At 37.8% G+C, this 72,089-nt stretch overlaps 8 gene segments (V, D, J or C); all 8 read left to right on the top strand.

Annotated features, from left to right (window-relative positions):
• The first annotated feature begins 21,432 nt into the window (after nucleotides 1-21,432).
• Nucleotides 21,433-21,903, top strand: LOC132140551 (Ig heavy chain V region 914-like). The segment is given in 2 exon segments: nucleotides 21,433-21,508; nucleotides 21,593-21,903. Coding segments are annotated over 2 exon segments (354 nt in total).
• A 6,453-nt stretch (nucleotides 21,904-28,356) lies between these two features.
• Nucleotides 28,357-28,914, top strand: LOC132147126 (immunoglobulin heavy variable 3-74-like). The segment is given in 2 exon segments: nucleotides 28,357-28,470; nucleotides 28,568-28,914. Coding segments are annotated over 2 exon segments (384 nt in total).
• Nucleotides 28,915-33,126: 4,212 nt separating this feature from the next.
• LOC132140456 (Ig heavy chain V region 914-like) lies at nucleotides 33,127-33,638 on the top strand. The segment is given in 2 exon segments: nucleotides 33,127-33,242; nucleotides 33,328-33,638. Coding segments are annotated over 2 exon segments (357 nt in total).
• Nucleotides 33,639-45,363: 11,725 nt separating this feature from the next.
• LOC132140361 (immunoglobulin heavy variable 1-3-like) lies at nucleotides 45,364-45,870 on the top strand. The segment is given in 2 exon segments: nucleotides 45,364-45,456; nucleotides 45,551-45,870. Coding segments are annotated over 2 exon segments (372 nt in total).
• Nucleotides 45,871-47,153: 1,283 nt separating this feature from the next.
• Nucleotides 47,154-47,627, top strand: LOC132147270 (Ig heavy chain V region 914-like). The segment is given in 2 exon segments: nucleotides 47,154-47,248; nucleotides 47,333-47,627. Coding segments are annotated over 2 exon segments (336 nt in total).
• A 13,709-nt stretch (nucleotides 47,628-61,336) lies between these two features.
• Nucleotides 61,337-61,875, top strand: LOC132147158 (immunoglobulin heavy variable 1-46-like). The segment is given in 2 exon segments: nucleotides 61,337-61,429; nucleotides 61,523-61,875. Coding segments are annotated over 2 exon segments (372 nt in total).
• Nucleotides 61,876-62,686: 811 nt separating this feature from the next.
• LOC132140268 (Ig heavy chain V region 6.96-like) lies at nucleotides 62,687-64,208 on the top strand. The segment is given in 3 exon segments: nucleotides 62,687-62,815; nucleotides 62,900-63,203; nucleotides 64,010-64,208. Coding segments are annotated over 3 exon segments (549 nt in total).
• Nucleotides 64,209-70,981: 6,773 nt separating this feature from the next.
• Nucleotides 70,982-71,427, top strand: LOC132140173 (Ig heavy chain V region 914-like). The segment is given in 2 exon segments: nucleotides 70,982-71,033; nucleotides 71,120-71,427. Coding segments are annotated over 2 exon segments (360 nt in total).
• The last annotated feature ends 662 nt before the right edge of the window (nucleotides 71,428-72,089 follow it).

Here is a 72,089-nt window from a genome sequence, read left to right as displayed (position 1 = left end):
AATATTGAGAAAATCGCTTTTAAAGTTGTCCAAATGAAGTTCTTAGCAATGCATATTACTAATCAAAAATTAAGTTTTAATATATTTACAGCCGGAAATTTACTAAATATTTTCATGGAACATGATCTTTAAAAGAAAAATACATAATTTTGACCCATACAATGCATTTTTGGCTATTGCTACAAATATACCCCAGTGACTTGAGACTGGTTTTGTGGTCCATGGTCACATATTACGAATTAAAAGTGTTTCTGATGACTTTCTTTAACAGTCTGATTTTCACAGAAACACAAAAAGTTTTCAAATGTCATAACATTTGGGCCGAATTAGGCAAATCTTCCCACATTGTGATGTAGACATGTAAGGGCTTTAGTCTTTGGAACTTAGGGATCTTATCTATTCATTAACAGCTTGTAACACTCTAAAGATAAAGGAAAACTTGAAATCACATCATATGACCCCTTTGACTTATTCTATGACACAATGAATATCTAGTATCTATGACTTACATTTTAGACATAATATTGGCAACTTTACTTATTGAATGAATCAGCTTTTTGAATGAATCGGCTGAATAAATGATTAAGTGATTCACTCAGTAAAATCTGACTAGTACTCAGGCGGCGTACGCTCTTCTCTATCAGCCGTGCTGTGTCGTTGCGCTGTTTTCTTTCAAACCAAAGTGTAAATACACGTAAAAAACTTATCATTGTGGCGCGGCTGACACAGGAGAGTGTAAACCACCTGCATACTGGTCAGATTTGTCAAAATGGTGCTATGATGATTTGGAGAGACACAGAGGAGAGGAATTGTTGAATAAAGTAATTTTTTTTTCTTTTTTTTTTCTTTGTGTACAAAAAGTATTCTCATCACTTCACAACGTTACGATTGAACCAATGATGGCAGATGGACTAATTCAGTAATATTCTAAACAGTTACTTCAACTTCCACCAAAGTCAATTTCTGGTAGATATCTGTACTTTTCCTTGAGTATGGCTTTTCATACACCACAGGTCATTATACCTTTCAGTTGATTTAGGTGATCAAAGCCTGGAGTCCATCCCATCAAGTCTTGTCACCAAAAAGCCTGGAGAAACTTTGAATCTCTCGTGTAAAGGATCTGGATTTGATTTTGGACAGTACGGCATGCACTGGATCAGACAGTCAGCAGGACAAACATTTATCTGGATGGGGGTTATCTGGTATGACGCCAGTAAAACAGTGTATGCTAAAAGTGTAGAGGGATGAAAAGAAATCACTAGAGACAATTCAAACAGCATGGTGTACCTGAAACTCTCTGGTCTGATAACAGAAGATACAACTGTTGCACTGTTCATACACAAAATGCTGTAATGTATGCAAATATTCCTCCTCCTCCTCTTTATTTGAGTTTTAAGATGAAAAGAAGCAGCTTGTTCTCACTCGTCTCAAACCATGATCTCTTCATCTCTCTGGTTGTTTCTGCTGCTGGCAGCTGTTTCTCGTAAGTCTTTATAGCTTCTTTAGAGATACTTCATATTAAAAACACTCATGGTTATACATAATACTGACCATATTCCCCCCCTCAGGTGTCCACTGTGTTGAACTGATCCAGACTGATTCTATGGTCTTAAGTCCTGGTCAGGTTTTGACACTGTCCTGTAAACTCTCTGGATATACAGTGTCTGACAGCAGCTACTGGACTCACTGGATACGGCAGCCTGCAGGAAAAGCTCTGGAATGGGTTGGAGAGATAGGTAGTGATGGTAGCACATATTACAGTGATAAACTAAAAAGTAGATTTCAAATTGCAAGAGACATTTCCAGCAACACAGTGACTCTGCGAGGACAGAATATGCAGACTGAGGACACATCTGTGTATTACTGCGCCAGAGAGAGAACACACAGTGATACAAAACACCAGCAGTTCTGGTCAAAAACATCTTGAATGAAAATAACAATAAAAAGTCCCCATACATACTGTAGAAATATGAAAAAAATGGCTCTTACTTATATGAGTGTTTTAAAGCCCAACAAATGATTTTTTACTTGAATACAAAATGATTCATTAGATTTTACCACATGAAAGAAATTTTTAGATTACTTCTACTATCACAGTTATAAAGTGAAGGTTAAAGTCAAAGTTATTAATCTTTGATGAACATACTGCTGATATAACAATAGAACAGCAGATCAGGGATGTTATAGGATTAATGCAATATATTAAAACATATTGCTAACATAGTTATATAATTTATATATAACTATTTAATATAACTATACATAAATTATATTTACAGTCTTTCTGATGTAGGTCCAACAGATCCACTTTCAGAATGAGGTTATTACAGTCAACTAAAACTAAAACCATAAAAAAGAGAGAGAAATTTTATTGCATTAAATAAAATACGTTAACAAAAATAAAATATAAAAAAGTAAACTTTGTTTCAACTAGCTGTTACTAAAATAAGTAAAAGTGTAGAAAATAAAAATACATATACAGACATTTACAAAACTGTCAAAAAAGTAAAAAAGTAAAAAAAATGTTTATATATAAATAATATGTGATGTAAATAATTTGACGTTTGTAGAGCAAAGAAAAAAATAACATTTAATTTATAAAGTTCAATGCCATAAATATTTTAATGAGAGAGATACATTATAATTTTGTCACTTCTAGGTGTTCAACTCTTTTTCAAAAAACTCTCAGTGTTATAAAAGTTTATAAAAGATCCCTGTTATAATAATAATAATAACATGAGGAGTATTGAGTATTGCATGATTAGATAATGGAATAATACAGTTCACTTTACATGATCGTTGCTCAATGACTCTATCAATGTAAATAATGACTTAAATTAAAACCTAAAACCCTTGTTTAAAATAATGTTCAGGACAGGGTTATGCACGTGAAGTTCATTAGCTCTATATGATTATGTAAATCTCCTGTTGCATATTTAAGCAGCAGGCATGAGTCAGTTTACACATTCATCTGATCACTAGAGGGAGTGAAGAATCACTTCAGTTCAGTCAAACTGTGCTGAGAAACAAACCATGATCTCTTCATCTTTAGTGCTGCTTCTGGCAGTCATATCCTGTAAGTTTAGTCTGTTTTCTGTGTGATACATCATTTTGTTGATCAAAAGATCATGATCTCTTATTAACACGTATGATTTGAATTGATACAGGTATTGATTCATATGAACTCACTCAGCCTGAGTCTCTGACTGTCCGTCCTGATGCCACTCTCACTATCAACTGTAAAGTCTCATATTCAGTTACAAGTGAGGATACAGCCTGGATTCGTCAGCCTGCAGGAAAAGCTCTGGAGTGGATTGGAATCATCTGGAGTGATGAAAGCTTAGACTACAATGATTCCCTAAAAAGCAAGTTCAGTATCACCAGAGACACTTCCAGTAACACAATAACACTGCAAGGAAAGAATATGCGAGCTGAAGACACAGCTGTGTATTATTGTGCCAGACGTACACAGTGACAGACGCTAATAGACTCCCTGTACAAAAAAATTGTCATATCACAAATAAAAACTGTTTCTGATGACTTTCTGGTTTTTAAATGTCATAATGAAATTATAGACATTAATTCAGCTTGTACAACAAAATTCCCAAAAAATCCTTATAATGAAATAATTGCATCATTTATCACCAAGTAATGTGTCATTTGAACCAATATAAAGAAAAATCCTGTGCACTCGTTTATCATTCAGTTCATTGCAAGAAAATGTGCAATGCAGATGGAAGGAGGAGTAAAACAGTAATGTGTTTTCTTCTTAAGCTGCAACAAATAAAGTGTCTGTATTTGCTGACAGCACAGGTCAGACAATCATTTGACAATTATGATAAAAATGAATGTACTCTTCTTAATATTATTTTTACATGGTCAGTAAATAATGCCATTTTCTTAGATTAAATTTAATTTACTATCGTCAGCTTTAGATTCTGTAAATGTTTTAGTGTATTCACTTTGTTTTTTTCCCCTCCACAGACATTCATTGTCAGTCCTTCACTCTGAAGCTGTGGTAAAAAGACCAGGTGAATCTTTTCAGCTGTTCTGGACATCCTCTGAATTTTCATTCAGTAACTGTGCTGCAGATGTTGTGAGAGAAATCCCTGGAAAAACACTGGAGTGGATTACATTCATCCATGTATCCAGTTTTTATATCTTCTATTCCCAGTCAGTCCAGGGAAGGTTCACAGTATCCTGAGATGACTACTTAGGTCAGCGGTACATACAGATGAACAGCCTCAGGACAGACACAGCTGTCTGTTATTGTGCAGTAACCTATTGGATGAGTTCTGAGTCAGTGCGATACAAAAACTTATTCCTCATTCATGTACATTGCAGATGATGGAAAATTCAAACTAGTGTTTATTAAACAGTCAGTTCTGGTTTTTGAATCTCATCAAAATAGCTGATTTACTGACCATTATCCCTGAGGCTTTTCACCATTTGTACACCGTTTCACCAGTAGGTCGCGACAAGTGATTGTCTTTATGAACCAGTGATTGATTTGTTCAAAAACAGAATAATTAAGGAACAAAACAGCAGAGACTTGTGAGGCACAATTGTTCTTCGGTGGCATTGACAGAGCAAAAACAAAGAAAATGGCAATACTGACAAAACTAAATTGTAAGTTACTCAGTATTATCTTGTTTACTGAAGTTTTGTTTACAAGTAAAATCACACTGGAAATCGTGTTGTTTTTCCAAAACATCAGCCTGACTGTGATTAGACAGATCTGTGTCCTAGTAGGAAACACAGTTCTGCTTAAATATTGCACTGTACCTAATATTTTATTGTTTTTAATACATTAAATACCAAATATTAAACTAAATTTGTTTGTTGAATATGAGTTGTGCTCATGCTGTTTCATTACCAAGAGGTGTCTGAAATTTTTGGTATATGCATTTATTTGCCACTTTTTCAACTTTATAATTTTGTTGATAAGCATCAAATTATAAGACCTAGATTATACAATAGATTTATGAAGAGGTTTCTCAAATTTACACTACAAATTGCTAGAAAAGTGCAGTGTTTAAAATGATCAAAAATATTATTAATAAAAATAATAATAATAAAAACATGCATGCATCTTGGACGACCAATAAGAATCTTTAAATAGGCCTTCATATCAAAGAATAAAGGTTTATATTTATATTAAGAATGCATTTATTGGACATCTAAAAACTCGATGGTGCAACAGATTATACAAGATATCAAACAGACTAAAGATTAAATGGCAAAAGCAGTGAAGTTTCACATTTTGGACAACAAAATGACTATATGCAAATTCTCCATCTACTCCATGTACTAAAGCGAAGTGTGTCTTAGGCACAGAAGGAGAAATTCACATCATTTTTAATCATGATCTTCTCATCAGCTCTATTACTGCTGGTGACAGCTGCATCCTGTGAGCTTGACTGATCTTTTATTCTATCTATATCAGTGAAATAAGCTTCTGTTATCAGACATTTTGAGACATAACTAATAATACATTCTTTTACTGTTATTTTCAGGTGGTGTTTTCTGTGTTGAGCTCACTCAACCTTCATCTATGGTTGTGAAACCTCAAGAATCATTCTCCATCTCCTGCAGAATTTCAGAATCAAGCTATTGCATTCACTGGATTCGTCAACCCACTGGAAAAGCACTGGAATGGCTTGGATATATTTGTGATGGTGGTAGCACTAACATTAAAGACTCAGTGAAAAACAAGATCAGTTTCACTCAGGACACGTCCAAAAACACAGTGTTTCTACAGGGGAAGAATTTTCAGACTGAGGACTCAGCTGTGTTTTACTGTGCCAGAGAGTCACAGTTACTTAACAAGCCACAGCTCTGTACAAAAACCTGAACACATGAATCAGAGATACATAACACCAGGGGCTTTTCTAGCCTTTCATCAGCATCCAACACCAGTCCCCATATAAATATTCTTACAGAATCATTTACAAGCTGTGCCAGTATACAGTAATCATTAACACATAAGGATTTATTAATCCATTCACACATTATATTCAGCTAAAAATGCTTTAAAAATATTACATAGTCATTGTAATGAATTAACCTTAGTATTCATCCGGAAGAAGGAGGCGGGAACCGGCGGACAATCAAACAAAGACTTTAATAACAAAATAAACACAAAACAGAAATAAAAACCAAAACACAACTAAAAGCCCAGGCCTGGGGCCCGTTCTTCGTACGTCGCTAACTCAGTTAGCTGGATTTGAATGTTGACGATTTGACGTGATCTTGGATCATTTGGTTCTTCGAAGCTCATCCCGGAGCTGCTGTCATAGCAACAGGTCCGTAAACTTAAACATGCTCGGGAGCAGGCTTATTTCATGTAAACAGGATTAGATCGCTTCTTTTCAACCAGAACTGATACTCAAAATATGTCTGCTACCACCGCTACTTTATTACAAGAGTATCGTACTGATCCAGGGACAATAATTTAAAATAATAATAATTTAAAAAATAATTTAAAAATAATATAAAAATGCTGTGTAGTCCATAACAGCCTACTATAGACAGCCAGTTTTACTCACTGAAATATTTATTTGTCATAAAATTATTACTTCATAATTGTATTAGAGTCTTACACACATGCTATACAGATAATAGAGTCGTGCATTATTTTGAGTGATGACTGCTATTATAAGAGTGGCTTGATGGAGTGCAGGAGATGCAGATAACATGATATTGACCCTTAAGAAACTTTCATTAATGCTGTCACGTAACAAATATGTCCAAATATAAAATGAAATGAATAGATAATTTCTACATTGAAATAAAAATGTAAAGACTGTACAACTATTATAAATTGCGAATATAAATAAATGGGAATCATGAAAAAAATTCTAATAAAATAAAAACATGCATCTATTATCTGTTTCATGTATCTATTATAACATTTATGTAGTTTTGATTGCTTGGCTGTTTCCTTATAAAAGTACAGAAATTTGTCAAGTTTTTCGTCAGGTGTCGTTTTAAATTATATGACATCATTACATTGCCGTCTTGCCACCAGCCAATCGCTGCACTGCTGATCATGGTTTCGAGTATCGATACATATCCCCTTTTAAGCCAACACATGAACGCGCAATTATCTCAGATAACTCAATCCAGCGATACTAATCATACACAACAGGTGTGTTCGAAGAACCCAATTAACCGGATCATGATTAGCACGATGATATCATCTTGGATGTGTCATTTGATCTCGGTTGTAATAAGCGACGTATGAAGAACGGGCCCCTGGTCCTCTCTCGTCCTTCACTGTCGTCGCTCCAGTTCCCTTTCATAGGTCACTTCGATGCTGCGGTGACGTCACCACGTATGGGCGATATGTGCGGCTTGACTATGAATACAGTGATGCACTGGAGTTCCATGTGCTCGCTCTCCCCCACTCGAGCGCGCTAATCAACAGTTTTGCTCTTCAAATGGTGGATTACGGCTAACACAGCCGCTGTTATCTTGTTGGATTGAATCCTGCCGTGGATACGCTTCAGGATTATATACAATGAAACGCAGCGAGTTTGACGCACACGCTTTTCTTCATGTTAATATGCCAGGGACTAAGCCCTTCACTGAGAGTGCTGTTAGACTGCTAATGCACATCTACCCTCTCACTGCAGTCCCCATACTCTAACTTTGACTGTCTCGCAGCAAGGGCACCTCGAGCGTCATTGAACTGAGCTATCATTCGCGCGCCCCTTCAGACACTCTGCACAATCCAGTCTTCAGAGTTTGAGGGACAGCGCGGAGGCTGGCAAAGATGGCCAGCATATGACGGTTCACACAGCCGCCGCGTTCTTGCTAGCGGCGTGGCCCGATTTTTATCTTGTTGGATTAAATCCTGCCGTGGTTACGCTTCAGGATTATACACAACGAAACGCAGCGAGTTTGATGCATGCGTTTTTCCTTCATGTTCTCTAACTTTGGCTGTCTCGCAGCAAGGGCACCTCGAGCGTCATTGAACTGAGCTATCATTCGCGCGCCCCTTCAGACACTCTGCACAATCCAGCCTTCAGAGTTTGAGGGACGGCGCGGAGGCTGGCAAATATGGCCAGCGTATGATGGTTCACACAGCCGCCGCATTCTCGCTAGCGGCGTGGCCCGATGTTTATCTTGTTGGATTAAATCCTGCCGTGGATACAATTCAGGATTATACACAACGAAACGCAGCGAATGTGATGCATGCGTTTGTCCTTCATGTTTGCCTAGGACTGTGCCCGCCTCCAGAGAGCGCTGTTGGACTGCTAATGCACATCTAAGCCTCTCACTGCAGTTTCCACACTCTAACATTTGACTGTCTCGCAGCAAGGGCACCTCGAGCGTCATTTAACTGAGCTATCATTTGAGCACCCCCTCAGACACTCTGCATAATCCAGCCTTCAGAGTTTGAGGGACGGCGCGGAGGCTGGCAAAGATGGCCAGCGTATGACGGTTCACACAGCCGCCACGTTCTCGCTAGCGGCGTGGCTCGATGTTTATCTTGTTGGATTATATCCTGCCGTGGATACGCTTCAGGATTATACACAACGAAACGCAGCGAGTTTGATGCATGCGTTTCCTTCATGTTCTCTAACATTAACTGTCTCGCAGTAAAGGCACCTCGAGCATCATTGAACTAAGCTCTCATTCGCGCGCCCCCTCAGACACTCTGCATAATCCAGCTTTCAGAGTTTGAGGGACGGCGCGGAGGCTGGCAAAGATGGCCAGCGTATGACGGTTCACACAGCCGCCACGTTCTCGCTAGCGGCGTGGCTCGATGTTTATCTTGTTGGATTATATCCTGCCGTGGATATGCTTCAGGATTATACACAACGAAACGCAGCGAGTTTGATGCATGCGTTTCCTTCATGTTCTCTAACATTAACTGTCTCGCAGCAAAGGCACCTCGAGCGTCATTGAACTAAGCTCTCATTCGCGCGCCCCCTCAGACACTCTGAATAATCCAGCCTTCAGAGTTTGAGGGACGGCGCGGAGGCTGGCAAAGATGGCCAGTGTATGACGGTTCACACAGCCGTCGCGTTCTCGCTAGCGGCGTGGCTCGATGTTTATCTTGTTGGATTATATCCTGCCGTGGATACGCTTTAGGATTATACACAACGAAACGCAGCGAGTTTGATGCATTCGTTTTCGTTCATGTTCTCTAACATTGACTGTCTCGCAGCAAAGGCACCTCGAGCGTCATTGAACTGAGCTATCATTCGCGCGCCCCCTCAGACACTCTGCACAATTCAGCCTTCAGAGTTTGAGGGACGGCGAGGAGGCTGGCAAAGATGGCCAGTGTATGACGGCTCACACAGCTGCCGCGTTCTCGCTAGCAGCGTGGCCCAATGTTTATCTTGTTGGATTAAATCCTGCCGTGGATACGCTTGAGCTTGTGCTTCGAGCAGCATTGGATTGAGCTGTAATGCCAAACGTTCCCTCAGACACTCTGCGCAATCCAGCTTTCAGAATTCGGGGGGCGATTCAAGGGTCCTGCACAGACGACCCATTTATCTGTTGGCCTAATTCCTGCCGTGGACACGTTTCAGGATTATACACAACGAGACGCAACGGCTCTTATACATACACTTCCCCTGTGCACGAACACCACAAGCTTTTCGTGCCCGGAAATTTTAACATGTATGACAGCGTTGCAGGAAGCGGAAATTTTGAGACCCCTAGTATTGGTCTCGGGCCGTGTGTGAACGCTTGCCCAACATTTCTCTATGGGTGTTACGCACGATTTGTCACGGATACACCGTTCAGTTTCAATAAGGCCCGCCTCCTTTCCGCAGAATTCTTTCCACGGTGGCGAAGCCGATGGAAATAGCGGTGCTGCGACAGGAGATGTCAACTCTGCTGAGCAGAGGGGCTATAGAGGAAGTACACCCCTCTCAGATGGAGGCGGGGTTTTTTACAGCTGTCATTTTGTGGTAAAAAAAAAAAAAAAAAAAAAAAAAACACGGCGGATTACGACCCATTCTGGATTTACACCATCTGAATCTTGCACTCAGGCTGAGGAAATTCAAGATTTTAATGATCATCAGGAGACTCAGGAAGTTCCTCAGATTCACTTTAGAGAGCAAAGCGTATCAGTACTTCTCAAAGTGCATGGATGGATCTCTGGCCCCGTTGCGGCCCCAGGGCGTTCGTGTTTGAACTATTTTAGGCGATTGGCTGGTGCTGAATCATTTAACAGCCTGGGCTTACGCATGGAATGTTTCACCCCGTTGTCTCCGCATCGGACGATTCCGGTGACACGGCGATGTGTGATGTCGCTAAAACTAGGTATGTCAACCGAATTCTCCTGACCGGAGTCCGGCTGGGGATTTGCGCTTCCCGAGAGACTGTCACGACGGATGCGTCTTTGACCGACTGGGGAGCTGTTTGTCAAGGGAGTTGGCACATAAACAGGTTGGAATTACTGGCTGTTTTTCTGGCTCTCCAGTATTTCTCGAATCTGCTGATCGGCCGTCATGTGCTGCTCAGATCAGACAACACAGCGGTTGTGTCATACCTGAATCATCAGAGAGGATTATGCTCTCGCCCCCTGTGCAGGCTGGCGAAACATGTTCTTTGTTTTCAGAACTAAATTCTATTGATCCGAGCTGTTCATGTCCCCGGACGTTGGACTTTGGAGCGAATTTGCTATCCAGGCAGACTCTGGAGCAAGCGGAGTGGGGATTGCACCCCCAAACGGTGAGTCTCCTATGGCAGATTTTCGGGGAAGCGAAGTGGAATTGTTTGCGTCAAACACGACTACGCATTACCCGCTTTGGTTCTCCCTATGCCCTCCAGCACCCCTGGGCTTGGATGCATTAGCCCACAACTGGCCCAGGACCAGTTTGTATGCGTTTTCCCCCAATCTGTCTGATTTCGGCAGTATTATGCAGAATACGGGTGGACAGGGTGGAACAGCGGCTGCTGGTGGCTCCGCGGTGGCACACACACAGCCGTAGTTTGTGGATCTGATCAATCTGTTAGCGGGCTCTCCATGGGAGATTCCCCTCAGACAGGATTTATTATCACAAGCACAGGGACTGATTTGGCACCCGAGGCCAGATCTATGGAATCTGTGGGCGTGGCCTCTGAGCGGAGTGAGTTCATATGTCCCAGTCTTTCTGCTGAAACTACCGAGAATATACTGAATTCTAGAGCAGCTTCTACGAGACGCTTATATGCCTTCAAGTGGAGACTGTTTACGGCCTGGTGTGAAACTCATAATATGGATCCAGTTTACTGCCCAGTGGCGTCAGTACTGGAGTTCCTTCAGGAACGTTTTTCGGATGGAGTGACACCAGCTACCCTAAGGTTTACGTGGCAGCCATTCAGCTTACCACGAATATATAAATGGTGCCTCAGTGGGCCGTCATCCACTGTTTCTCGTTCATACAGGGTGCGCGACGGCTGAGGCCTTTTCCGCCCCGTGCGAGTTCCTTCATGATTTTCCATTGTGTTGCATGGTTTATCAGGGCATCTGTTTGAGCCCTTGGAATTTGTTCCGGAGAAATCCTGACTTTTATAGCACAGACTCTGTGGAAGTGTTGTTGCGACCAAGGCCTAATTATGTCCCTAGGTCGCATCTATCCCTTTCGCTTTCAGCAGGTGGTCCTGGAGGCTTTTTCTCCTGCTGCGGCGGAGTCTGGGGATCTAAGTCTTTGCCCTGTGAGAGTGTTAAAGACTTATGTGGATCGTACTGCCCCATGGCGTGAGTCTGACCAGCTGTTTGTCTGTTTTGGACATAAGAATAAGGCCATGCAGTTACGAAACAGCGCATGTCCCAATGGCTGGTGGAGGCTATTTCCTTGGCCTATGAGGCGCACGGGCTCGCTTCGCCCTTAGGAGTAAAAGGTCATTCCACGAGAGCAGTGGCTTCTTCTCAAGCCTTTCTCAGTGGATCTTCTATGGATGATATCTGTGCTGCGGCAGGCTGGTCCTCACCGAGCACTTTTATCAGGTCTTACAGTCTGGATGTGAGGATGGCTCCTGGCTCCCGGGTTCTCTCCGCTTGAGCAGATGCTTCCTTGGATCCAAGCTATCAGGTACGTCAGGCGTGATGGTATAGCGTTCCCATACGTGGTGACGTCACCGCAGCATTGAAGTGACCTATGAAAGGTAACATCTTGGTTACGTATGTAACCTTGGTTCCCTGAATAGGGAACGAAATGCTGCGGTTCTGGCCGTGCCATACCTTGATAGCTTTCTTCTTCTTCTTCGTCATGAAATCTGAGGTAAATGGCGCGCGGCACCAGGTATATATATGCTTACGCATGCTGGGCGGTGCCACGCGCTATTTGGCCAATAAGATTGGCGGGATGGTATAGGGCTTCAGACATTCGTCACACCGAAGGTGTTTCCCATACGTGGTGACGTCACCGCAGCATCTCGTTCCCTATTCAGGGAACCAAGGTTACATACGTAACCGAGATGTTTTATATCCTTCCATCTCCTACGTGGGCCTCGAGACCGGCAGTGGGTCGCAGGTGTCACTGATTTCCCAATCATTGCCGGCCTCCCTCCTTGTTCCCACGTCCCTCGGCCCCGCCCCACTCGCCACAGTCATTTAACATCTATGAAAAATGTTCTCATAAATGTCACATATTCAAATTTATTGTAAAAAATTTTACGTCACATATTAATGTATTTACATTTTTTATGCACAAGTAAAAGAAGAATTGAGGCTGGAGGAGGAGTTCATGCAAAACTGGGATGTTTATCTCTCATAAACTGTTTCTGTTCACTGATTGTATGTGTTTTTTTGTTGAAGAACATCATTAGCAGTGGCAACAATAATTAATTCAGTCCTGATATTACTGTTTTTAAATGGTTTGTTGTTTTCTTAATAATAATTATATATTACTGTAAATACTTTTAGCACGCAAATAGTTATACTTTTTTCCTGACTTTTCAGTTTATTATATTTCTTTCTCTTCCACAGATATTCATTGTCAGACCTTCACTCAGTCTGAAGCTGTGGTGAAAAGACCAGGTGAATCTTTTCGTCTGGTCTGTACTGCCTCTGGATATTCATTCAGCAGCTACTGGGCAGGTGTAGTGAGACAGGCACCTGGTAAAGGACTGGAATGGGTTTCAACTATCAGCACGTCCAGTTCTCAGAAGTACTACTCCCAGTCAGTTCAGGGCAGGTTCACAGTGTCCAGAAATGATTCCAGCAGTCAACTGTATCTACAGATGAACAGCCTCAAGACTGAAGACACTGCTTTGTATTACTGCGCTAGAGAGTCACAGTGAATGAGTTCAGTGTCAAAGCAATACAAAAACCACCTTCACTGTTGACACTGATGCTCCAGATGTACTGTTCCTTTCCAAGAGATGGTGCTCTTGTCAAGCAGTCTTAGTTCACTGCTTCAAATGTCACTGAATGAATGTTTGTTTTCTTGACAGAGCAATAGGCAGTCCAATTTAGAAATTCTAAAGAAACACAAATAAACATTATGCATTTCATTTAAGAAGAAAAAAGTCCATGAGTACATCAAAATAAATGAATGTGAGAAAGAACTGAACTACAGAAGAATATTTCTGTAGTGCTGAGATCTGTGCATTTTTCATGCACTCATTATAAGGAATAAAGACTTTTGTTTAATTAGATTTTACATCTTAATTTTTTGTAAAATAGGTGTCAAGAAGAAACAAACAGAAGATATTTAATGATTTTTAATGGCTCATTTACAAAAAAGACGTCAGTGTTGTCAGTTTAATTTAGGGAAATTTTCCTTTTGTAGTTTGAATTTAATTTGTTCACTAAAAAGTATTGATGCAAATCTCCTTCCTTATGTAAACAGGTGCATGCGGACACAATAAAGAGCTCTTTAAGTCCTGCGGTCTAGATAGAGTCACAGGTCCCACCTGAGAGACAGAATCATGTATTTTAGATTATTGCTAATGATTTTATCTACAGCACCCAGTGAGTAAAAGTATCAACACTACGGGCTTATTAGGGAGTCTTGTAGCTGCTACTATTTAAAATATGTTCAGAGGTTTTGTGACAATAATGTGCACAACTAATTTCAGTTAATGACAATGTTTTCAAATGTATGTTCCCAGGTGTTAATTGCATTGAGCTGAATCAGCCTGCTCTCATGGTGATAAAACCTGGAGAATCATTTTCCATCGGGTGTAAGATCACTGGATATTCAGCATCAGGAGGTGGCTGTACTAACTGGATACGACACTCAGCTGGAAAAGTGATGGAATGGATTGGCTGGTTCTGTAGTTCTGGAGATACAGGCACCAGTGACACAATGAAGAATAAGATCAGTTTCACTGCTGAAACCTCCAGCAATACAGTCTTCTTACGAGGTCAAAGCTTTCAGACTGAGGACACAGCTGTATATTATTGTGCACGCAATACACAGTGACACAAATTGCCTGAAGACCTGTGCAAGAATTATTGTGTTCTCTGCATAGACAGCTTGGAAACACAATGCAAAAGTGTTTTAGACAAATAAAAAGTGACTACTGCTGCATTTGTTATTTGCTTCTTCCATTTATTTGATCTTTAACAATTTTTTTTCACTAAACATTGCAAACTTTTTAATCAATCAGGCAATAAATTAATATTATTTAGTCATCAGTGCTGACAGAACTGCATGTGTCTCAGTATTTGTTTTTAAGAAACACAATACAATTCAGAAATCTTTATTCTTTCTACTTTTTTAATCACTGGAATCATCTGGCATAACGGGGAATTTCAACTTCCATTCACACAAAGTAGGTGGTACAGTAGGTCTTGATTATTTAACAGATATACAGAAAACGTATCTTAATTTGTTTTCGACCACAACATCAAAGGTTGCAGACAGTATTAAATACACTCAGATTTGTATTTATTTATTTATTTTCAGTGTTGGTCTAGTTACAGTGTTACAGAGTCACTGAGAGTCCTGATGTTCAAATTGAAACAATAAGAGGTATATAAGGGAACTATGAGGGAAATAATTTAAAGTGAAGTTTAATGTAAGACATTCAAACATAAAATTGTCACTAGATAAAATACAGAAATTTTGGACATGCATGTAAAATTCTTGAAGAACTAAATATTTATACAAATACTGTACTTTCATTAAACACTGAAGTCAGATGAACATGAAGTTAAAGATCTGTTTATCAAACAATCTTAGATGTTAACGACATGTCCTAAAGTGTGTAGCCGCACTGGGTTGTACATAATTAACTCAAATGATATATAGGGAATTTGAATAATTAATCAGGAATATGATTAATATACAGTATATATATCATATTACAGTTGCATTAAAATTATTGAAGATGAAAAATAGGTCAATTGTATATATTAATACCTCATCACAAGGCACTGTAATTTACTCATTAATATTTCAATATTCTATTCTTCATATCAATTATTGTGATATCTGTTACTAGAAATTAATGTAAATCAAACGTGGTTCGTCCAGCAAAACGGCGTAAGATTTGTTTTATTAATTCTCAGTAACGCTATCACTTCCTATAATTCCAGGACAAATAGTTTCTGGCCATGAAACCATTCTCCTGTCCTTATAGAATTTAGATTACTTAAAAGTAACAAATAAGCTTTGTAGCTAAGATCGACATTTCATTGACTTTGTAACATGAGCAACTTAGACAGACAATCTGGAGTATATGGAATTTAATAATTGAACTAATGATACATCAAACTACGATTTATACAGAGTAAATACGCGCACGACAATATAGACAGTAAACTTTGTACAAGACATAACGGAATCCAAATGAGGGAGAGGGAGAGAGAGCGAGAGAGAGAGAGAGAGAGAGAGAGAGAGAGAGAATGAATGAGAGAATAGGCGTGATCACAGAATCACGCGCTCAGTTATGCAAACTCACAGACAGTAACCTTTGAAAGACAACAACGAGATGAAATCATAGACAAACTTTAAGCAGCCTTTAAATCTCCATAGAGAATGATACTTGCAAGTGTCTCTGTGTCTCTTTTTTTATTTTATTTAACCCATATTTTACCAGGAATAATCCCTTGAGATGAAAATCTCTTCTACCAGGGAGTCCTGGCCAAAATGGCAGCATACAAAATTTTACGCATAAAATATAACAAGACAAGCATTAAAGGAAAACAAAACAAAAACAAAAAATCCTGTCACAAAAATGTCCAGCACTCAAGATTAATGTAATATATAAATGTTAAGTAAAACAGGAACATGATTCTTTCAAATGTGACGTCAAAAGGTTTCTAAAAATATTTAACGATGGCAGCATGTTTAGCTTCAAAGTACTCTGCATTTCATTCCATAGTCTGGGCGCATAACAGGAAAAGGCAGTTTTACCAAACTCGGTGTATGATCGAGGCACAGTTAAAAGTAATTTAAAAGACGATCTAGTTTTATTGCTACCAGAACAATAAGATAGGAGACTACAGATATACAGAGGCAGTTTACCTATTAGAGCTTTGGCAATAAACATCAGCATATGCATTTTTCTCCTCTGATACAAGGAGGGCCAGCCAACCAAATCAAACAAAGTGCAATGATGGGTACATGTAGGAGCATTTGTCACAAATCGTATTGCAGCATGGTATATGCAATCTAATTTTTTTTTTTTTTTTTTTTTTTTTTTGTGAAGATACATTAGCATGCATATAAATCACATCGCCATAGTCCAGCACAGAGAGAAAACAACTTTGAATAATTCTCTTTTTGGCTTCAGATGGAAAACATTGGGGGAGCAGGTGTGGCCGCTCAGCCATTGACGAGCAGGTCCAGGTTTCCAGGGCAACGCTGATGAGAGCTCGGGACACGTGTCACCCCCCCCCCCCCCTAAACCCAAAGTGGCAGCCGAGGAGGTAATACCTGAGCTCCAGGACTGCCCACTTTACGGCCAATGCTTCTCTCTCCACCGTGGCGTAGCGTTGCTCTGCAGGGGTCAGCTTTCGGCTTGTAGATGTAGATCACCGGGTGTTCCTCACCTTTGTGGCCCTGCGATAGAACGGCTCCCAACCCGGTGTCGGATGCATCCATCTGCAGCAGGAAGGGGCGGTTGAAGTCGGGGGCTCGGAGCACCGGTACCGACGTGAGGACTGACTTTATCCGTTGGAATGCCGCCTCCATATCGGGGGTCCAAGGGACTGAGCAGGTGTTGCAGCTCCGACTTCTGGGCAGCTGAGAGTTGAGGATCCATATCAACAACCACGGGAGTTGAGTTGGTGTAGGCAGAGAGCTGGGGCCCGGTCCTGACCCAGCGCTTAAGGAGATTGACGTGGTAGAAGTGGTCCTCTTTCCATTTTCCCGGCTGCCACACACGGTAGGTAACGGGGCTGATCTTTTCTGTGTATGGCCTCTGCCAGGTGGCCAGGAACTTGCAGGCAGTTGTGGGGACCAGCACCAGTACGTGGTCTCCTCACTGGAACTCCCGTGGTTGGGACGCCCGGTTGTAGTGTCGCTGATGGGCCTGTTGTGCTTTGACAAGGTGCTTCCGGATGATGGGCATGACTTGGTTGATCCGCTCCCGCATCTCCCGCACGTGTTCCATGGTTGTTCGTGTACTGCCAGTTGTTGTTCCTGGGCCTCTCGGGTGACATCAAGCAGACCGAAGGGTTGTCGACCAAAGCTCAAATGGCGTGAAGCGGGATGCCCTGGTCAGTCAGAATCTGGGATGTGATGGGACTACACAGAAGGAACAGCTCAGATGGGTAGCGGTATCAGCGGGCTGGGGGGAGGGGGACTGCTGTGATGTCCGTTGGCAGGTTGGGCAGGCCTGACAGAAAAGCCTGACTTCGGCCTCCAGGCCCGGCCTGTGGAATCAGTCCCGGAGGCGCTGTATTGTGTTCTGAGCTCCACACTGCTCTCTGCAGAAACAATAGAACATGGGGTTAGCCGAGTCTTGTGGAGACATCTCTCACCTCTGCATTCGACGCTGATGAGAGCTCGGGACACATGTCACATATTATTAAACAGTTTTCCACTGAAACTTGATCATAAACAATTTGACCATAAATAAAATGACAAGACGTTCAATACTTTATTTTATAAATCAGACAAATAATTTTGTATTATCATTAAAAATAACCATAAGAACTAATATCAGGTCATAACATCAATGAAAATCTCAGAACCCGATGTCTGATGGAATGGATTGGATATTTTTACTGTTCCAGCAGCAATCATGTAACAGATTCTCTGAAAATTAAGATCCTTCAGCAACACAGTTATTTTAACACTGAGGACACAGCTGTGTATTATGGTTCTCGCGATACACTGTGCTACAAACTGACACAAAAACTTTAAAAAAAATTTGTCTCCCCACTGAACACATTATTTTCAATAAAACAAAGTACATTGGACACCCTTTTCATATTAAACATCTTATGGCATTATTCCAAGGTCAACATGGCAAAATCAAAGCAAATAAATAAGTAAATATCAAACACTAAATGGGTCAGGTGATGTTTTAACCTTTGCAAGTAAACGTAGCCTTTTTTATTAAATGAATCTGCTAAATGTGACCTGTGCTGCCAAAATGAGTCACAATGTGCAAATTTTCAAAAATTATTAATTTTTATTTTCACATTCTCCATAAAAAGACCTTCAATTTGCTAAACGATTTGTTGAAATCGGACGCTTCCATGATAAATGAAAAAAAAAAACCTGACACTCAGTGTATTTTGTTTGAACACACCCACTTCTGTGTGTCCCCAAATATATCAATGCAGACTCAACTGACATATTTTCTATTTAAAACTAGTAAATGAGTGATTTATCTGAAGATGAGAGACAATGTTCTTTTTTAATGAAATTTCCGGGGATTTATTTAGGCAGTTTTACAGACTTACAGACATAACATCCAATCCTGTTTTGTCAGTATTGTAACTGAAAAAACAAAACAAAAACAATAATCCACATGTAATCCACAACAAAAATCATCAGTTAATGTCTTATGTAGCAAAAAGCTGCGTGTAGTAACTTTTTTGCTAATTCTTATTTTTGGGTTATTGGTCAGGTTCTCACCACATGAACGCTAACAATTCCCATAATACACATAACAAAAACAGAATGTATCATATAAAAGGAATAATTTACCTCAAAATCAAAACAATGTTTCATAATGTCTTTCCAAACCTATAGGATTTTATTTCTTAAAACACAGAAATGCAAGAACTGTCACCGTCCCACCTATAGGACGCTTGGCACTCTTTTTTGTTGTTGTATTTTTCTCTGTAAAATCTTTTAGTAATCATCATAAATCATATATCATTTGAAAGCTTAGAAGCCCAAGATTCATTCTGTGAAAACCATTTTGAAATCGGACATTGCTTTACCATGGAAATGGTACTTTAAAATCTAATGGCGGTCACCTCCCCCTTAGTGGGCAGGGTCAAGTGTCATAAAACATAATGCATTACGGTCTTCTAGAACCAAAACTTTTTATAATCTTGGCAACAAATATATCATTGGAAAGGTCTCAGGATTTCATATTTTGTGGTTATTTTGAGATAGAAGTAAAATTCACAGAGAATACTAGAGAAAAATTCATTAAGCAAAATTCAAAATAATAATAATACTCACAGGAACCTCAATTTTTTTCATATCAACTTCAAATTTATAACATAACTTATTTAGACACAAGGCTTTAATTTTATACCAATTTTAGAGTAAAACCTGTTATGTAAAATATGTATAATAAATAAAATATAATAAAATTAATATAGCGCATATTATTTATAGTACATTCTATAAATAAGTAAATTAGTTCAAGTAAACTTCTATAACTTTTTGATACTTCAATTTTTTTTTTAAATTTGCCAACTTTGCCAACATCTGCTAATTTTCTTCTTTAAAAAGAGACCAACCTTATGTTGTGTTCATAAATTACAGCAATTTTAGTTTGGATAGTGCACTTTAATGCGTATTTAAAAAATGGGGGGTTACAGTTAAGGGGTTAAATGACTACAATAATAAAATATTTAATGGCATTTATTTAATCATTTTGGACTTTGACAGAATCAAACCTCTTTTATATTACATGGAAAAAAAGCAGCCAGAATATTTACTTTTCTGTTCCACAGAAGAAAGCAAGACAATAACATGAAAATTAATAATTAATGACAGAATGATAATTCCTTAGAGAACTGGTAATTGTTTATTTGTAATTAAAAGTCAATAAAAAATACCAGAAATATACCAGATATACATCAAATAAATTAATACATATTAGTACATAATGTGTACATATAATTTACAAAGATTTCAAATCAAACAACATAAACGTTTACTAATGTCACATAAGTACAATTTCTATATCAATAGGTGGTACTATTGAACATAAAATGCACCTCACTGGTCTCAAGCTCCACAGACTCCACAGTTTTTGCTAATTCAAGGTTTCAATGCAAATGAACTGATGTCTGTCTCATATTTAAACAGCTACACTGTGAGTGCAGGACTCATCACCAGATCAGCCTTCAGATAAACCATGTTCACTGCATTTCTCTTGCTGTTGCTGACTGCTGTGTCTTGTAAGTGAATTCCCTGGATAAAACAAACAGTTTTTAGTGTAAATATTCATATTCATGAATCTAAATGTTGTGTTTATCTGCAGGTATTGACTGTCAGGTTGTGCTCACACAGTCTGAACAATCAGTAGTTGTGTCTCCAGGTGCTTCCTACAAACTGACCTGTGCCTGCAGTGGGTTTACTCTTAGTAGCACTAACATGCACTGGATCCGTCAGGCACCTGGAAAAGGACTGGAATGGATTATTTATTATTATTCAGATGCTTATAAGAGCTCAGCTCAGTCAGTTCAGGGCAGATTCACAGCTTCTAAGGACAGCTCTAATCTCTATCTGCACATGAGTCAGTTAAAGACTGAAGACACTGCAGTGTATTACTGTGCAAGAGACACAGTGGAAGCACAAATACAAGCAGCTGTTCAAAAACTCATCATGAGAAACATGACGGTGGACTGAAGATATGTTGGTTATGCAATATGAAAAAGGGGAAGAGTCTCTGAAGTGATACAAGGCCTGTCTGAAACACCATCACACACAGATCTTATAAGCCTTACCCCACAAAATAAACATGACACTGAGACATTAATCTAAAGATAAAGAACAAAAGAAAAAAATAACCTTACCTGCTAACCAGAAACTGTTTGGAAAATGACTGAGCAATGCTGATGATAAATAATTAATCTTTCGTCATGTTAGGTCAATATCAAATAACACACCATGAGAAAAAAGTACAATAGTTTACATGTACTCAGTTATTAATATATAAGTGAAGATTTTCCCCTTGTCTACTGTAATAATTCTCAGATTACTGCATTAAACTACAGATCTGCAAAGCTGCAAAGATGCAAATAATTTTGTGGGATGGGTCAGTGTCTCCCAGACTCAAAAACTGATAAAAGCTAAACTTTCAATCAGTGCATGTGTCCAGTGACTTTAACATCTGCTGTGTAACTGTCACTGTTTTACTGCGGAGATGGAGATGCTACTGTATGGACTCCTGCTGATAATTATTTCATGTGAGAAACTCCCATTAGTTCTATATTACTGTTGTAATTTCACTCTTCTAAATCATCTAACATGATTTGTTTTATGTTTTTCAGCTGTTAGTGGTCAGTCTTTGACCTCCTCAGACTCTGTGGTGAAAAAGCCTGGAGAATCAGTGACTCTGTCCTGCACTGTGTCTGGATTCTCAATGAGCAGCTACTATATGGGCTGGATCCGTCAGAAACCAGGGAAAGCACTGGAGTGGATTGGATATATAGACGGTGGCACTGGCACTAATTTTGCTCAGTCTCTACAGGGACAGTTCTCCATCACCAAAGACACCAGCAAAAACATGCTGCATTTAGAGGTGAAAAGCCTGAAGACTGAAGACACAGCTGTTTATTACTGTGCTAGAGACTCACAGTAAGACAAAAAAACAGGAGGGCTGAACAAAAACTACTGACCCCGTTACAAGAATGAACTTAAATATATGAAAATATAATACTGCAATCTTGTGTTTAGAGTCTTAACCAAGTTGTTACTCTCAGGGCATATTAAATTATGAAAAAATAAAATTTCTGTTCTGAATCATCGCCAAAAGCTTTTCACAAAATAGTAATTTGTTTATTCATTAATGAATTCATTGATAAAGCTAAATTTGGGAGAAATTAAGCATAGGCCCACCTTTTACCCTGTTCTACAACTAAGCACTGGCAACTAGGATGAGATTTATATGGGCAAACACTACTGACTATTCCTTCAGAAAATGTAAAAGTCTAGTTTGATGTTTTGTTCCAAATGAGTCATTACTGCATGATTTATGAGTTTATAAAGTTTTAATAGGTGTAACAGTGGAGGATATACATCAGCTATGCTAGCAGCGATACAAGATATCCAAAAAGGATGAACAAACGCTATGCTAAATTTTTATGTAAATGTAAATATCCACTCTTAGAAGAGATTGAATTTTGAAGTTCAAAAAAGAGCCTTTAAGTGCAAAAATGAACTTCTAGCTATCAAAAAGGTTCAAAGTTGAACTTAAAGGTTCTATAATGATCCACTGGTTACTTGGCAGTTATTTTAAGAACCTTTGCTGTGGTAAAAGGTTCATATTAGAACCTTGCATATTTAAGGTTCTTTCATGAACCTTTTCTAAGATGTAATGTAAAGACTAGACCGAGTACAGTTAGAACACGATTTGCTGAACTGTTACATTAGTAAATTATTAATTTACACACTCAGTATCATTTACTCTTATTCATTTACCTTTAGAGGGCACCCTATGCAAACCTACCTCTCTTTGTCTCCTTTAAAAAGCCCCCACTCTATTCATCTCCAGACAAAAAACTTGTTTGTGACTTTGCTGCATCAAGTTCTTCTTTTCATAAAATAACAATGAATATTGTGTCAAAACTTGGTTTTATCTTCATGTTTGCTCTCACAGAATGTAAGATTGTCTTGAAAACCTGTTGATAATCAGACTTAGTCATGTGTACTATTGTAAATGTTAATGTTGAACTGTTTGTTTTTCAGTCTATTGGTGTAAAACACTGTCCATTATTCTTAAGAGTGTACATAAATATATCACTCTTTACCGTTTTCTTTATAAAGTCTTTAAAACATATATTTTTCTTTGCATGACATGACTTTACATGACAAATCCTCTCCTTTGTTTTTATCCATAACATTGTTCTGCTTTAGCGTTAAATAATGTTTAAGCAAATATGATTGTTTATATACTGTACATATGTATTAAACTCCACAATTAACTTTCTGAAATGAGTAAAGGATGGCAAAACTGGTGTTTCTTGGAGATCCATCCTTCAATATTTACCCCTGTGCACACACACATTATCAATACTCAATGCAAATTCTCCAGTATTTATACCCATCCCAACACTTGCTGTGTATAATTCTCTTAAGTTTCCATAAAGCTGAGAAGAACCACTCATAAAATAATGTTTTTTTTTTCTGTTTTGTGATTCTATTGATGTCTTTCACACCTTGTTAGTACAAATCCTTAGATTTTGCCATAATAAGACCTAAATCAATAAACGCTTTAAATAATCTGTGGCAATAATTAAAAGTCAGTTAAAATGTTAAATGAAATTACTTAAATATAAATTATATAAAAATATTCTTAATATGGTTTATTAGTTTATCAAATTAATTTCATAAATTAATTAATAAAAAATTAATTAAGTAAATGAGTAAATGAATAAAAAGGTAAATAAATAAATATATAGTGTGCATGAGACTCAGAAATATGATTCCACTGCTTAAATACGATACATTCCTAACTGAATATTTAAATAAATTATGCAAATTTATGACCTTCTTAAACCCTTCATAATCAGTTCTGTTTCACTGTACAGCTCAAAATTTCAGTACACAATTATGGAACATAAAATCTTGGGATTTACATTACTGTTGCTGGCTTCTCAACGTATGATTCCAGGCTTTACTGTTCAGAATATAATTGTATATTTATCTAAATATACACAAATGTATGATGATCTCATGTTTTATTTTGCAGATTGTTGGTGTCAAACACTGACTGAGTCTGAGTCTGCAGTCCTGAAACCTGGAGAATCTCATAAACTGACTTGTACTGCCTCTGGTTTGGACATTGCTGGCTACTGGATGGTTTGGATCAGACAGAAGAATGGAAAAGAGCTGGAATGGTTGGCATTGATCAGATATGATAGCCAAGAAACATATTACTCTCAGTCTGTCCAAGGAAGGTTCACCATCTCCAGAGACAACAGTAGGAAGCAGGTGTATCTGCAGATGAACAGCCTGAAGAATGAAGACACTGCTGTGTATTATTGTGCAAGACAGACACAGTGACTGAAATAACTGCAGTGCTATACACAAAACCTGCCAAGAAAGTAGACAAATAAGACAAAATATCTGTCTACACAAAATAATTGAATAAGGACAATTCAACAAAGCTTATGTTATTCTGTTGTTTGGTAATGTTTGTACTGTAACATAAAAACAAGCAAATAGGTCTCTAGAGCCTATCTTAACAAAATAACATTGCAGAAACTAAACAAACAGATGTAATAGGACTCTGCATGATTAAAATACCAAAATATTTTTACCAGAGCATGTGGAGAAACTAAAAACTAAAAAAAAAAAAAAAAAAAAAAATAGCTGCATGCATGTACAATATTATTTTCATATCATTAGGAGGTATACTATTGTTCATGAAATGAACCTCGATGGACTAAAACTCCAGTGACAGTTTTTGCTAATTCAAAGTTTCAATGCAAATTAACTGATGTCTGTTTCATATTTAAACTAAGGATGGTAAGCGATTAAAATTTTTAATCTAATTAATTATATGACGTGGTGATTAATTAATCTAATAAATTGCACATCAAATTTGTAGAAATTACTTTGAAGTTATTGTTGTGCAAAACATCAAACAGAGATTACAAAATGTAGGTTCAGCAAGAAATATTTTGTTTGATAAAATTAATTACATATTCTCTTTTAGACCATGTAAGTAAATGATGACAGAATTGTCATTTTTGGTTGGGCGAACTATAACTTTAATAATTTATTTTCTTAATTTTAATTATTATTACTATGAAAATATACAATTATTTCTCTAATGAAATGATACTCTAAATAATAAACTAAAACTGCTAGGTGGTGGTAAATGTCTTAATGATTAAGTCAACGAGTCATCTATTCATTCGTTTGATTTGTTCAAATGGCAGATTCATTCAGGAGTGAAGTAAATGATTCTTTGTGAATGGTTCATTGAATCATTAGGCTTGTTCTTCTTGAAGAGGATCATCACCATCAGAACGAATCGGTGCGTGTCAAAGAACCGCAAGAGCTTTAGAGAGCAGACAACTCCTTGTGCTTTTTCTATCGCTCTTGCTGTACTTTGATGTCAAACACCGATCGGTCTGTGCAGCACCACTTTCAAAGCCAACATGACTATGGCCAATGGTTCAATGCGCCAAATGGTTCACCAAATACATTCAAAATCTGGATTAAGAAATGAAGTGCCACTGTGGGTTGCTTGGGGATGAACAATTCTGAATTGTCTTTATATTTTGGTTGGCAAAATTGTGAGTTGTCGGACAACATTGTGTCTAAAATAATACAATATTAAAAGGTTAGTTTAGGGACATTCTCTATGCTCCATCACACAGTAAGTTGTTGTCCTGCCTCATATTAGTCATCAATCGACTGTATGAAATGGCAGATGATCCACACAGGTCTGGGGCAGGGCAAGTACATTAAATGAGTTAATAATTTGAACGCCTTTTGCGTGAGCGACTCTGAATACCGTGTACAATTTGTCCAATGGAAGGGCATGACTTCACGGGCGGGCTGACATAAACGACCAGGAAGCTATAAAAGCACATGCCGCGCAGCTGGCATCAGCTTAGAGTAGAGAAGCAAGCGCTGGCAGGGGTGCCGGGAGTATGGCATCGAGACGCAGCATCTCGTTCCCTCGAGGAACCATGGTTACATGCAGAACCTGAGACGTTCCTCGAGGGAACTCGAGCTGCGTCAAAATGCTATGGGGAATGAGGTGTCCACGCTGCCAGACTTCCCTACCTAGTGTATATCCAAAGAGCACAGCTAAGGCGAGAAAACAGAAGAGCCAGAGTGTCTTGCATATCAATGTCATAAAACCTCACATAGGTTGAGGACGTGGAACATCCAGCAGCGTTGGATACACCTGCTAAGAAGGCCTTAGAGGCTACCATACCCCGTGGAGTGAGCCTTGTCCCCCAAGGCGTGGGGAGATCAGAGGACTCATAGGTCAGATGATAGCCTCAACTATCCAACGACTAAGGTTCTGCTTAGTTGCAGGAAGAATCCCACTTTGGGGGGACCATAGCACACAGTCAGTTGGTGCGTCTTCCTCCACAGGGCAGCTCTGTGGATGTATGTGTCCAGTGCTCGAGCTGGATACATACAATTAGCTTCTTCTGGTCAGACTCCCGGAAGGGAGTGCATATTATGCTCAGTCTCTAGACAACAGCAGGAACATACTGTATTTAGAGGTGAAAAGCCTGAAGACGACTGAAGACACAGCTGTTTATTTCCGTGCTAGAGATTCACATAAAGACAAAAGACAGACACAAAAACTATGTGATCTCTGAGGGTCCTAGAAAATGTTTCAGCACACTTCACTTTTTATAATTAATACTCAGGGTGTTTTAGAAATTGATGTAAACTTGAATAAATCAAGAAAACGTTTATACAGTGTTTGTGTAGATATATTCATATATATATATATATATATATATATATATATATATATATATATATATATATATATATATATATATATATATATATATATATATTAATGTTGAATTCTGAAAATGTTGAATTCTATTCTAGAATTCATTTGAGCTCTATAACAATCCAATCTATGTGAACATTTATAATTAGCAAGTTAAATATTCAGCACATCAATATCTTTGAATGATAATCTTTCTAACAGGTTTTCATTCTAATCAGTGCAGATTCAATGATAATAGTAGTAAAGAAGCGTCTTCATTACATGGTTGTGTTTATATTATCTTTTGTGTTTTCCTGTGTCTTTTAAAGAGTGTTATTAAATACTGTTAGTTTAATTATATTCTTTGTCAAGCACATCATTACAGCCAATATGAGACACTACTATGTCTCTGAACTACTCCCTATAAACATACAATATATTTAAAGGCAGACATGTTTTTGAAGGTTAATAAGGTCACAGAAAATGTAAATGTACCTTTAGGGGGCACCCTATGCAAACCTACTTCTCCTCGTCCTCTTTAAAAAGCCTCCACTCTGTTGTTTTTGACGTTGATACTTCAGCTTGCTCTTTTCACAACATGACAATGGATATTGTGTCTAAACTGGGTTTTATCTTCATGTTTGCTTTCACAGAATGTAAGATTGTCTTGAAAACCTGTTGATAATCAGACTTATTAATGTGCACTGTTGTAAATGTTAATGTTGAACTGTTTGTTTTTCAGTCTGTTGGTGTCAAACACTGACTGAGTCTGAGTCAGTGGTCATTAAACCTGGAGGATCTCACAGACTCATCTGTACATTCTCTGGATTTAGTAGTGACCCAGACTTAGCTTGGATCAGACAGACTGCAGGAGGAGGTCTGGAGTGGCTGGCATACATCTCTGGTGGTAGTAGTTATATATACTACTCTCAGTCTGTTCAGGGACGCTTCACCATCTCCAGAGACAACAGCAAGAAACAGATGTATCTGCAGATGAATAATATGAAGAATGAAGACACTGCTATATATTATTGTGCAAGAGACACACAGTGATGAATACAGCTACAGCACTGCACAAAATCTGAAAACAACCATATAAACAGCTCACTATATTTATAACCTCAGTGATTAAATTAATTAAATATTAAAACGTGTCATTCCACATTTGTAATTTGAGAACCTGAAAAGCAACACAATCACTTGCAAAAAAAAAAAAAAAACTGAAATGTTAACATGAATAAATGTTGAATAGTACACTGCAGCAATGATTCACTGCTTCCACAAGAGGGAGTCCCTAACTTACAGTGAAAACCTGGCAAACTTTTTTTTTTCAGAAAATGTAAATTGTAGAGACAAAAAATATATATAAGAAGCAAATTCTAGAGACAAAAATTATATAAAAAACAGAGCCAGGAAATTAAGATACCTTAAATTAATTTAAAGTAAATGTGATTAAGTTGGAGTTCATATGTAATTCTTCAAGTATTTCAGTAACACCTCCTCATATTTCCACCCACATCTTACTTCAGCACTTTATATACAGCTCAAAAATGTGGCATATGCAAATTCACTCTCCACTTCACCTGTATATAAACACAACTCAGCTCAACAATTGGCAAACATAAAATGATCATTTCTATACACCTGTATAGTTACAAGGCAGTCAAGGTTTTTAAACAATGAGTTCGAAAAGCATTTGTCTGTTCATTATTGTAGTGATTTTAACTCAAGGTAAGTTTGACATTTTTCTTTTTTTTTCTAGCCAAGAGCATTCACTACACTAATGGATGCTCTACATCAATGTAATTTATTTATTTTTATTCCACAGGTATCAGTGGTGATGAAATCCGTTTGGATCAGTCATCTGCTGAGATAAAGAGACCTGGAGAAACAGTGAAGATCTCCTGTAAAATATCTGGTTTTACAATGACAAGCTACTGGATGCACTGGATACGACAGAAACCAGGGAAAGCTCTGGAGTGGATTGGGGGAGTTAACTCTGGCAGTAGTTCTAGCTCTAATTATCTTATTTACGCAGACTCCATGAAAAATCACTTCACGTTGAGTGAGGACGTGTCTCAAAGTACACAGTATCTTGAAGCCAAGAGTCTGAGAGAAGAGGACACTGCTGTTTATTACTGTGCTCGACAGACACACTGACTCCATCTGATGAAGCAGCTCTACAAGAACTGACAGTAACTGAAGTGAGAAGATTTCAATTAGCTTGATACCTTAATCCACATGAACATTATAACACTGCAAATGTAATCTTGATCGCAATAAAAATGTGTACATTTTAGCTTTCTGCCTTCAAATTTGGATAGTTTTCTTTATTTCTTTATTATACTATTCTCTCATTTCTAAAATCTGTAACACTTTATAATAACATTCAGTTAGAAGTTATTTATAAATGATTAGTTAATGATGAACTAATCATTTACAAAACATGACTACACATTCTTAAATGATTAATATGTCATAATTTAACATTTTAGTAATGTTGTGTGTCATAAAAGACAGCTGTCTATACCCTCACCAGTCAGCACATACTTTACACTGCAGTACACACTACTGAGTGTTCAAAACCTGTTATAGATGGTGTGTAAATGCATGAATCATTTATAACACTGTCTGCATCCCCTTAAATGTAAACTATTTATCACTTGTAAATGGGTTACATATCATTTGCAGATCTTTATAAATTATGTACAAACTGCAGTTTGTAAATTTACCATGTATTTGCCATATTCAAAGGCTGTGGTAAACCTTTCAGTTACAGGATATACAAATCTATTCAAATGCCTTATATGAGTTTTAAATTATAAATATTATTAAGCAAATATATTTTAACATTATATATACATCTTTGAGCCCCTTACTCACTTCTTATAAACTACTTTATAGCCACTTCATAAAAATGTAAATTAAATATTTATATAATGTTACCTTAGTTAATACACTATTGTATAAAAACTATGATTTTAAGCTCCCTACTCCACCCTATAATCTTAAGTATAACAATTTTGACAACATACAAAGTGCAACAGGCAGATAAATGTAAGTTAGTCACAATATTTTTTTTAAAACATTACAAAAAGCAGTATAAGGAACAGATAAAATGATGCGCGAGCTACATTGCCAGCAAAACAATTTTGTGTGAGTTACAGAATGAAATTAAAGTGTTTAATTGCTGCAAACATTCTCCTGATCTGCATTTCCATCCTCCAAAGTGCTGCATCTCACTCAATACAATTTAGCACCGCAAACAATCTATGATAGTCATGAATCACAAATGACTGCCAATAAGGACAGAGGTTTGACGTCACTGCCGCAAACCTGTGTCGTCGTGTTAAAGTGCCAATATTGAAAGTTTTAAAGGGGTGCTATTATGCTTTTTCACTATTCAACTTTAGTTAGTCTGTAATGTTGAGCATAAAAAAGATTTGCAAGGTTACAAAGCTCGAATACATAATACTTTTCAAAAACTACAACTAATGACTCATTCAGACTACAACTCATATTTTCCGGGATTTGTGATATCACAAAGATCGATGAATGGGATGAGAACTGGTTGAGCTGCACTAGAGAAGGCATCGCGTGTTATCACTACATCGGAGACGTGCTTGTGTTCCCAAGACAGATGAGCTAAGAGCGGTTACTATCATCCGGCTTTAAATCACGCTCAAATTGATTTGATTTTGACACAATATTTACACTGAAGCTCACAGCAGGCAGCTAAGGTATAAGGACTTTTCCTGACCAGGCTCTGAGTGCAGCCAATCACAGCACAGATTGGCCCAGCTAACCAATCACAGCACTTCTTGTATCAAAGGAATAGTTTAATGCCAGACTGGAAGAGAGGTTTTGTAATAATGTAAAATATGTGAAAAATTACTAGTATTAGCACCTGTTCTAGTACACCCCCAAAGCAAAATCAAGACTTTGTAAAAGAGCATAACAGAACCCCTTTAACGGATGAGATGCAGCTATGCACTATTATGAATGTATAATAATTATATTACGGAAAACAAATATTTTTCTCACGGTGGTATCGTACAACTTCTGAAGACTTGGAATAAAATGCACAAATAATTTATGGTGCGTTTTCATGTTATTGTGAGCAGCTGTCCCATGGGAAACTAAAATAAAATAAAAATAAACAATTAAGTGCTGATTAAGAGTGTTAATTTATTTATGATTTTAAATAAAAAATTATAATAATTAAATTTCAAAAATTAATTAAAGAAATTAAAGTTCACGTTTGGGTAAAGTGATGTAATGAGATGGATAATGTAACTGGAAGATCTGCAAATGACATTTAACACATTTACAAGTTAAATAGTTTTCACTTTAAATTAGGGGATGCAGAAAGTGTTATAATAAATTACTTGTTTACATATACAAATAATGTGTAACAGTTAAGAAAGGTCTACAAATGATATGTAACACATTTACAAGTGATGAATAGTTTACACCTTAGATTAGGGGATGCAGAAAGCTTTGTAAATGATTTATTTATGCGTTTACACATCATCTATAACAGGTGTTGAACACGTTGTAGTGTGTACTGCAGTGTAAGTGCTGACTGTCTCTGAAAGTCTCTGACACACATGGAGTCTTTAACTCTGTACACCTGATGTCAGCTTCAGTGGAAGGTAAAACCAGTTGAGAGGTTCATTTTATTACTAGATCCCACCCAGAACAAAGGTCTGTGCTGATGAGTGAAAGGATTTAACACAAGCCACTGGAATCACCTGACTAAGGCATTTATAAATGTTTATCCACTTCAAAACAAATGAATTACTCTTCTTAAAAAATAATGCTCTAGCATACCTACATGTTTGTGCTTTTGAACACAGACCATCTTAAAACTTTGACAATATATCACATATTGATTATTTACTAATGGTTTATTCATAATTTGTTCATGATTAACAATTATTGAGATAATTACACAAAACAATTTTGACATAAATACTTAAATGATTTATAAGTGATAAATACTGTATCAACTAATAACTTATAAACCATCTAGTAATGATCTGTTTGATTAATTTATTTAAACTTTTTTAAGATAACTTACAACACATTTGTAAATTGATAGCATACCATTCATTAATCATTTATGAACGTATAGTCATGTTTTGTAAATGATTTGTACATAATTAACTACTAACTTATATGTGACTTATAACTGAATTAATAAAACATTACTAAAATGTTAACTTATTACTTATTAATCATCTATGAAAGTATAGTCCTGTTTTGTAAATTATTAGTTAATCATTAACTAATCATTTATAAATGACTTATAACTCAACATTATTATAAAGTGTTACCATAAATTCGTATTTCTAGAATAGAAGATGTGATTCTAACCTAAATAACATTTAAAAAATAGCATTTTTAGTTTTGGGTGAACTATATTTTTACATGTATATGTATGTGTGTTTTTTTTTTTTTTTTTTTAAATCAAAATGTTAATATGCGTGTTCAAATTATGTAGATATACAAACAAACTTTTTGCTTTGATGATTGAAGGGAAGCTTAAAAGTGAATTTAAACTCCCCTGTCCTCTCTGTCCCACTCCAACCTCCAAAAGGATCTTTACCTAGGCATTAAAATGCCCAACAGAGCACCAGTCGACCAAATCCACTGCAAACAGACTTACTGTACTAACAACTACCAAAAACACCAATCATAAAACATCTAACATTTACTGCAACCACACCAATGGCAGTAACAGCTTGATTTCTTTACTAGTATGCCAGAATTAGTAATACTTGAGTTAATGCAATTTGAAATGTGCTTTTGGAAGCATATTGTACAATAACATATTTCAAATAGCATTAACTCATCAAGTCAACTTAAATATTTGAAAAGATAACTTAGATAAAACAACATTCTCTTTTTTACTTTACAGCAATGTTTATCATGTTTACCCAGTTATTACTAATTCTTACATGTGAAGAAATCAGGCTGTTACTGTCATTGGTGTGGGTACAGTAAATGTTAGATGTTTTTATGATTGGTGTTTTTGGTAGTTGTTAGTTTGTCTGTTTACAGTGGTTTTGGAGGACTGGTGCTGGAATGTGGCATTGGAGTATGATAGAGAGGACAGGGGGGTTTAAGTTCACTTTTAAGCGTCCCTTTAGTCATCAAAGCAAAAAGTAACCTTTGATACCACAGAAAACCCCTGTACTGCCCTAAAAACTAAATAAATGTGAATTATGTATTATATCAATCAGAATTCAATTAAAACTAAATTCTCAGTTCCAGTGTTGCCAGAGTTACCTTGTTTTTCAGATTATATGCAAATGTTATGATGAAGGAGGGAGGGTCAAAATTAATTAAACATTTAAAAGACTTGAGCTATAAAACAAAAGTCTCAGTCAGTGTTTGTGTCCAGCTGCAGTGAAGATAAATATTTTTCTCTACAGTTCACAGTTTCGGGGTGATGATGGAAGTGTTACAGCATTTGGTTTTGCTTTTGATTATTTCATGTGAGAAACTCTTAATGTTTTCTGAATTGTTGAGGACATCCCACTCTTCTAAATCATCTAACATGATTTGTTTTATCTTTTTCAGCTGTTAGTGGTCAGTCTTTGACCTCCTCAGATTCTGTGGTGAAAAAGCCTGGAGAATCAGTGACTCTGTCCTGCACTGTGTCTGGATTCTCAATGAGCAGCTACTGGATGCACTGGATCCGTCAGAAACCAGGGAAAGCACTGGAGTGGATTGGATATATAGACACTGGCTCAAGTGCATATTATGCTCAGTCTCTACAGGGACAGTTCTCCATCACCAAAGACACCAGCAAAAACATGCTGCATTTAGAGGTGAAAAGCCTGAAGACTGAAGACACAGCTGTTTATTACTGTGCTAGAGACTCACAGTAAGACAAAAAACAGGAGGGCTGAACAAAAACTATTCAATCATCACATCACAATAGCAATTCTACAGCAAACATCCCCAAAATATAAAATATTACTTGTTTTCAGATGTTATTCAACATTTTTATTTTAAAATAATGGTCCATAGTTAACAAGTAACTATGCTGGAAGACAAATGGGTTCAGAAACACTTCAGCTACTATTAACTAATCTGGAAACAAGAATAACTAATCATTAAGAAATAACGAATTTAGGCTTTAGACTGCGTTGATTTCTTATAAGACAATAAATTTAGTGAAGTGACATTCAGCCAAGTATGGTGACCCATACTCAGAATTTGTGCTCTGCATTTAACCCATCCGAAATGCACACACACAGAGCAGTGAACACACACACACACTGTGAGCAAACACCCGGAGCAGTGGGCAGCCATTTATGCTGCGGCGCCCGGGGAGCAGTTGGGGGTTCGATGCCTTGCTCAAGGGCACCTAAGTCATGGTATTGAAGGTGGAGAGAGAACTGTACATGCACTCTCCCCACCCACAATTCCTGCCGGCCCAGGACTCGAACCCACAACCTTTCGATTGGGAGTCCGACTCTCTAACCATTAGGCCACGACTTCCCTAATAATTACTGAATGAGATTAAACTCAATACAAACTAATTCATAACTATGAAAATTATAAAGCATTTCCAGTTAATTACTAACTAAATTATTAATGTGAGACACAATCAATTTGTTTTATTTTACTGTGAACATACTCATAAAATAAATATATAAATACATAAAATAAAGTGACTAATACAATATATATATTTTTTTAATAAAAGTGACAATAATGACAACTATTGTTACAAGATAAGCAAAATAAGGTCATGCATATTTTTGGACTGACTTTCTTTGTACTGATGTAAAATCAGATGGGGATGGAAAATGCAAATTAATTGTATTTTGTCAGTGAAATTTTTTTGTACAAAAACTGTTGCAAAAATGGTTCTCAGAATTACGTTTAATAAGCTTAATAGTATTTATGCAAGGTAAGTACACACTAAAAAATGTTGGGTTAAAAATAACCCAACCTGTAACCCAACTATGGGTTGGTATAACACCATCCCATCTGTGGGTTATTTCAACCCAACCCATTGGGTTAAAATCTGGTTGGGTTAAAAGTTACCCAACAGTTGAGTTAATTATTTATATTAATTAACATCAGTATTTTTATTTAAAAATTACTTATTACAACCATATTTTGAAACTACTTTGTTGTAAATTACATATTTCATTTTAATATGCAAATAACACATTTACAAATATATTTTAAAATATTTTATTTAAATGTACAAGAATGTGTAAAAATACAACTGACATTTTCAAGATGTACAAATGTGTCAATTAATATTCATATCAAAACACATAAATGTGCAAATATAGTTCACACCTATGGCCTGATGGTTAGGGAGTTGGACCTGTAACCCAAAGGTCGCAGGTTTGAGTCTCAGTGCTGGCAAGTTGTAGGAGTTGTAGGTGGGGGGAGTGAATGAACAGTGCTCTCTCCCACCCTCAATTCTCATGACTGAAGTGCCCTTGAGCAAGGCACTGAGCCCCCAGTTGCTCCCCAGGTGCTGGATATGGCTGCCCACTGCTCTGGGGGTGTGTTCACGGTGTGTTCACTTCTCACTGCTGTGTGTGTGCACTTGGATGGGTTAAATGCAGAGCACCAGTTCCGAATATGGGTTACCATACTTGGCAAATATTACGACTTTCAAATAAAATGAACATAACATATAATAATAAAACAAAAAATAATCATAAAATCAAGTAATAATAATAAAAAATATACCAGCTGCTGGACCTACTGATGATCAATAAAATAAAAAAGTTTTTTACTGATTACTAAATACAAAGTTTTTAAGGAGGAGACAGTGTGCAGAAGAAACTATTAAAGACAGTGTGTTCCAAAAACTCTCAAATGGGAGCAAAGGGCTTTAAGTAGTAGATGTCATATACAGTACAACGAAAAGTTTGATTCTGGCTTGTCTCATGATTCAAGTACAGCACTAATTAGTGCCAACCTTAAAAGAATAAAAAAAAAGTTCAGTCAACATGCATTGTGATGATATTTCATTGATACACTCACTTTACAAATGAGTGAATTTAAATGAGTTAAAAGCTATAGCGAATTTAAATTGGTTTAAAGTGATAATTCACCCAAAAATCTAAATTCTGCGATCATTTTTTTTTTTTTTAAAATATCTTCTTGGAATGATTTGTATTGTACAACGTGTGTCTTATACAAAACAAATAAAGGGGACTTGACTACACAGGGCACTGTAATTTTAAGTGTTGCTTTTACTTACAGGTTGATGTCACGCTGTCTAGTCTCTGTTTCCCTGGGTGTCCACTAGTGGGCTCACTTCCCCTTAGGTACTTCACCATAGGCACTAGAATTCCACTAGTCTTGTCTGTTCATCACAGTAATTGCACTCCTGTTAATTGCACCAGGTGCATTCACTTAATTGTCATTAGCCTCCCTATATTTACCAGTCTTTTCATGTTGTCTGTATGGAGTCCTTACCTTTCGTGTTCTCAGTCTTCTCGTCCTCCGAGATTCTTCAGTGTCTTCTCGTCATCCGAGATTCCTTGTCTTCCCGTTCCCATTCCTGTTCCTTCCTTTGTTTGTTTGTTTTGGACTGCCTTTTTGGTTTTGAGCTTGGCTTGTGTTTACGACGATTTGGATTACCCCTAATAAAATCATACCTGCGATTGGATCTATCTCTCTCCTGTGTCTCACTGGAACCCGATCGCCACAGTTGAATGTCAATGAAGGGCCGCTTCATTTCCGTGTATGATGTGCACACCATTTTTCCATTTGTGTGGTATGGTGCAGATGGCAGGAAGGGTTTTAAAGACAATTTCTGCACGAAGGCCTTTAAATGACAAAAGTACAGAGAAAGCACAAGTAAAAAAATTAAAAAAATTAAAAAAATAAGCTTACAGTTTAAATTTTTATTAAATTTTTACAGTTTTTGTGGGGATCTACTATCATTTGCACTAAGAGACAGACTAAACCAGTTTTCACTCCCTCCAGAAAATTTGAGGCAATATTTGCGGATAAAATTTGAGTAAATTTTACCACCCTTTACCCTTTAACCGATTTGGACTTGTAGGGAGGAACAAAAGTACACTGTAAATGAAAGGAAGCTTTGTTGGACGGAATGCAACAATACACTTATTTCACCTCATTTGTCTTTTTTCATAATTTTTGGAAGTCATAGGTCTAAGTAATATTGAAAACTTATGTATCATTAATTTAAATAGGTTACTTACTGTAATCGATTGAGGCTCAAGCTCGGCTGAGAAGGAAGGAGAATGGAGTCGGCGTTCTGAGGCTCGTGGGAATATTTATTAAACTCAAAAAGGAAAAAGTCGCGCCACATGCACTTCACTTCACACGTTCACTGAACACTATTCACTGTTTGTCTGGTCTACGGTCTCTCCCGCATGTCTGCTGCTTTCTCCCACGAGTCCTCAGCTCTCTCAGTCTCTGCTGGTTCGGGGGCGGCTTAAATGCCGATTCCCCATGCCAATCACTGCAACGAGAACCAGGTGTTACTTGTTTCTCACCTGAACCACTTACCACCGCTAATCTCCTCACCCTCTCTCCCGTCTGAACCACGCCTCCGCCGCCACATACCCCCACCGCCCGACTCAGGCCGGGGAGCCATCCGGCCTGCAACCCCCACCCCCCCCCCCCCACTCCTGGAGAGGAAGTCGGCCATAGCCATCTGCGCCCCCGGCCTGTGAATCACCTTGAACTTAAACGGCTGCAGAGCCAAATACCAACGAGTGATTCGCGCGTTGGTATCCTTCATGCGGTGAAGCCACTGGAGGGGTGCGTGGTCCGAGCAGAGGGTGAACTCCCGCCCCAGGAGGTAATAGCGAAGGGTGAGAACCGCCCACCTGATGGCCAAACACTCCTTTTCTATGGTGCTGTACTTAGTCTCTCTCTTTGAGAGCTTTCGACTAATGTACAGCACCGGCCGGTCCACCCCCTCCACCTCCTGGGACAGGACTGCGCCCAGCCCCCTGTCCGACGCGTCAGTCTGCAACAAAAAGGGGAGAGAAAAGTTAGGAGAGTGCAGGAGCGGTCCCCCACACAGGGCAGCCTTAACCCGGGTGAATGAAGGCCTGTTGGCACAGCTCCGTCCACTGGACTGTATCTGGTACCCCCTTTTTAGTGAGGTCAGTCAGCGGGCTGGTGAGGTCCGAATAGTCAGGGATAAACCTCCTGTAATATCCCGCCAGACCCAGGAACTGCCTCACCTCCTTTTTGGTCTTGGGCCGGGGGCAGGCTGCAATCGCTGCCGTCTTGTCAATTTGGGGACGCACCTGCCCGTGACCCAAGTGGAAGCCCAGATACCTTAACTCCACCCGCCCAACTGCGCACTTCTTCGGGTTAGCCGTTAGCCCCGCCCGTCTCAGCGCCCCAAGGACGGCCCTCACATGCTCCATATGCCGCTGCCAGTCTCCACTATAGATGATAATATCATCCAGATAGGCAGCGGCATATGCAGCATGGGGTCTTAGCACCCGATCCATGAGACGCTGAAACGTAGCCGGGGCCCCGAACAAACCGAACGGAAGTGACACAAATTGGTGCAATCCAAACGGCGTGGTGAAGGCTGTTTTTTCTTTGGACATGGGAGATAAGGGGATCTGCCAATATCCCTTTGTTAAGTCCAATGTTGAATAAAAGCGAGCCGTGCCTAACCGATCGAGCAACTCGTCAAGCATTGGATAAGCATCAAATTTTGACACTGCGTTCACCCTGCGGTAGTCCACACAAAAGCGCACCGAGCCGTCCGTTTTAGGCACCAAAACTATCGGGCTCACCCAATCACTGTGGGACTCCTCGATTACTCCCATCCCCAGCGTAGCTTCTAATTCCGCCTGAACTACCTTTTTTTTGTGTTCAGGTAATCTATATGGCTGATTGCGAACTACCACGCCCGGCTCGGTCTCAATATGGTGCTGAATCAAATTAGTGCGACCCGGTAGAGGCGAAAACTCATCGGCAAATTCGGACTGCAACCGCCCGATGTCAGTGAGCTGCGAGGGCGAGAGGTGATCCCCCCCTGGGGCCAGGGCGAGGGATTTCTCTTTGACAATCGCTTCTGGCCCGAGATCCTCCTCTCCGCTCACTGCCGTCGCTAACAGCACTGACGCCTCCGCGCTCCATTTTTTGAGGAGTTTGAGGTGGTAAATTTGGCGTGCGTTGCCTCTATCCGTTCGTACTACTTCATAATTGAGATCCCCTATCCGCTGTGTGACCTCAAAGGGTCCTTGCCACTTCGCTAATAATTTTGAGCTAGAGGTGGGTAGTAAAACGAGCACTTTATCTCCCGGTGCAAATTCTCGTAGCCTAGTTCCCCTGTTATACGACTGGCTCTGTCTGCCTTGGGCCTGCAGCAAATTCTCCATAGAGAGCCGCCCCAGTGTATGGAGTTTTGCCCTCAGGTCCATGACATATTGAATTTCGTTTTTACTCTCCGAACGTCCGTCCTCTCAAGTTTCTTTCAGGACATCCAAGACCCCCCGGGGCTGGCGTCCGTAAAGAAGCTCGAAGGGGGAAAACCCAGTGGAGGCTTTGGGGACCTCGCGCACAGCGAATAAGAGGGGTTCCAGCCATCTATCCCAATTTTTCGCGTCCTCTTGTATGAATTTACGAATCATCGTTTTCAATGTGCGGTTAAAGCGTTCGACCAGACCGTCCGTTTGTGGGTGATAGACGCTGGTACGTACCACTTTAATGCCCAATAATTCGTACAATTCGCGTACTGTGCGTGACATAAACGCGGTGCCTTGGTCCGTGAGAATCTCTTTTGGGATTCCCACGCGGGAGATTAAACGAAACAGGGCGTCCCCCATACTCTTTGCCGAGACGTTGCGGAGTGCCACTGCCTCAGGATATCGGGTTGCGTAATCGACTTTGACTAGCGCAAACCGATGTCCGCGTGCCGATCGCTCTAATGGCCCGATGAGGTCCATGCCAATTCGTTCGAAGGGGACCTGTACTAGAGGAAGAGGGCGCAATGGCGCTTTTGGGGTGGCCGGTGGATTTACCAACTGACATTCACGACAAGACGCGCAACCACCTGCGCACGTTCTCATGAATGCCCGGCCAAAAGAACCGGGTCATTAGGCGATTTAGTGTCGCTGTCATTCCCAAATGCCCTGCCATAGGATTGCAATGTGCCGTCTGGAATAACATTTCCCGACGGCTCTGAGGTACTAACAATTGGGCTGTATCCTCCTTTGTTTGCGTGTCGTGGGTCACGCGATACAACCGGTCTTTAATAATGGCAAAATACGGATAGGAGAGTGCGCGCTCAGGATGGAGGACCTGTCCATCGATGGTCCAGACCTGTTCAAACGCATGTTTGAGGGTTTCATCCTGGGACTGTTCCAGGGGAAAGTCATCGCAACTGGAAAGGTTCAGCCTCGCCAAGCCGCTCAGTTCCCCTGGAGCTGTCCCGCTAGGTCCTGGCACAGATTCTCCCACGTGAGTGCTCGCTCCCCTGTCCTGCCGACTCTTACTCCCCGAGGCACCCACGGTTAAACACCCCAATAATTGTTCGAAGCCTGGCCAATTGGTTCCCAAAATTAGCGGGTGCCGGAGGCGCGGACTAACGGCCACCTCCACATAATGCTTTTGGTCCCTAAATTTAATAGCTATGGCTTTAACGGGGTACTCCACTATATCCCCGTGCACACACCTCACTTTAACCACGCGGCCCATATCCAATGCCCCAGATTGTATCAGGCTTTGATGAATGGAGGTCTGGTTACAACCTGAATCCACCAAAGCCTGATAGATACCCCCCTTAATACTCACGGGTATTTGGCACAACCCGGCTTGATCAGGGGCAGCCTGCGGGTCGTCCGGGATCCGGACCAATGTCCCCACCTCCATGACCGGGCACCTATCCACAAAATGGCCCGGATCCCCGCAACGCCAGCAGGCTGGCCCAGGCCTCCCCGCCGCCCTAGTGGCCAGAAGTGGGTCAGGTGATTGGCGTCGGGAAGCGACAGGAGGCTCCTCGCCCCCTTCCCAGCGCGGCGACCCCGTTCCCCTGGCCGGGCCCCTCGACCCGGCTGCCAGCTCCGTCCCCGTCCTCCAACGCGGTCCGGCCCTCGGAGGCCCCCCGACTCGGGTCCTAGGAGAAGGAACAGATTTTGGGGTGGGGGAAGAGAGAGAGGTAGGGGAAGAGAGAGAGAGAGAGAGAGAGATGGCAGGGGTTCGCCGACCCCGGAACACGCTGCCAGCTGGTCCTCCGCCAGTTGGATGGCCAGATCCAGCGACGCCGGCCGGTGGCACTGGACCCACTGAGCAGTCTTCTTCGGGAGACGGGAGATAAACTGTTCCAGTACCACCGTGTTGATGATACTCTCGGCGTCGCCTCCTCCGGCCAACAGCCATTTGCGGCATGAGTCCCGGAGCTGCTGGGCCAGGAAAAAGGGCCGGCCCGCTTCGGCCAGGTCCAGGGACCGGAAGCGCTGACGATGCTGCTCGGGGCTGAGGCCGACCCTTTGGAGAATAGCTCTTTTTAGGTCAGCATAAACCAGGAGGTTCGGGATGGGCAGTTGTTGGGCCGCCTTCTGGGCCTCTCCGCAAATGGCGATCCCGATGTTCCTGGCGGAGTCTGCATGGCGGGGTGATTCTCCTTCCTCCCGGGTTTCAGCACCAGTGTAATCGATTGAGGCTCAAGCTCGGCTGAGAAGGAAGGAGAATGGAGTCTGCGTTCTGAGGCTCGTGGGAATATTTATTCAACTCAAAAAGGTTCACTTCACACGTTCACTGAACACTATTCACTGTTTGTCTGGTCTACGGTCTCTCCCGCACGTCTGCTGCTTACTCCCACGAGTCCTCAGCTCTCTCAGTCTCTGCTGGTTCGCGGGCGGCTTAAATGCCGATTCCCCATGCCAATCACTGCAACGGGAACCAGGTGTTACTTGTTTCTCACCTGAACAACTTACGACCGCTAATCTCCTCACCCTCTCTCCCGACGTAGACCTCGCTGATCCACGCCTCTGCCGCCACACTTACCTTGAAATATTTCAGTTAACAGGCAGAAATTCTATTGTTGCAATTTTTCCTTCACGAAAAAGTCCCTTGTCTAAAACATAAGTATAAACACATTTAGTACAACACATTTAAAAATCATGTCAATCAATCTAGCTTCATAAGAGAAACTGCTGTAATTATAGGGTATTCTAATAGATGCATGACAATATTCAATATGAATAAACCATAAAAACACTTTTACTGTACATATAATTAATGCTGGTGCACTAAGACGAATATGACTTCTGTTTTTACGATCCCCTCTTAAAGGTTGGTTGTAGGAGTAACGTTATGTAAATTTGGGGCACTGGTATACATTTCCGCTGAAAGAGCGGATTGCCTCACGACTGCGCGCTTTTCTTTCGTCTGGGTTTTGAACTTTTATAACAGAAAAGTGCAGGTTCATTCAAACGATTCTCACGGAGTCTGCTGTCTGTCGCATGACTGATGTGTATGAGCTCAGCTGCTCAAGCAGCTTCATTCACTGGTCCGATCCGATAAATGGTCCGTGCTGCTTTTCTAGCTTAATTCTAATGATTTCGTCAAACTTTCACATTTCACCAGACGTTTTTATTAACTTTTAAGTAATACTTGTTTGAAAAGTTTTGCAGCTAATCTTTTAATGTATTAATGCTGGCGAACAAACAGTAATAGCATTCATTTACAAACGATTCTCTGGGGGAAATAAACGGACTAAAGAGAATAAAAACTTTTTTTAACATATAAAAAAATAATCATTAACGTATCAGACACATTACTTAATGTTATAACAGTTATATACATCATACGATTATATTAACAGTTACTTACCCTTCATAATCATGAAGGCTGCCGCTGATGTCCTTGACTGGACCGTGAAAATTTGAACGGAGTGAAGCGGGAAACATATTTAACCCAACAGTTGGGTTATAACTAAAAATAACCCAACGACGAATAAAAAAATGACCCAACAAATTTTAAGATAACCTAACACATTGACCCAATATGTGTAACCCAACGGTTAGGTTAAAAAAACAACCCAACGTTTTTTGCTGTGTATGATTTAAGAATACATCTACTTTATTACTGACTGATGTAGACAATGGTCTGACATTTTTTGTAACAGAGTGCAAAGGTCAAACACTGACTGAGTCTGATTCAGTCGTTATCAAACCAGGGAACAATCATAAACTGACCTGTACCTTCTCTGGGATTGATGTTGGAGTTGCAGTTATTTCATGGATAAGACAAGCTGAAGGAAAAGCACTCGAGTGGATCTCATAAATTTCTGCTCCAAGTGGCAGCGACAAATATTACTCTAAAACTGTAGATGGACGATTCACCATCTCCAGAGACAACAGTAAAATGCAGGTGTATCTGCACATGACAAATCTGCAGACAGAAGACACTGAAGTGTATAACTGTGCTCGAAAAACACAGTAACACAAGAGACTTCTGTGCAGTACATACACTTAATGAGCTTTGGAGGAACTATACACTGTTCAGGCCAGACATTATCAAAACAGTTCAGATGTTAATCAAAAAAATCTTCCCATCTCTCATTCTTCAATATCAACATTAATACATGTAGAAATAGTCAGTCATCTCATCACAGTTCATCCCAAAACATGTTGCTCCAACTATGAATAAATGAAACTCTGATTACCTTTGTGTTTGAAACAGTGTGCTATATATTGAAGGAACAATTTTTTTTAAATGTTTTGTATGATTTGAGAAAACAGGATTAGGATTAAATAAAAATCATATGCAAATAATTGGTAATCATCTATCATAGCCTAGTGAATAAGTAACAAACGATACATATAAATGCAGACATGGTTACAGAGGTTAATAAGGGCACAGAAATGCAAATGTACCTGTAGAGGGCACCCTATGCAAACCTACTTCTATTTGTCTTCCTCAAAAGTCTCCAAGCTATTCATCTCCAGACACAAAACTTGTTTGTGACGCCGATGCATCAACTTGCTCTTTTCATAACATGACAATGGATATTTTGCCTAAACTGGGTTTTATCTTCATGTTTGCTTTCACAGAATGTAATATTGTCTTGAAAACCTGTTGATAATCAGACTTATTCATGTGCACTGTTGTAAATGTTAATGTTGAACTGTTTGTTTTTCAGTCTGTTGGTGTCAAACACTGACTGAGTCTGAGTCAGTGGTCATTAAACCTGGAGGATCTCACAGACTCACCTGTACATTCTCTGGATTTAGTAGTGACCCAGACTTAGCTTGGATCAGACAGACTGCAGGAGGAGGTCTGGAGTGACTGGCATACATCTCTGGTGGTAGTAGTTATATATACTACTCTCAGTCTGTTCAGGGACGCTTCACCATCTCCAGAGACAACAGCAAGAAACAGATGTATCTGCAGATGAATAATAAGAAGAATGAAGACACTGCTGTATATTATTGTGCAAGAGAGACACAGTGATGAATACAGTTACAGCACTGCACAAAATCTGAAAACAACCATATAAACAGCTCAGTGAGCTCACAATACAAAACCTCAGTGAATTATTTAATTAAACATTAAAATAATTAGTTTTTTCTTATACAACGCTATCAAATGTCTTCAGGAGAATTTGCATTGAGGCACAAGTCATACAGTATGGACTAATTGTTTTATGTTCTTGGTGAAGCTCTCATTATTTATATGTGTTAAGAATGTTTAATACAACAGCAAGGTGATTATTATTAATCTTAGCTGAATTTTTCTATTTGACATTACAGAATTTAGGGTCGAGGTTTAAACACGAGTCCCTTAGACAAATACTGAGTCTCTGGTTTATCCTGCCTTACAGTTTTACAAAGACCAAGTAGTAATTGTTTATCTTTTTTTTTCTTTGGTCATTTCTTATCTCAGGATAATCTATTTCTAACTGATTGTAGTTAAAAATATTTATATAGTCACAGAAACAGATGGGATCTCAGAGCATGTTGTTCACATGGACAGTTGCTAATGGCGTCTCACGAACTGAAAACACACAACACCTGGTTTTTAAAACAGTCCATTTGCAGAATTAAAATAAATGAATAAATAAATCAGACATTGTTTCCATACACACAAGCTGACATTCCATAATTGTAATTTGAGAACCTGAAAAACAACACAATCACTTAAAAAAAAGAAGAAAAAAAAATGAAATGTTAACATTTACTTGAAGAATGTAATAGTATTAATACATTAATAAATGTTGAATAGTACATTATAGTAATTATTCACTGCTTCCACAAGAGGGACTCCCAAACTTACAGTGAAATCATGTCTTTGTCTGAAAATGTAAATTGTTGAGACATATATTATACACCTTTTTATGTAAAATAATTAAATTGTAGAGACAAAAATTATATCACAAAAAAATGTCATCAAAAACAGAGCTAAGAAATTAAGATCAAATTAATTTAAAGTAAATGTGATTAAGTTGGAGTTCATGTGTAATTCTTCAAGTATTTCAGCAACACCTCCTCATATTTCCACCCACATCTTACTTCAGCACTTTATATACAGCTCAAAAATGTGGCATATGCAAATTCACTCTCCACTTCACCTGTATATAAACACAACTCAGCTCAACAATTGGCAAACATAAAATTATAATTTATAATACACCCGTATGGTTACAAGGCAGACAAGGTTTTTAAACAATGAGGTCAAAAAGCATTTGTCTCTTCATTATTGTAGTGATTTTAACTCAAGGTAAGTGTGACATTTTCCTTTATTCTAGCCAAGAGCATTCAATACACTAATGTATGCTCTACATCAATGTAATTTATTTATTTTTATTCCACAGGTATCAGTGGTGATGAAATCCGTTTGGATCAGTCATCTGCTGAGATAAAGAGACCTGGAGAAACAGTGAAGATCTCCTGCAAAATATCTGGTTTTACAATGACAAGCTACTGGATGCACTGGATACGACAGAAACCAGGGAAAGCTCTGGAGTGGATTGGGGGAGTTAACTCTGGCTCTGGTAGTGTTTATTATGCAGATACAATGAAAAATCACTTCACGTTGAGTGAGGACGTGTCTCAAAGTACACAGTATCTTGAAGCCAAGAGTCTGAGAGAAGAGGACACTGCTGTTTATTACTGTGCTCGACAGACACACTGACTCCATCTGATGAAGCAGCTCTACTGCTTCATCTGTCTAACTGACAGTAACTGAAGTGAGAAGATTTCAATTAGCTTGATACCTGAATCCATATAGACATTATAACACTGGAAGTGTTATGCTAATGATGTCTCTATTTTGTTTCTAGGATTTACACAAGCTCCAGTCTGGATCCAGAACACCTGAGAAGAGATGATGCTGACCCTCAGAGGACCCCAGATGATCCTAACCTTGAATCAACAACAGAACTAAATAATTATTGCTACATGTGTGACTGCATCATATGATAACTATTAATTAATAATATTGATAGTTCATCGTCTAGCTGACTACGTCTTGTATTATTATTATTATTATTTATTTTTTTTCTAAAATCCTGTCAAACGTGCACAAACTACTAGCTACTACTAAATATTGTAGAAACATAATTTTCTGTAAAGTTGCTTTGTAACGATTTGTATTGTAAAAAGTGCTATACAAATAAACTTGAATTGAATTGAATTGAAAAGTGTAATCTTGATTGCAATAAACATGTACATGTTAGCCTTCTGCTTTCAAATTTGAATAGCTTCCTTTATTTCTTTATTATTCTATTCTCCCATTTCTAAAATCGTATAAATTGTTTCTGGAATAGAAGATTTGATTTTAACCTAAATAACATTACTTTCACTGTATGGAAAAATATAAATGTTGATATATATGTTCAAATTATGTAGATATACAAACAAACTTTTTGCTTTAATGACTGAAGGGAAGTGAATTTAAACTCCCCTGTCCTCTCTGTCCCACTCCAGCCTCCTAAAGGATCTAGGCATTAAAATGTCCAACCCAGCACCAGTCGTTCAAAACCACTGCAAACAGACAAACTACCAAAAACACCAATCATAAAAGCATCTAACATTTACTGCACCCACACCAATGACAGTAACAGCCTGATTTCTTCACTATATGCAAGAATTAGTAATAACTGGGTAAAAATGTGAAACAGACATTTAAGTTGATTTGATGAGTAAATGCCATTTGAAATGTGCTACTGTAAACATATTGTACAATAACATGTTGGAAAACATCAGCACTGCCCTAAAAACGAAACAAATGTGAATTAAGTTTTACATCAGTCATAATTCAATATATATATAAACATCTCAGTTCCAGTGTTACCAGAGTTAAATGTTTTTCAGAATATATGCAAATGTAATGATGTAGGAGGGGGGGTCAAAATGACTCAAACTTTTAAAAGACTTGTGCTATAAAACAAAAGTCTCAGTTAGTGTTTGTGTCGAGCTGCAGTGAAGATAAATATTTTTCTCTACAGTTCATGGTTTCAGGGTGATGATGGAAGTGTTACTGCATTTGGTTTTGCTTTTGATTATTTCATGTGAGAAACTCGTAATGTTTTCTGAATTGTTGAGGACATCCACTCTTCTAAATCATCTAATATGATTTGTTGCATGTTTTTCAGCTGTTAGTGGTCAGTCTTTGACCTCCTCAGACTCTGTGGTGAAAAAGCCTGGAGAATCAGTGACTCTGTCCTGCACTGCGTCTGGATTCTCAATGAGCAGCTACTATATGGGCTGGATCCGTCAGAAACCAGGGAAAGCACTGGAGTGGATTGGATATATAGACACTGGCTCAAGTGCATATTATGCTCAGTCTCTACAGGGACAGTTCTCCATCACCAAATACACCAGCAAAAACATGCTGCATTTAGAGGTGAAAAGCCTGAAGACTGAAGACACAGCTGTTTATTAATGTGCTAGAGACTCACAGTTACTCAAAAACTGCAGGACTGAACAAAAACTATTCATGCATCACATCACAATAGCAATTCTACATTTATGCATTTAGCAGATGCTTTTATTAAAAAAAAACTTAGTCATTCAGAACTAATTCATAATTATGATAAAATTATAAAAAATTACCAGTTTATTAATAACCACATTATTAACATGTGAGACACAAGCCATTTTCTGTTTTACTGTCAACATGGCCATAAATATAAATAAAATAAATATATAAGTACATAAAATAAAGTGACAGTAATAAAAAAAAAAAAAACCTTTTTAAAAAATAAATAAATAAAGGTGGAAATAATGATAACTATTGTTTACATACAAGATACTTTATTACTGACTGCTGTAGAAAACAGTATGACTTATTTTAGTCAGTCGTCTGCAAACCTTGGAACAATCATATACTGACCTGTACCTTCTCTGGGATTGATGTTGGAGTTGCAGTTATTTGATGAATAAGACAAGCTGAAGGGAAAGCACTCGAGTGGATTGCAGTTTATTATTTTGCCCGAGAAAAAAAAAAAACAGTAGCACAAAAGGCTTCTGTCTAATACATAAACTTAATGAGCTTTGGAGAAACTATACACTGTTTATACCGCACATTATCAAAAACATTTCGGATTGTAATGAAAAAAACCTGCCCATCTCTCATTCTTCAACATCAACATTGAAACATGTAGAAACATTGAACCATCTCATCACAGTTCAACCCAAAACAGTAATCAGTGGTGGTCATTAAACCTGGAGGATCTCACAGACTCACCTGTACATTCTCTGGATTTAGTAGTGACCCAGACTTAGCTTGGATCAGACAGACTGCAGGAGGAGGTCTGGAGTGACTGGCATACATCTCACCTAGTAGTGCTATATACTACTCTCAGTCTGTTCAGGGACGCTTCACCATCTCCAGAGACAACAGCAAGAAACAGATGTATCTGCAGATGAATAAAATGAAGAATGACGACACTGCTGTATATTATTGCACAAGAGAGACACAGTGATGAATACAGCTACAGACAAACAACTCTCTATTCCATTTCTCATTCCTTAAAAATTTAGTGGAAAGATTGATGTAACCCTTTACAATACATGTGCAATATAGATCATTCCAGCAGCACTCTTCCAACAACCATCCATAAACCTACTATCAGCTTACAGAACATAAAAGAAAGATATTAACCAACAGCAATATCATAAACAGCTAAAAATGACAGATTTAAAGTAAGATCTACCAGAAAGATTGTAATGAAGGTCATACATTGATAATTATAAACAGATACGTCACTGCTTGACACTTGAGTGTATAAGTAATGAACTTTTTCTTTTACGTCCAGAGTTGATGATGCTGACGTGTCCCTCCATCCTCCCCATCACCACCAGGTTAGTCCCTGTCCATCCATCAGAGGGTAGCTCCGTCCCTGCCTTCATCTTCAGGCAGGTCCAGCCAAATCTGCATCCACAGGATTCGGACTAAGCTCAGGGCCTATGCCAAAGAACCTTTCCATACAACATGAATCATTGCTCGATACCATCTTTATAGAATTAATACCATGTAAACGTTCACCTGCCTTTTGAGTCTTTCTGGCAGAATGATAATGCTGAGCTCTGAGAAACTGCTGCTGTTGTTTTGAACTAAAGCGTTGGTTTCTGATCACTGCATGTTTTTGATTTCTCTCTTATCTGACACACATTTAAAGTCTTTGAATCTCTACTAATGAGCAGCTGATTGAATCAGGTGTGTTTGAATATGAAAGTCATAAAAAATGACATTCTTCACCTTTTTATATGTGCTTATAGGCTTATGCTGTCCATATTCTGTAGAAATCAATTAATCCTGATATCAAATAAAATAAAGATTAAATTGTAAAAGAATTGAAGTTTCAAATTTTTTTCACTCTTTACAGTGTATTATACAATCACTGATCAAATACATGCAAAAGATAAAGCTTATAAAATACATAAATGGCTTACACACTGTAAAACCCGACAAGTTAACTTAACTCAAACCGTTTGAGTAAAACCGATTGCCTTGACTGTAACACCCGACAAGTAAACTTAACTCAAACGGTTTGAGTAAACAGATTTCCTTAAGTTATGTTAACTCAAACCATTTGAGGCAACCGATTGCCTTAAACCATTTAAGTTGAAAAAACTAACAGTTATGAGTACTCTGAACTTAATTCAGTTGAGTTCACTGAAAGAAGATGTACATTGCAATTAAGTAATTAAGTGATTAATTGAGTGATAATTGAGCTTTAGTGATGAACACCTGCTGTTAACAAACAGAATCACTGAAGAAAAGAGAGAAAGGAAATACAGCTGACTTCAGACACAGCCTCACTCAAACCTGACAAGTTATGTTAACTCAAACCGTTTGAGGAAACCGATTGCCTTAAACCATTTAAGGTGAAAAAACTAACAGTTATGAGTACTCTGAACTTAATTCATTTGAGTTCACTGAAAGAAGATGTACATTGCAATTAAGTAATTAAGTGATTAACTGAGTGATAATTGGGAATGAGTGATGAACAGCTGCTGTTAACAAACAGAATCACTGTAGAAAAGAGAAACACAAGAACTACTACAACTGACTTCAGACACAGCCTTAGATGAAATCAACTGAAATAAAATACATGAAATCTCTCAAGATCTGATTAAACAACCCCACAAACAGCATCACCAACTCCACTTATTAATAACCAGACTGACTTTATTTCTGTCAGACGTCTACAGAAGATCTTATTGAGAATGAACTAAGGTTTAGATGTTGATTTATTGTTTAATTTGAAGTAACCATGTTAGAGATCAGTGTTTGCTTTAGTTGGGCCCTTGACCCTTGACTTCTGTCTTAGTCTTTTCTCTGGCTGTTATAACCGTGTGTTTCTGAAACACATTTGTTGTAACTCAGAAGCCCAGAAGAAATGCCCTCAGGTGTTAACCTGTACCTAGGTGTAGGTTGTTATGCTTTATATTGGTGATGATAATTATTCATTATTATTCACAATTATTGATCCATACAGAGTCTAATCTCAGTAGGCGTTGTGTAATTAGTAGAAGTGGACCTAGTAAAAATGACACAAAGAGCCAGTGGTTATGTGATGACTTTTTAAACATTTTCTACACATAAATTTTTCTTCTATGCCAGTAATTGGTCAAACACAGACATTAATAATCAGAATATAAACCTCTACAATGGTGACGAAAAAAACATGCTGCAATGCATGCTGGGTACTATTGAAGTACAGAACTCATCCATGGCTCCCAGCATGCTCTGCAGCATTTTTTTTTTATGGTCACCATTGTTGAGGTTTATATTCTGATTATTGATGTCTTTGTGTGACTGTTTGACACCGTAGAAGACCACACTATTTGAAAAGTCATTCATATTAACTGATTATCACAGAACCACTGGCTCTTAGATCACTTTTACTATAATCAATCAAATTACACAATGCCTATATCATCAGACTCCGTACAATTCAATAATTGATGATTATCATGAAGTATAACAACCTACACTTAGGTACAGGTTAACACCTGATGGCATTTCTTCTGGGCTTTTGGTTTACATCAAATGTGTTTTAAAAACACACGGTTATAACAGCCAGAGAAAACACTAAGACAGAAATCAAGTGTAAAGAGCCCAACTAATACAAACACTGATTTCTAACATGGTTACTTCAAATTAAACAATAAATCAACATCTAAACCTTAGTTCATTCTCAATAAGATCTTCTGTAGACTTCTGACAGTAATACAGTCAGTCTGGTTATTAATAAGTGCAGCTGGTGATGCTGTTTGTGGGGTTGTTTAATCAGATCTTGAGAGATTTAATGTATTTCAGTTGATTTCAGTTGTAGTAGTTCTTGTGTTTCTCTTTTCTTCAGTAATTCTGTTTTCTGTTTACTGTCAAGTTAATTACTTGAATGCAAAGTTTTAACACTTACAGGGTTTAAATCAAGGCAATCTGTTTACTCAAACGGTTTGAGTTAAGTTAACTTGTCGGGTTTTACAGTGCACTGCATACTGTCTTGTCATTACCTATTTTCATGTTTCTTTAAAAAGTAACTTTTTCTTACATGACATGACTTTGCATGACAAAACCTCACCTTTATTGGTTTAATTTAATGTTTTTTATCCATAACATTGTTCGAATGTAATTTTCAATAAATGTTTAAGCAAATATATATTTTTCTTTGGATGAACTTAATAGAAGATATTTACACTAAATGTGAATAACTTCAAGACTTTTTTATATAAATCAAGAATATAAAATTGGTCATTTAATTAATTAGCATTATTGTTAATAATTATCATAAGGACTACAGACAGATAGATATTTATGTCAATGCAAATCTCCACCCTTCTCTCATGTAACCAGAAGCAAGCACACATGTACAATAAAAGTTTTTTTTGTTTTGTTACAGAGTCATAGCAGAGTGAAAATACAACCAGCATCATGTGCTGCATTTCACTGCTACTAATTTTGGCAGCTGCACACTGTGAGTATCTTCAGCCCAACAATAAACATTTCTAGAAAATTCATTATGGAACAATTTCTGCATTAAGCTGGATCAGCCTCTTGTCATAGTAGTAAAACATTTACCATCTCCTGTAAGATCACTGGATATTCAGCCTCAGGTGGAGGCTACACAAACTGGATCAGACATTCAAGTGGAAAACTGATAGAATGGACTGGATATTTATATAGTTTCAGCAACAATCGTGTCACTGATTATCTGAAAAATAAGATCAGTTTCTCTTCTGAATCCTCCAGCAACACAGTTATTTTAACAGGAAAGAATTTCAACAATGATGCACTGTGCGACAAACTGCCACAGGACCTGCACAAAAACTAAACAAATTTTTTCAATAAACAGTTCATTTTCATATTATAAAGTACTTATTTTCACACAATAACCACAGTATTGCAAAATCAAAGTAAATAAATAAATGCATGTCAAACACTGAATGAGTCAGGTGATGTTTTAGCCTTTGTAAATACTTTTTATAAAATTCATCCACTAAATGGTATGTAATAACCTTGAATGCTCAACTGACCCATTGAAAGAAAAATGTAGGTGCCAGAAGAGGTCACCCTTCCATAAAAAATAAAATAAAAAAAAACTTATACTTGGTTTTGACCACACCCTCTCTGTGTGTCCTCATGCAAATATATCAATGCAAACTCAACTGCCATATTTTCTATTTAAAACTAGTAAATGAGAGATTTATCTGAAGAGGAGAGACAATGTTTTCCCTAAGGCTCTTTGTGTTGTTGGCAGCTGTACACAGTAAGTGTTTTATTTATTTCTTAAAGAGTTTAGGCAGCTTTCGGGTGTTATGTATTGTGATACTTTAGATATGTAAAGATTTTTTGTCTCTCTGTTTAGGTGTTTACTCACAGGTTGTGCTCACACAGTCTGAACAGTCAGTAGTTGTGTCTCCAGGTGCTTCCTACAAACTAACCTGTGCCTGCAGTGGGTTTACTCTTAGTAGCACTCGCATGCACTGGATCCGTCAGGCACCTGGAAAAGGACTGGAATGGATCTTACACTATTATACAGACTCTGACAAAGGCTCAGCTCAGTCAGTTCAGGGCAGATTCACAGCATCTAAGGACAGCTCTAATCTCTATCTGCACATGAGTCAGCTGAAGACTGAAGACACTGCAGTGTATTACTGTGCAAGAGATTCACTTTGCTTGTTTTCATACAGCTACCCTTACAAAAACCCAGGAGGGGGAGAAATGGAGATGAAGGAGCACCATATCAGCAGTTGCTTTACTGATTGAGTTCTAATGAGTACAAATAATGTCTATGACACATTCAAAGCAGTTCATTTCATATTAAAGATAGAATTCACTCCAAAATGACCATAAAGCAAACCAATGTCTCGTTCCAAACCTATTTGTTGTCCTTTCTTAGAAAACAAAAGGAGAAATGCACAAGTCATAATGACATTAATATTACATTTGATGCAATTTATTTCATACTTTTGGATTATGACAGAAACAGACCACACACACACACACACACACACACACACACACACACTAAAAAAAACTCAATCAGGTTTGAAATGAGTAAATGATGACATAATGTGTGTTTCTTGGTGATCCATCCTTCAATATTTACCCTGTGCACACACACATTATCAATACAATCAGTACATTATCAATAGCAAATTCTGCAGTATTTATACCCATCCCAACACTTGCTGTGTATAATTCTCTTGTGTTGTTATAAGGCTGAGAAAACCACTCATAAAATAATGTTTTATCTGTTTGTGATTCTATTGATGTCTGTCACACCTTGTGAGTAAAAGGTTTTTTTTTCTTCTTTTTTTTTTTTTAGCAGTATTTAACATCATTAGTACCTATGAAAAATATCATTTCAAAATTAACTTCTATTTATTTTTATTTTTCTTTTGCTGTTGATTTGCAGATGTGTACAGCAGCGTGGAACACAACCAGCCAAGCTCTCTTTTGGTAAAACCTGGAGAACTTTTACCATTTCCTGTAAAATATCTGGATATGCTCTCAGTGATGGCACTAAGGCACCTTCCTGGATTAGACTCACTCAGGGGAAGATCCTTGAGTTCATCGGCATGATCCATGCTGGAGGTGGAATAGACTACTTTCAACTTCAACTTTATTTATTTGTATAGGCTAGCACATATTACTGCAATTTTGTTGTCCAAAGTGCTTCAAAATTTAACAGAAAGCATATAGAAAGATTAAAAACGATAAAATCTGACATAATTAGTAATAATAAACCACTTTATGAACCAACCAACAGATGACAAATACCCTTTATCAGGTCATTACACATTGGGTTTGATGCTCTACGAGAAATATACACGAAGGTCTTTCTTCTGTGAAATCTAATGTAAAAAGATGAGTTTTCGACCGAGACTTAAAAACTTTTAAGGATGGAGCCTGCTTAATATGAAGTGAAAGACTATTCCACAATTTTGGGAGCCACAACCATAAATGCTCAATCACCTTTAGACTTTTTGTTTTGTTTTTTTGCAACGAGGAACTGCCAGTGACAGTTTATCTTCTGATCGAAGTGTCCTAGCCGATCTATGGTACTCTAAAAGATTGTTGTTATAACTTGGGGACATGTTATGAAGTGCTTTAAAAACCATCAATAAAATCTTAAAATCGATCCTGTACTGAACTGGTAGCCAGATGAATAATATGAAGAATGAAAACACTGCTGTATATTATTGTGCAAGACAGACACAGTGACTGAAATGAACACAGGCCAAGACAGTAGAAAGATTTACACACAAAATAATGACTGATGATCTATAATATTTGGAGATTATAGTATTTACAAAAATTTTATTATGTTAATCATGTTATTCTGTTGTTTGGAATTGTCTTGAACACTATTAAAAAAGGTCTCTAGAGTCCGTCTTAACAAAAATAACATTGTAGAGACTCTACAATGTGTCTATGACTAAAATACAGTCCTGCACCGAATTTTACCAAAAATGTCACTATTTATCTGTTTGAAGAAAGTCCTAAAAAGCATTCACAAACTGTACATTATAATCCTAATTATCCATGTTACTGAACTACAATATTATTTCCATCTCAATAGATGCTACTATTGTCCATAAAATTAACCTCAATGGATTCAAGCTCAACCGACTCCACTGATTTTGCTAAATCTGGGTTTAGATGCAAATGAACTGATGTCTGTCTCATATTTAAACAGCTACACTGTGAGTGCAGGACTCATCACCAGATCAGCCTTCAGATAAACCATGTTCACTTCATTTCTCTTGCTGTTGCTGGCTGCTGTGTCTTGTAAGTGAATCCCCTGAATAAAATAAACTGTTTTCAGTGTAAATATTCATATTCATGAATCTAAATGTTGTGTTTATCTGCAGGTCTTGACTGTCAGGTTGTGCTCACACAGTCTGAACAGTCAGTAGTTGTGTCTCCAGGTGCTTCCTACAAACTGACCTGTGCCTGCAGTGGGTTTACTGTTAGTAGCACTAACATGCACTGGATCCGTCAGGCACCTGGAAAAGGACTGGAATGGATTATTTATTATTATTCAGATTCTGATAAGAGCACAGCTCAGTCAGTTCAGGGCAGATTCACAGCATCTAAGGACAGCTCTAATCTCTATCTGCACATGAGTCAGTTAAAGACTGAAGACACTGCAGTGTATTACTGTGCAAGAGACACAGTGGAAGCACAAATACAAGCAGCTGTTCAAAAACTCATCATGAGAAATGGGCAGACAGAAGATATGTTGGTTGTGCAAGCTGAAAAAGGGGAAGAGTCTCTGAAGTGATACAAGGCCTGTCTGAAACACCATCACAAACAGATCTTATAAGCCTTACCCTACAAAATAAACATGACACTGATACCATAGGCGCAGTTGCACTTCTATGCTTGGGGGGGGGGGGGCACCCAGACAAGCCATGAACACTTTATTTTTATATGTTCTGCATTATATATATGTATATACTGTAAGATATATTCAACATAAAAAGGAACAGAAAAACATACCTAATGCGTATGTTACCTTTTTTATATGCATACCTTTTTTTACGGATTGCGTAGATGACCAGGTGCGCCTGCAGGATTTATTCTAGGGGAATACGCACAGAGTTTTTATTTATTTATTTATTTATTTATTTATTTATTTATTTATTTAAATAGTAAAATTCATATATCAAGAGCATGCTCACAGATGAAAACAACAGAGAACAAAACAGCATTGGATGAAGTGGATTAGAGCCCTGCCTCAAATGTATGTCCTAGCCTGTCTAACAGCTGTTCCTTATATGCACATTAAACTTTTCCCGCTTCTTATTGCTACTTGTCCCAACTTCCTTGGAATGTGTAGCTCTCATGAAATCCAAAATTAGCCAATATTTGGCATGACATTTCAAAATGTCTCACTTTCAACATTTGATATGTTATCTATATTCTATTGTGAATAAAATATAAGTTTATGAGATTTGTAAATCATTCCATTCCTTTTTTACTCACAATTTGTACAGTGTTCCAACTTTTTTGAATCGGGTTTGTATTAAAATATTTAACTATTTTATTAAAATAGTTCAGTTTTTTTATGTAATGGAAATATAATATATATATATATATATATATATATATATTAAGTTAATTTAGAAAAACGTTTGGAGCATATTTTTGTTCATTAAATATACATTTTTTTTTTTTTTTTTTTTTTTTTAAGTAACAACCAAGCGGCCAGCGGCAGACTATATGTTTGATCCATTTAGCCATAAAATAGAATCTATATATAAAACAGTTCAAGCATATATCACAATGTTTGCTTAAATGTTGAACCTATATAAATGTGCGCTGTTAGACACACCAATTATTTGTGCGGAGAGTGGAAGCTGAAGTGCTCTGCAGGACATGGAGGCACCAGTCATTTTTGCTCATGAAGGTAGGAGTATTACATCATTCTAAACTGTAAAGGGTCTAGTGTTATTAGTGTTATTTGTGTGTGTGACGAGTGGGGCTGGACCGAGGGACATGGGAGCGAGGCCGGTGGAGTGATTGGAGATGAGCTACACCTGTTCGACCCGCCGGTCTCGAGGCCCACGGAGGAGATGGAAGGATATAAACCTTCATATTCATCCGGAAGAAGGAGGCGGGAACCGGCGGACAATCAAAAACATTTTAATAACAAAATAAACACAAAACAGCGCACCAGCCCCTCATGGACGACTGGTGCGCATAAAATAAAAACCAAAACACAACTAAAAGCCCAGGCCTGGTCCTCTCTCGTCCTTCACTGTCGTCGCTCCAGTTTTATATCCTTCCATCTCCTCCGTGGGCCTCGAGACCGGCGGGTCGAACAGGTGTAGCTCATCCCCAATCACTCCACCGGCCTCGCTCCCATGTCCCTCGGTCCCGCCCCACTCGTCACAGTGTGCATCCACAACATCAACAAAACGTTGTGCTTTAAAAAAAGAAGAAAACAAACGATTTCTGCCATCTTGGTCTTAGGTCACTTCACAATACACACCACAAACACCACATCCGTAGGCAATATTATCTGTAGAGTCTGCCATTGCCATTACTGTGTATAGCAAGGTCACACTGTAAAGCTGTACACATTTGACCACTGCCACCTTTGTTTAAAAGGTAATAATCTTAATTATGCCTTGATTTAACTCTTGAATCTGATTAATGTATGTAAAAGTGAGTCAAAACATCGCATTTTAAAACTAATGCTTCACAATACAATAAATTATCCTTTAGGTCAACAAAACCTTACCATGTGAAGTAGAAGGCATTGCGTGTTGTTTGGACATGACTTCTCTCTTATTTTATATCTGATTTTACCACTGGACTGGGTACTTTTTTTCTTCTATGCCTGCAAATTTCAAACATTAAACTATATCTGTGCATCATTAAGACTTTAAGACAAAAACTTGACACGTTGTTTTGCAATTCAAGATTAATAGGATTATGAATGTCGTAATCTTAAAATTAATAACATAATACAATATTTTAAAATAAATTATATCCATTGTTCCACCCATATTTCATAATGTTCAGTCTAAAATTAAATTTACTTATTAATTGTTAAATTTAATTTTAATTTAATTTAATTTAATTTAATTTAATTTAATTTAATTTAATACGGTATAATGATTGCCGTAAAGTTTGGATGTTCAAAAAAGACTAACCTTTGGGCCATTTTGGTTTCGGTTGTCCAAACAGCTCGATGGACTCTTGTAAAAGATGATCCAGATTATTTATTGAACTCGCATTGTCAAGACTTTTAATAACTTTTTGCCCTTGTCTGATGCATTGATCCAGGTCCATTTTGGCAGGGTCAGTGTGGACTTCTTTAACGTCAGCATTCATTTGCTTGTGATCATAAACGTTTCTGAGGGATACAGCGCATCCTTTTCTGAGAACATCGTTTAATTCTTTATCGTTATGCGCCATAGTGTCAAAAAAGTGTGATCTGAGAAAATAAAACCCGCCACAACAAATGCATCAAAAACATTAATTTAAATTAGATTGATAATAAAACCCATTAGTGAGTAATGACTAACGTAATCCAATGCTTAAACCTAGCATCACTTCAGAGTCGATGCACTTTTTTGATTATCAGCTAAAAACCACTTGTTATCAGATAAAAAACAACAGCTGAGTACTAAAAAATATATTTCATAAAACAGATCACAAATATACATCAACAAATTACATTAAAATTAGGAAGAACAAGAAAAAACTTAACCAGGAAGAACAAGATGTCAACCACACATCTTGTGTTGTGATTCTGTTGCAGCTCTGAAATCCGGTCGGGAACACGGTCTTTTCTGGTTTCATCAGATTATTGTTTATTTTAAATCATAGCAACAGAATCACAACGTTTATAATTAATATTTCATAAAGTTTCATAACAAAATAAGTATTAAACATAAATTAAGTAGATACGCATTTAAAAGCAGCTTCATGAGCAAATTTCTATGGATAACTGACTTGTCAGAGAACACATTCTATCTGTACATATTTGAGGTTGTTTTTACATAAATTTAGACACATATGAAACCTGTAATTATGTAAATGACACTGTAAATACGTAAGGGAACATACATATTGGACAGTTTAAATTTTCATCTAAGTATGTTTTGATTGTGAGATCAGGCTGATATCTTTGATATTTCAAACAGGTTTTCATTCTAATCAGTGCAGAATCAATGATGATTGTAGTAAAGAAGCGTCTTCATTACATGGTTGTGTTTATATTATATTTTGTGTTTTACTGTGTCTTTTAAAAAGTGTTATTAAAGACTGTTAGATTAATTATCTTCTTTGTCAAGCACATCATCACAGCCAATATGAGACACTACTACTGTATGTCTCTGAACTAGTACATATAAATATACAACATATTTAAAGGCAGACATGGTTATGAAGGTTAATAAGGTCACAGAAAATGTAAATGTACCTTTAGAGGGCACCCTATGCAAACTTATTTCTCCTCGTCCTCTTTAAAAAGCCTCCACTCCATTGTTTGTGACTTTGATACTTCAGCTTGCTCTTTTCATTACATGACAATGGATATTGTGTTCAAACTGGGTTTTATCTTCATGTTTGCTTTCACAGAATGTAATATTGTCTTGAAAACATGTTGATAATCAGACTTATTCATGTGCACTGTTGTAAATGTTGATGTTGAACTGTTTGTTTTTCAGTCTGTTGGTGTCAAACACTGACTGAGTCTGAGTCAGTGGTCATTAAACCTGGAGGATCTCACAGACTCATCTGTACATTCTCTGGGTTTAGTAGTGACCCGAGCTTAGCTTGGATCAGACAGACTGCAGGAGGAGGTCTGGAGTGGCTGGCATACATCTCTGGTGGTAGTAGTTATATATACTACTCTCAGTCTGTTCAGGGACGCTTCACCATCTCCAGAGACAACAGCAAGAAACAGATGTATCTGCAGATGAATAATATGAAGAATGAAGACACTGCTATATATTATTGTGCAAGAGAGACACAGTGATGAATACAGCTACAGCACTGCACAAAATCTGAAAACAACCATATAAACAGCCCAGTGAGCTATTATTTCTCAACATAAAACCTCAGTGAATAAATGTAATTAAACATTAAAATATTTTTTGCTTTTATACAATGCTATCAAATGTCTTCAGGAGAATTTGCATGGAGGCACAAGTCATACAGTATGGACTAATTGTTTGATGTCTTTGGTGAAGCTCTCATTATTTACTTGTGCTGAGAATGTTCCATACAAAATCAAGTTGATTATTATTAATCTTAGCTGAATTTTTCTATTTGACATTACAGCATGTAGGGTCGAGGTTTGAACCTGAGTCCCTTAGACAAATACTGAGTCTCTGGTCTATCCTGTCTTACAGTTTTACAAAGAACTACATTTTTTTTCTTTCTTTGGTCATTTCTTATCTCAGGATAATCTATTTCTAACTGACTGTAGTTAAAAATATTTATATAGTCACAGAAACAGATGGGATCTCAGAGCATGTTGTTCACATGGACAGATGCTAATGGCGTCTCACGAATTGAAAACACACAACACCTGGTTTTTAAAACAGTCCATTTGCAGAATTAAAATAAATGAATAAATAAATCAGACATTGTTTCCATACACACAAGCTGACATTCCATAATTGTAATTTGAGAACCTGAAAAGCAACACAATCAATTTTGAATAAAAAAGAAAAGAAAAAAAACTGAAATGTTAACATTTACTTGAAGAATGTAATAGTATTAATACATTAATAAATGTTGAATAGTACATTATAGTAATTATTCACTGCTTCCACAAGAGGGACTCCCAAACTTACAGTGAAATCATGACTTTGTCTGAAAATTTTAATTGTTGAGACATATATTATATACCTTTTTATGTAAAATAATCAAATTGTAGAGATAAAAATTATATCACAAAAAATTAAGATCAAATTAATTTAAAGTAAATGTGATTAAGTTGGAGTTCATGTGTAATTCTTCACGTATTTCAGTAACACCTCCTTATATTTCCACCCACATCTTACTTCAGCACTTTATATACAGCTCTAAAATGTGGCATATGCAAATTCACTCTCCACTTCACCTGTATATAAACACAACTCAACAATTGGCAAACATAAAATGATAATTTATAATTCACCCCTATAATTACAAGGCAGTCAAGGTTTTTTAACAATGATGTCGAAAAGCATTTGTCTGTTCATTATTGTAGTGATTTTAACTCAAGGTAAGTTTGACATTATCCTTTTTTTAGCCAAGAGCATTCAATACACTAATGGATGCTCTACATCAATGTAATTTATTTATTTTTATTCCACAGGTATCAGTGGTGATGAAATCCTTTTGGATCAGTCGTCTGCTGAGATAAAGAGACCTGGAGAAACAGTGAAGATCTCCTGTAAAATATCTGGTTTTACAATGACAAGCTACTACATGCACTGGATACGACAGAAACCAGGGAAAGCTCTGGAGTGGATTGGGAGAGTTAACTCTGGCTCTGGTAGTGTTGATTATGCAGATACAATGAAAAATCACTTCACGTTGAGTGAGGACGTGTCTCAAAGTACACAGTATCTTGAAGCCAAGAGTCTGAGAGAAGAGGACACTGCTGTTTATTACTGTGCTCGAGAGACACACTGACTCCATCTGATGAAGCAGCTCTACAAGAACTGACAGTAACTGAAGTGAGAAGATTTCAATTAGCTTGATACCTTAATCCACATGAACATTATAACACTGCAAATGTAATCTTGATTGCAATAAACATGTACATGTTAGCCTTCTGCTTTAAAATTTGAATAGCTTCCTTTATTTCTTTATTATTCTATTCTCCCATTTCTAAAATCGTATAAATTGTTTTTGGAATAGAAGATTTGATTTTAACCTAAATAACATTACTTTCACTGTATGGAAAAATCTAAATGTTGATATATATGTTCAAATTATGTAGATATACAAACAACCTTTTTGCTTTGATGACTGAAGGGAAGTGAATTTAAACTCCCCTGTCCTCTCTGTCCCACTCCAGCCTCCTAAAGGATCTAGGCCTTAAAATGTCCAACCCAGCACCAGTCGTCCAAAACCACTGCAAACAGACAAACTACCAAAAACACCAATCATAAAAGCATCTAACATTTACTGCACCCACACCAATGACAGTAACAGCCTGATTTCTTCACTATATGCAAGAATTAGTAATAACTGGGTAAAAATGTGAAACAGACATTTAAGTTGATTTGATGAGTAAATGCCATTTGAAATGTGCTACTGTAAACATATTGTACAATAACATGTTGGAAAACATCAGCACTGCCCTAAAAACGAAACAAATGTGAATTAAGTTTTACATCAGTCATAATTCAATATATATATAAACATCTCAGTTCCAGTGTTACCAGAGTTACCTTGTTTTTCAGAATATATGCAAATGTAATGATGTAGGAGGGAGGGTCAAAATTACTCAAACTTTTAAAAGACTTGAGCTATAAAACAAAAGTCTCAGTCAGTGTTTGTGTCCAGCTGCAGTGAAGATAAATATTTTTCTCTACAGTTCATGGTTTCAGGGTGATGATGGAAGTGTTACTGCATTTAGTTCTGCTGTTGATCATTTCATGTGAGAAACTCGTAATGTTTTCTGAATTGTTGAGGACATCCACTCTTCTAAATCATCTAATATGATTTGTTGCATGTTTTTCAGCTGTTAGTGGTCAGTCTTTGACCTCCTCAGACTCTGTGGTGAAAAAGCCTGGAGAATCAGTGACTCTGTCCTGCACTGTGTCTGGATTCTCAATGAGTTACTGGATGCACTGGATCCGTCAGAAACCAGGGAAAGCACTGGAGTGGATTGGATTTATAGACACTGGCTCAAGTGCATATTATTCTCAGTCTCTACAGGGACAGTTCTCCATCACCAAATACACCAGCAAAAACATGCTGCATTTAGAGGTGAAAAGCCTGAAGACTGAAGACACAGCTGTTTATTACTGTGCTAGAGACTCACAGTTACTCAAAAACTGCAGGACTGAACAAAAACTATTCATGCATCACATCACAATAGCAATTCTACATTTATGCATTTAGCAGATGCTTTTATTAAAAAAAACTTAGTCATTCAGAACTAATTCATAATTATGATAGAATTATAAAAAATTACCAGTTTATTAATAACCACATTATTAACATGTGAGACACAAGCCATTTTCTGTTTTACTGTCAACATGGCCATAAATATAAATAAAATAAATATATAAATACATAAAATAAAGTGACAGTAATAAAAAAAAAAAACCTTTTTAAAAAATAAATAAATAAAGGTGGAAATAATGATAACTATTGTTTACATACAAGATACTTTATTACTGACTGCTGTAGAAAACAGTATGACTTATTTTAGTCAGTCGTCTGCAAACCTTGGAACAATCATATACTGACCTGTACCTTCTCTGGGATTGATGTTGGAGTTGCAGTTATTTGATGAATAAGACAAGCTGAAGGGAAAGCACTCGAGTGGATTGCAGTTTATTATTTTGCCCGAGAAAAAAAAAAAAACAGTAGCACAAAAGGCTTCTGTCTAATACATAAACTTAATGAGCTTTGGAGAAACTATACACTGTTTATACCGCACATTATCAAAAACATTTCGGATTGTAATGAAAAAAACCTGCCCATCTCTCATTCTTCAACATCAACATTGAAACATGTAGAAACATTGAACCATCTCATCACAGTTCAACCCAAAACAGTGGTCAGTGGTGGTCATTAAACCTGGAGGATCTCACAGACTCATCTGTACATTCTCTGGATTTAGTAGTAACCCAGCCTTAGCTTGGATCAGACAGACTGCAGGAGGAGGTCTGGAGTGGACGGCATACATCTCACCTAGTAGTGCTATATACTACTCTCAGTCTGTTCAGGGACGCTTCACCATCTCCAGAGACAACAGCAAGAAACAGATGTATCTGCAGATGAATAATATGAAGAATGAAGACACTGCTGTATATTATTAAGAGAGACACAGTGATGAATACAGCTACAGACAAACAACTCTCTATTCCATTTCTCATTCCTTAAAAATTTAGTGGAAAGATTGATGTAACCCTTTACAATACATGTGCAATATAGAACATTCCAGCAGCACTCTTCCAACAACCATCCATAAACCTACTATCAGCTAACAGAACATAAAAGAAAGATATTAACCAACAGCAATATCATAAACAGCAAAAAATGACAGATTTAAAGTAAGATCTAGCAGAAAGATTGTAATAAATGTCATACATTGATAATTATTAACTTAAAAAGAGAAGTCACTGCTTGACACTTGAGTGTATAAGTAATGAACTTTTTCTTTTACGTCCAGAGTTGATGACGCTGACGTCTCCCTCCATCCTCCCCATCACCACCAGGTTAGTCCCTGTCCATCCATCAGAGGGTAGGCTCCGTCCCTGCCTTCATCTTCAGGCAGGTTCAGCCAAATCTGCATCCACAGGATTCGGACTAAGCTCAGGGCCTATGCCAAAGAACCTTTCCATACTTCATGAATCATTGCTCGATACCATCTTTATAGAATTAATACCATGTAAACGTTCACCTGCCTTTTGAGTCTTTCTGGCAGAATGATAATGCTGAGCTCTGAGAAACTGCTGCTGTTGTTTTGAACTAAAGCGTTGGTTTCTGATCCTTGTCCTGAAGAATCTCCCAGACCCCAACACTGCATGTTTTTGATTTCTCTTTTATTTGACACAGGCAAAATACCTATTTTCACGAGTCTTTAAAAAGTAACTTTTTCTTACATGACAAAACCTCGCCTTTATTGGTTTAATTTAATGTTTTTTATCCATAACATTATTCGAATGTAATATTCAATAAATGTTTAAGCAAATATATATTTTTCTTTGGATGAACTTAATAGAAGATATTTACACTAAATGTGAATAACTTCAAGACTTTTTTATATAAATCAAGAATATAAAATTGGTCATTTAATTAATTAGCATTATTGTTAATAATTATCATAAGGACTACAGACAGATAGATGTTTATGTCAATGCAAATCTCCACCCTTCTCTCATGTAACCAGAAGCAAGCACACATGTACGATAAAAGGTTTTATTTTTATTTTTTATTTTTTTTTTGTTACAGAGTCATAGAAGAGTGAAAATACAACCAGCATCATGTACTGTATTTCACTGCTACTAATTTTGGCAGCTGCACACAGTGAGTATCTTCAGTCCAACAATAAACATTTCTAGAAAATTCATTATGGAACAATTTCTGCATTAAGCTGGATCAGCCTCTTGTCATAGTAGTAAAACATTTACCATCTCCTGTAAGATCACTGGATATTCAGCTTCAGGTGGAGGCTACACAAACTGGATCAGACATTCAAGTGGAAAACTGATAGAATGGACTGGATATTTATATAGTTTCAACAACAATCGTGTCAATGAGTCTCTGAAAAATAAGATCAGTTTCTCTTCTGAATCCTCCAGCAACACAGTTATTTTAACAGGAAAGAATTTCAACAATGATGCACTGTGCGACAAACTGCCACAGGACCTGCACAAAAACTAAACAATTTTTTCAATAAACAGTTCATTTTCATATTATAAAGTACTTATTTTCACACAATAACCACAGTATTGCAAAATCAAAGCAAATATGGTGATGTTTTAGCCTTTGTAAATACTTTTTTTTAAATCATCCACTAAATGGCATGTAATAACCTTGAATGCTCAACTGACTTATTGAAAGAATAATTTAGGTGCCAGAAGAGGTCACCCTTCCATAAAAAAAATAAAATAAAAAAAAACTTATACTTGGTTTTGACCACACCCTCTCTGTGTGTCCTCATGCAAATATATCAATGCAAACTCAACTGCCATATTTTCTATTTAAAACTAGTAAATGAGAGATTTATCTGAAGAGGAGAGACAATGTTTTCCCTAAAGCTCTTTGTGTTGTTGGCAGCTGTACACAGTAAGTGTTTTATTTATTTCTTAAAGAGTTTAGGCAGCTTTCGGGTGTAATGTATTGTGATACTTTAGATATGTAAAGATTTTTTGTCTCTCTGTTTAGGTGTTTACTCACAGGTTGTGCTCACACAGTCTGAACAGTCAGTAGTTGTGTCTCCAGGTGCTTCCTACAAACTGACCTGTGCCTGCAGTGGGTTTACTCTTAGTGACTATAGGATGCACTGGATCCGTCAGGCACCTGGAAAAGGACTGGAATGGATCTTACACTATTATACAGACTCTGACAAAGGCTCAGCTCAGTCAGTTCAGGGCAGATTCACAGCATCCACAGACAGCTCTAATCTCTATCTGCACATGAGTCAGTTAAAGACTGAAGACACTGCAGTGTATTACTGTGCAACAGATTCACTTTGCTTGTTTTCATACAGCTACCCTTACAAAAACCCAGGAGGGGGAGGAATGGAGATGAAGGAGCAACATATTAGCAGTTGCTTTACTGATTGAGTTGAATTGAGTACAAATAATGTCTATAAGACGCATTCAAAGCAGTTCATTTCATATTAAAGATAGAATTCACTCCAAAATGACCATAAAGCAAACCAATGTCTCTTTCCAAACCTATTTGTTGTCCTTTCTTAGAAAACAAAAGGAGAAGTGCACAAGTCATAATGACATTAATATTACATTTGATGCAATTTATTTCATACTTTTGGATTATGACAGAAACAGACCACACACACACACACACACACACACACACACACACACACTGTCTGGTCTCCATTGAGAAAATGATTTATCTCCTAGTGTTCCTGTGTTTGTGTGTTCCGACCATTATCTACCTGCTTCTCAATCCCCACCACCAGCTCCTCCACAAGCTTTACATCATCCCATGCTCTATAAGACCTGGTAACTGGACAGTTCATTCATCAATATCCTTGCTCACGTCATACCTGCCTCTGCCACTTACCACATCTGTACAATAAACCTGACTAACTAACTGTCTGTGTTTGTAGTCCATCTACTCGTTGCACTTTATACTTATTTATTAGTGACTGCTGTAGACAATGGTCTGACTTATATTTTAACAGAGTGCAAAGATCTGAGTCAGTCATCATCAAACCTGGGAACAATCATAAACTGAACTGTACCTTCTCTGGGATTCAACTTCAACTTCAACTTATTTGTATAGCACATTTTTACACAACTTCGTTGCCCAAAGTGCTTCACATTGTGAAAATAAAAACAAAGTAGACATACAAAATTTAAAATACAGAATTAAACAAGGACTAGTTAAAAAGCCAAGCTAAACAGATAAGTCTTCAGCTGAGACCTAAAGACCTCCACTGATGGAGCTTGTCGAATATAAAGAGGGAGATTGTTCCACAGTTTTGGGCCTGCTACTGAGAAAGCACAATCACCTTTTGACTTCTTTTTGGACTGAGGAATAACTAGCAACAGTTGATTTGACGATCTTAAAGACCTAACTGAAATGTAGGGCTCTATAAGATTGGAAATATAGTTTGCAGACAAATTATGTAAAGCTTTGAAAACAACCAGTAAAATCTTGAAATCAATCCTAAACTTGACTAGTAACCAGTGAAGAGAACGCAGCACCGGAGTAATGTGCTCTCTTTTTTTGGTGCCCGTCAGAAGTCTAGCTGCAGCATTCTGTACAAGCTGCAGACGTGACAGTTGTCGGTGGCTGATCCCTACATAGAGGGAGTTACAGTAGTCCACTCGTGAAGAAATAAATGCATGAACAACGGCCTCCAAATCATTAAAACTAAGAAAAGGTTTAAGCTTAGCAATAATTTTAAGATGATAAAAACTACTTCTTACAACTGAATTAATGTGTTTATCAAAGCTAAGCGATGAGTCAATAATGACCCCAAGATTTCTCACATTATCCTTCACAGTCATCTCCAAAGAAGCAAAAATACTGACTACGCACTCTTTAAAATGTGATGGCCCAAATATTATGATTTCAGATTTTCTTTCATTAAGCTGAAGAAAATTATTAGAGAGCCAAATTTTTATTTCATTCAGACAGAGTAACAAAGATTGCAAAGACTGTTCATCTCCAACTTTAAGGGGAAAATAAATCTGTGTGTCATCTGCGTACATATGGTACGAGATGTCATAACGACGACAGATGGATCCCAAGGGGCGCATATACAGAGAAAACAATATAGGACTTAAAACAGAGCCCTGAGGGAGACCATATTTTAAAGGAACCACAGAAGAAGAGACATTTGCAAAATTAACAGAGAATGTTCTATCCTTAAGGTATGAATGGAACCATTTCAGAGCAGTACCCCAAAACCCAACCTCGCACTCCAGCCTTTTTAAAAGAATTGAATGATCCACAGTGTCAAATGCGGCACTGAGATCTAACATAATTAAAACCACAGCCCTCCCAGAGTCAGATGCTAAAAACAAATCATTCAAAACTTTTATCAGAGCAGTCTCTGTACTGTGACTAGCTCTGAAACCAGATTGAAATTCGTCTAAAAGAGCATTAGTAGATAAAAAAGGAGTAATTTGTGATAAAACAACATTTTCTATGACTTTAGATAGGAACGGTAGTTTAGAAATGGGACGGAAGTTAATCAATTCTGTAGCTGCTAGGCTTGGTTTTTTAAGTAAAGGAGAAACCACTGCATGTTTAAGACAAGATGGAACAGAACCATTAGATGGAGAGCTGTTCACAATTGACAGTATACTAGGGCCCATAGTTTTGAACCCAGCTTTTAGAAACTGTGGAGGAACGGCATCCAGTGAAGTGGACGATGATTTTATATGCTTGACTAAATTTGCAAAGAAATGGAAGGGAGACATGATCAAAAGAGTCAAATATGTAAGAACTTAACATGGGGACTTCCAGAACAATACATATACAGTATACAATACAGTATATAAAGTGGAATCTAACAAAGGTGCTATCGGTGGGTTTAGTACAATGTTTATTGTGCTAAACAAAACTTTTGGGCAATGGGCCGTTCTATTAATTAGGTCTGAAAAGTATTTTGTTCTTGCAGCTTTGACTGCATGCTGGTAAGTTCTAAGCGTATCTTTTAGCAATTCATAAGAGATCTGCAATCGGTCTCTCCTCCATCTGTGTTCAGCCTTCCTACAAGCCCTTCTGAACCCACAAATTTCATTGTTCAACCATGGCTGAGACTGAGGTTTATACCTTTTATATCTAAGTGGAGCAACATCATTCAAAATGTCCAAGCAAACAGAATTAAAAACAGCAGTCAACTCCTCTGTGTCTAAAGAGGGTCCAGATACCTCGATGATAGAAGACATTGAATTTGCCGCATAGGCCTCAGCAAAACAATTTGCTGTAGTCTCATTTACTGGTCGGACACAACGGACTACAGGTTTGCTTTTTGAGATAACAGGTGGAAGATCAAAGTGAAATATAACAGAACTATGATCGGATATACCATTGTCAACTACAGACACATTACTAACAGATAACCCCCAGGACAGAACTAAATCAAGGGTATGACCATGCCTGTGAGTAGCATCACATACTGACTGTATTAACTTAAAAGAGTCAACAAGGTCAGAAAACTGTTTTACTAAAGGTTTAGAAGGGCAGTAAATATGAATGTTAAAATCCCCGAGAATTAAAAGATTATCAGCAGTTGGCACAATAAAAGAAAGAAAATCTGAGAAATCCTGGATGAAATCCTTGTCATACTTTGGAGGGCGATAAATAAGAGCACAATAAACTGTGAATGATAGCTCCACCTTAAAGAGATGAAGTTCAAAGCTTGTAAATTTCTCCATTCAAAAATCCAGATTTTTTGAAGCAATAAAATCTTGAAGTATAAAAGTTTTATTTCCCACTGACCTCACATTCAACAGCACAGCTTTAACTGTGATGTGATCCGTGGATTGATGATGCACTAGCGCCGAGTATTTCAGCTCCTTCAGATAATGCTGTCCTTCGACAGTCCGTCGATGTCGCAGCAAAGGCCGGAATACTGTAGCAGACTGATCAGGGTACACCGGTAGGAGCCACGTTCGTAGATCCCGATTTTTTGCACAGATTTCGCGTACGTTTCTCACGTTCTTCACGAGCCTCCCGCTGCGCTTTCCCCGTCTTTTTTGCCGCTTCTTTTTAAAGATTGAGCCGCAGTACAGATGGGATAGCTCTGGTGGTATGGACCATAGGAGCTCAGGGAAGTTGAAACCGTGCCCGTCAGAATCATGCTGATAATGCCGGCAACCCACAGCATTTAACGAGGCTTGAATATCCAAAAGTGCTCAGCGCTCATATCTCAACACGGATAAAGCAAACGCCGGAAACAAGGACATTACTAACAAAACACAAATTAAAATCCTAGGGAAACGACGGCTAGCCGTGCAACACGCTGGCGCCATCTTGGCTAGATTGATGTTGGAGTTGCAGTTATTTGGGACAAACCCAAAACATTTTACTCCAACTATGAATAAAGGAACCTCTATGTTTACCTTTGAGTGTGAAACCGTGTAAATACTACATATTTTGAGGAAGAATTTTTTTATGATTTGAGAAAACTGAATTTAGATTAAATAAAAACATATGCAAATAATGGGTAATATCTACCATAGCCTAGTAAATAAGAAGCATCAAACAATACATTTAAAAGCATGGCATGGCATGGTTACAGAGGTTAATAATGGCACAGAAATGCAAATGCAAACCTACTTCTATTTGTCTTCCTCAAAAGTCTCCAAGCTATTCATCTCCAGACACAAAACTTGTTTGTGACGTCGATGCATCAACTTGCTCTTTTCATAACATGACAATGGATATTGTGTCTAAACTGGGTTTTATCTTCATGTTTGCTCTCACAGAATGTAAGATTGTCTTGAAAACCTGTTGATGATCAGACTTAGTCATGTGCACTGTTGTAAATGTTAATGTTGAACTGTTTGTTTTTCAGTCTGTTGGTGTCAAACACTGACTGAGTCTGAGTCAGTGGTCATTAAACCTGGAGGATCTCACAGACTCATCTGTACATTCTCTGGATTTAGTAGTAACCCAGCCTTAGCTTGGATCAGACAGACTGCAGGAGGAGGTCTGGAGTGGACGGCATACATCTCACCTAGTAGTGCTATATACTACTCTCAGTCTGTTCAGGGACGCTTCACCATCTCCAGAGACAACAGCAAGAAACAGATGTATCTGCAGATGAATAATATGAAGAATGACGACACTGCTGTATATTATTGCGCAAGAGAGACACAGTGATGAATACAGCTACAGTTCTGTACAAAATCTGAGAACGAACAACTCTCTATTCCGTTTCGTATTCCTTAAACAACAATTGAAGTGAAAGATTGATGTAACCCTTTACAATACATGTGCAATATAGATCATTCCAGCAGCACTCTTCCAACAACCATCCATAAACCTATGGACCTATCAGCTTACAGAATTTAAAAGAAAAATATTAACCAACACCAATATCATACACAACTAAAAATGACAGATTTAAAGTAAGATCTAGCAGAAAGATTGTAATGAAGGTCATACATTGATAATTATAAACAGAGAAGACAGATAAGTCACTGCTTGACACTTGAGTTTATAAGTACAGATCTTTTTCTTTTACGTCCAGAGTTGATGGACGTCTCCCTCCATCCTCCCCATCACCACCAGGTTAGTCCCTGTCCATCCATCAGAGGGTAGGCTCTGTCCCTGCCTTCATCTTCAGGCAGGTTCAGCCAAATCTGCATCCACAGGATTCGGACTAAGCTCAGGGCCTATGCCAAAGAACTTTTCCATACAACATGAATCATTGCTCGATACCATCCTTTATAGAATTAATACCATGTAAACGTTCACCTGCCTTTTGAGTCTTTCTGGCAGAATGATAACGCTGAGCTCTGAGAAACTGCTGCTGTTGTTTT

The sequence above is a fragment of the Carassius carassius genome, chromosome 1 (assembly GCF_963082965.1).
Source record: "Carassius carassius chromosome 1, fCarCar2.1, whole genome shotgun sequence".
NCBI lineage: Eukaryota > Metazoa > Chordata > Actinopteri > Cypriniformes > Cyprinidae > Carassius > Carassius carassius.
This window is presented reverse-complemented; position numbering and strand designations above follow the sequence as displayed.